Raw genomic sequence first — 60,948 nt, 5'->3', positions numbered from 1 at the left:
TCTGATTCCATGGGAACGGAGTTAGTGTACTGCCAAAGCTCCTGTTACTCCAAGTGCAAGTGTGTATGTGAGTGTGTGATATAACCATCAGCAACTTTACAGTCTTTCCTCGGAGTGTGTTGTGTGTGCGCTTACTCTTTTTCTGTCTCCGTCTGCCTCTATCTCTCAGGGGTAATTACCTGTGAGAACATTGTACTTTAATGGCGGAGAGACGAGAAATACAGGAAGACAGGGAAGCAAAAAAACGCAGAGTAAAAAGAGATATCCGTATCTTTCTCTCAGCGGTGTCGTGATTACTGCAGCTGGCATGCACAAAAACATGCTCTGTCTCTAGTCCGTGTTGGCCATGCCCAGATGAAGTTATCATGAATTTCCAGGAAGTGTGTCAACGTCAGGACTTCATATTCAGGAAAAACGTCAGCCTGAGGTGCATTGTCTTCTCTGTGTTCCAAACACTAGCTCCAACATTCTAAGCCTTGACCTGGACTGCACCTCAGTCTTTTTTTTTTTATTTCACTCTGGTGTAGCAATTGCTCCCATTGTAGATTTCAATCCACAAAATTGTAATTGATGACAGAGAGGACAAGATAATGCATTTATGTAACTGTGCCAGCTAGAGCAACGGGTTGAGTGTCAGAGAATTCATTTGCAGCCATCTTGATAATTAATTGTTGGATGTGTTCACAGGAAATTGTGTGGTAGTACAATTTGTTGTACAAAATGCTATAAATGCACTGGTTCTGCTCCTCACAGTGCCAGGACTTTTCTTTGTGCCATTTTTGTGCTACAATTTTACAACTTTTTGGTTATTCCATTTATCATTATTCCAAAAAGCCTGACACTAGTTGGTTTTCTTTCATACATGACTAGTTATTGTTAAATTACCACTACTACATGTGTGGTACTACATATTGGAACTCCCCTCCTTAAACTTATTCTGATTCAGCTTTTCATACCTTTCTTACCCTCTCCCTGATTTACTCCCTTTCCTCTGCAGAATATGACAGACACTTAGCAGCTGCAGTGTCAGCAAAGAAAACCATGGCGACAGCATACCTGGAACCAAACCTGAATCATGCCCTCGTCGGAGCCGCCAAATCGCGTCTTAGTGCAGGGGGGTCAGACCGAACCATAGCCGGATCTGTGGACAGGGTTCTCAAAGTCTTCCATCACTTCGAGACCAACACTGAGAACAGCTGCTGGTCGTCAAACATCAGATATGGAGATGCAACTGATGTCAGGGTAAGAAGAGACACACTTATTTTATTAGCAAAATATTAGAGACATCTACTTAATCTCGCAATGCTTAGTTTAATGCTTTGGTGGACTATTTGCTATTTCAGTGATTATTCTGAGCAGCAGGATTGTGTATCTGGGATCAAACTAAGTAAATTGCTGTGGTTATGTTCATGGTAATAAATTAAGTTGATTCATGTGTTATAAGTAGGTGTACAGCACATACATTAATAGGCTCAGTTCAGTGTTAGTTTCTAGCTTTTAAAATTGTGTATCGCACATTTTCACTATTGTGGCTGTGACTGTTTTTTATCTGTAAAGTAGTGATTTTAAGTGTTAGATAATTGCAGTGGACTGTTTGCACCTGCTCTATGGTGCAGTATTCACCCAGCAGATGTTTTAAAGAGGGGATTTTTTTGTTTGTCCTTAGCTCAGGGTCCCGTCTGTCTGCTCTAATAAAAGACACTGAGGACAATGACAATATTTTGCTTTCAAACACCTGTAACCGCAGGACACCATGTGTGTTTGTACAGTGTGTGTATTTACAGTCATGTTTACTTTTAAATTTGCTTCCACATTACATAAACTACCTTGAACATCTCCTCCTCTCCTCTCTTCCCTTCCTTCACCCTCTCCTTCGGTATCTGGGTCAGACCCCCTAGAAAAATACATGGTTCTCTTAGCATTTACAGGTGTGTGTATGATGTATGTCAACTTCATCTCAAAATGAACATGAAATGAAATCACACACATTCACACATGGATAGTCTGATGCCCTTGTTGACCTGAAAGAAATGTCCAACATACATCAGCACAGTTAGTAAACTGAATGTTTGTGACTGTCTTTGTCCACTGTGCATTTCTGTTTTGTGCTGGGTCAATCGAGGTAGTACCGAGTTTTGTCCTATTTACTGAGATTCATCAGGTGCTAAATGCGATATCTGCCAAATGTTTTGCTTTTCAATTATGAAACTTTCCCTCTTTGTGTGCAGGGAATCATCCAGAAAATTCTGGACATTCATAAAGTGCGCTGGACCTCTTGTTTTGGCCTGCGGCTCAGCAACTGCCAGTCCAGAGACCAGGTGCACTGGCTCCACCCAGATTTAGGCGTTTCTCACGTTAGAGAGAAATATGAACAGGCACGACCAAATGAGGAGTGGAGGTAAGCGAGGAGTGTTTGTGTTTGTTGATGCATCTATGTTTCAATTTAATGAACAACTTCCTGAGCCACAGTTACAGTATGTCCTTTTTTGTAATATGTGTTTCTGTCGTGTTGGTCATTTGTCACACTGCATGGTCTGCCCAACTTGCTTGCCCTTTGGGGATTAATAAAGTGTTTTATCTGCAGATTTAATATCCAGTGTGGTAGATGAGCTTTACCTGAGACTTAAGGGAATAACAGTTATTTGATTTCCTTCCGTGAGATCCTGAGGCAGGTGTTCTGTCTTTCTGAGAAAAAGCTGAGGATACATTTTACACACAGCTTCCTGCCTTCATGATTTATTTGGCCTTGTAAATTCAGTCAATTTCACTCTTTCCTCAAACAGCAGCCTGCCCCATTGTACACCATAGGAGCTGAAGTGATTCATTTCCACAGTGTTGTATACAATAGTGTGAGCGTCTGTAGTGTCGTGATGGGAGGGCTGGCATTTGTGCTGCAGTTCGGCTGTGTTGATCTGGCAGTTTGGATGTTAATGCAAAGATATATATTAACTTTATTGTGGCAGCCGTGGTGCTTGTGCTGTTATGAGGTGGAGACCTTTTGCACTTAGAGAAAGAACCAGATGCCTCCTTTGTAAAACCAAGTCAACATCTCTCTCTGTCTCTAATCTTGTAGCCAGTCTCCTTATTTGCATTCTTGCATGTTGATTATTTTCTGTCTTGCCCTCCTTATGTCTGTCTCTTTCATTTCCTTTGCTGGCAGGTCTACTGCTGAGCAAGTGTTTTCATTATCAATTCAATTAGATTATGTTTTAATACAATGAAAAAAAAGTAAATCTGGTTGCTCAGGCTGTCTACCAAACATACCTAAAGCACATTTGCCAAATGCAAAATTAAAATTGATTCCAAGGCTTTAACCACATAAAGATATTACCATCATTTCTTTAGACAATAGAGAAGCATCAAGTCATAGTTTTTTTTCCCCTGCTCTGCATAATATTCAGTCTTACCTTTTTCTTTTCCACTGAAGGTATGAATTAAGGATCCGGTATCTTCCAAAGGGCTTTGTGCAGCAGTTTGCAGAAGACAAACCTACACTCAATTACTTCTACCAGCAGGTACCTACACAGACACATAAATGCTGAGAGGCACCCAGACACACAAACAGATTTCATTTTCTGCCAGCAGCCAATACTGAGACATATGGCATTGTAGCAAGACTGTGAGTGAGTGCGTGTGTGTGTTAGCCTGTGGGTAATCTTGGTTTGTAGGCATGTCTGTGTGTGAGATGGATGGCTCGCCTTTTGTCTCTTGGAGAAATTAATGTTTTAATAAACATATGCTGTGTGTTTGTGTCCTGCAGGTAAAGAATGATTACATGACAGATATTGAGGACCGGGTAGAACAAGATGTAGCTCTCAAACTCGGCTGTCTAGAAATAAGGTAAGAATTGTCAAAAGTTTCGATACACTGCATATTGTCAATTTTTACTACTCTTTCCTGTTTCCGAAGTCTTTGATCCTAAAATTGATTTAATTTGGTTTTTGCTGGACTCGCATGCACAGTACATGATGTATGCATCAACAGAGATACGTCTCATTCACTTTGAATGGAGCAATGTCAAGTGACACTGAACTGCACTGTGGGTCTGATGATTTTGCCTTGCTCGTGTTGCGTGCGGTAGAAGTTGAGAAATGTTCAACTTTCCAAGCGTCAGCCAATCCAATCAAATTTTGCAAACATTCCAGCACAGCTACTAGCCAATAAAATCATGTTCAACATTTAGCTCAAACACTCTTAGACAAGACTTTCCCCCCTGTTACTGGGAGGTTCTTGTCACATATTGCCCCCAACAATGGTAGACATTTTGGACCTCACATCCCAATCTCTTAAGCAACATCAGCAACTCTCGACATGTAGTTAGGCATGACACATAATCTCCAACAGCTACCACCAGCACTGAGTGACAGACCCACCCACTGTCAAGCAATGTGTACATGTAAATCCAGTGTTAAAAGGACTGTTTGCATTTCACTTCACTTTTTTGTTTAGTTTTAAAAAGTGTTTTCTCACCAGTTGCTCAGATAAATTTGATAAATCTATTAATTAATACAAGCTACAAGCTATGATTTCACGCCATTGTGTTTTTTTTCCTCTGAATTTTACAATTGGAATATAATTAGAAACTTGACAAATAAATATTTAATATCTATTTTAATGTTGGAGTGTGTGTGCGGTGAAAGGAGCTGACCGTGTTCTCTCTCTCTCCGTCTCTCTGTCCCACTGGTTTCAATTTCAGGAGGTTCTTTAAAGAGATGAGAGGAAATGCCTTAGATAAGAAATCCAACTATGAACTACTGGAGTGAGTATTTTCCTCATCAGCTTCAGAAACACAGACCACATCTTTTCATTTTTTGTGTGTGTATACCAGGGACCATGAACATAAAACAGTATTTCAGCATTAGGTAATCTAGTCTGGTCATATTTGTAAATGTGCTTTGAAAAGCTACAGTCTCACCACAGTCTTCTGTTGCCTGTATGTTCCTAATGCAGCTCTTTGCAGCATTCCTTCACGTGTCCACTAAAGCTCCATACTCATTCATTTTTGACTGGCTGCTCTGTCTTGTTTATGTCATGGGTTTGTCCACTAAAAACTTTCCTCAAAGTGGATGTCTTTGAAGAACATGAAAAAACTGTGCCCCCAACAAGGCTGGACTCTAATGTGTCCTGATTCTAATGAGCTGCCCTCTCCCAGCAAAATCTTTCTCACTGTCCCTCGGACTAACAAGCTTCAATTAAATGAGAAAAAAATGCACACTGTTTCTCTATTGAGCCCTCTTTGTCCTGCTTTTTCATCCATCTGTCCCAGTCTGTCTCTGTCTTCTTGATGCTCTCATCCTCTTCTTTTGTCCTGTTTTTCAGCAGGGTTATTCTTGTCTCTTGTTTTGTGTCTCTGCCTCGCAGCATCTCCTGTTGACTGGAAAAAGATGTTGTTTCATGCACATTATCAACCAACAAGGGAAGGAGAGAGGGAATGGGCAGTTGGACTTTTGGTTCACCAAGTTAACTGGTTATGTGTTGCGTGTTCATGGATAAAGATTTTCAGTACATTTTGGATCGAGGTTTGGACCTTAAAAGTCATCAAGGAATTGTTTATTCATCAATTCATTCACCTACATTTTGTATTCGTCCCCAAAATGAAAGACTATAAGTAAGAACTTTATTTTACCGTCCATATCATATCTGGGAAAGAGTCTTACTATTTGGTGCATCTTATGGGTAAAATATGTTTGCCTCTATACTGTGTGTAGTTACATTACATTAATATACTTAACGTGTATAAACTAAATCTCATTTTCCCTCTAATTGGCGATGAGATGTCTTGTAAATAATTTAAAGTAGTGAAAGTTAAAACGTAAGCATTTCTTTTCCATAATGTTGTTTAAATATTGTATATGGCATATGGTTGTGATGACTTTTCCTGCGTGCTGCTGTTGGTGACCAGCCTGCTGCAGTTGGCAGTAAAACATGTGTTTTTATGAAGTAATGCAAAGCTCTTAATCAGTGGACTTTTGGCTCTGCTCCTTCTCTGTGGTGGTAATTATAGTTTGACTTGACTGATATTTGACCTATGTTGGAGGAACGGGGGGGAGAGAAAGGATGATGTAAACCTCACTCTCCCTCTTCTCTACTACTCATCTTTTCTCCAGAGGAGTTTGAGTCATTAGCTGGCTTCCCGTATTCATCGTTCTTTCATCTTTGTATCTGTAGTCTCTCTCCCTCTCTCTTCTATCCCCTCCATCTCTCTCTCTGTTTCTGTTTTTCCTCAGCCCTCTGTCTTAGGAAAAAATGAGTAGCATTGTGAAGTCAACACTTAGTCATCGTTCTCTGTTTCAGTTTTCTGACTGCCTCTGGCGTTCACTCACTGTGTCTGTGTGTAGCTCTTCTGTCAGCAGAGGAAGAAAATAAGCTGCTGAGATCAGATAAATACAGCAGTGCCTGTCAATTAATATTCCTGTGTAATTGCAGTATACTAAACATTCTCCTTTATCTTTGCTCTGCCTCCGTTTACAGGAAAGACGTTGGTTTGAGGCGCTTTTTTCCAAAAGACCTGTTGGACTCAGTCAAGGTAAGAACGATGAGTTTTATATTCCTTCCTCTTAAATCCTTTGTGGAAGAAATAGTTCAGTGAGAGAGTTTCGCTGAGTAAGTAGTCCTCTCCGTGCAACTCAGCAGCTGCTGTCATAGTGCTTCATCTACTCCACTGCAGTCGCTTGGTTACCCGAGTGAATCCAAAAGCTGTGGTTTTGTCGGCTTTTCGCCGTTATCATAGACTGCACATGGCTGCTTTAAGTAACAGCTTCTCTGAGCCAGTTTTTGAATGTGTTTCTCAGTCTTTCGTCACACTCAGTCTGACCTGATGTGAAGTGGCACAGGAATACTTCCTGGATGAATGGAGATGAGTAAGACAATGAATTGGAAAATAATGTCATTTATTGAGCTAAAACATGTTACTCCATCCTAAACATTTACTGTAAGTTAGTATAAATCCAGTTTCCCTATCCCTATCCTGATATTTTATAAATATCTGTGGACCAACATGTTGTTATAACGGCACAGATTCCACACAGCTTGGATAGATATTGTATGAACATAGTTGTGTGTTTCGTTTGCCTTGTCGTATTTTGAAGTACAAGTGAATTGTGTCAAATTCAAATCTTCAACATCCCACATTGGAGTTATAATCACATATATGAGCAGTCAGGTTAAATAAGGGCAGTCCGTTTTGTGTCAGATTCTGGTTGAGTGTCTGTGTTTGACTCCTGGGTGTACTTGCATAATGAACCGTGTCCGTCAGTGATAAATTTACGGCACGTGTTTAAGGGGCGGGTCTTCGCGCGCGTGTGTGTGTGAAAGAAAGGCCCAATGAGCCGAAAAGGTCTTGCTGTCAGCAGGCGGGCAGACAGATGCTCTGCACAGGGACAGAAACTGTGTGCGACCTTCAGGTCATGTTTAAACCCACTTTCTCTTTTCGACAATGAGGAGGGAGGGGGAGGCGACAATGTGCATCTTCTATAGGGCCCCACCACACCCCACTCTGCCTCACCTCACCTCACCCCCACTCCTGTCTGTTAAGCCCTGCTGACTCCCCCCCTTCAGCTGCTCATGTTATTTCTCATGACGGTTTTGTAAACCATGAAACACACAGTGACTCAAAACACACATAGTGTATGTGCAGTGGAACATTTTACTTCAATAGAGGCTGTTCCTAATATTTGAATTCATTTTATGAAATTATTTAGAAATAATTTTGGTATACAACATATTTTATTAAATGTTTAAATCTAAACATACACAAAGTAATGGGTATTAGTACCTTACATTGAGTATCCTCAAATGTAGAGTTGCAAATATTAATCGATGAATCAATTATAAGTAAATAATTGTCCACTATGTGTTTCTTAATAATAGAAGCTCTGATGTTTCAGCTTCTTAATTGTGAACATTTTCTGGTTTATTTGCTCCATATAACATATAAATCATCATCATTGAGTGTGGTTTGTGGACAATTTGAGAACATCATTATTTAATGGACCAAGCATCTAATCTATGAGTCCAGAAAACAATCCACATATTTAATTGATTGTGACAATAATCATTAGTTATGAAATGTAAAATAGGTTTAAAAAACAACAACAACAAAAAAGCATATAGTATACAGTGATTGGATTCATGTGTGCAGCTATTATTACAATCTGTATTTTAACATAGAAATGCACAAACTATTGAAAATAATTGAGAGATTATTATTTGTTATTATATAAATAATATGTCAAGCAATCTGACACATCTGCTGCTCATTCTGTGGCACACATGCATGGATTTGTTTCAGACTTAATGTGTAAAAGTGTGTGTGATACAGAAAGAGCCCAGCTGTCATTTACGTTTCTGTCGTCCACTGGGTTGAAAGAGAATGGTAGACATTTAATGGGATTATTCTTCCTCAATGGACTCCACTGCTCACATAGAGAGACACACACGTGCACACACACATCAGAGCAGATGGCTGTGGTAGTAAACAGTGACTGATGAGAGTGGTTATAAAGAGCAGAGTCTGTTCATTCATATTGACACGGCTGGACACCAGGTTGAGCAAAACTGACCTTTAGTTTGTTCGGAGCTGTTTGGAGTTTGATTAGCTGCTTGAGCTGCAGCATCTGTCTCATCAGAGCACTGTGACACGCTCAGCTACTTTCACACTTGATGAAAGCAGACAGTGACACAAAGATGTTTTTCACAGCAGGCATTTTGACATGTGGATGTGGGGAAAAGCACAGGTGTTCCTGATGACGTTAACGACGGCAAGAGTGCCATTCATTGATTTCATTATTTACACCTGTGTTGCTTTGCTTGATCAATATGTCCAAATGTCACAAAAACAGACATGGTTCAAAGAAAATCGAATTGGTTTAATATGCAGTACATGTATTACTTGACAAGAAAGAAAGAAAACAATAAATATATGTCTACATTCAGTGTCTCTGCATGTCACTGATGTAGCAATAAAACCCTGAAATATTTTCTGGATGTAGAAGGGATTTAAAGGGACTTATTTATTTTTAATCTTGAGGTTTTTGATTCAATTTGCTTTGGAATGGAAAGAGACCAGGATTAGTATTCCTGTTGTCTCTAAATTGAATGTTGGTTTAAATGCTTTAAAACAAGATCACCAAGGTTTTTGACCAAATTAAATCTATTTACATTTGGTTATGTAGATTTAAAATGCACTATGTATCAAGATGATCTGCTAAAATACTGAACTCTTTGTAGATTCTAATATTCTTGCTAAGCACCAGGATAAAAAGCATTAACTTAGATCAATGGTCATGTAACCGAAACTAAACCAGCAGTGTCACATGATCATCCTCCAAGGATAACAGTAACTCCTGATCAGTAAATATTTTCTGCAGATGTAATGACATGACCCATCTACACCTTTATAACGGCAATATATCAAAGTTAAGGTTCACATTTATTTCCAGTCAGATGTAATTGTGCCGTTTGAGTGAATATGTCAGACACAATAAAGGCTTTCAGTGCTGTAAGAATGATCTAAAGCAGTTATACCAGCATGACACTGTAAGAAGTGGCACAAATCCCAGCAGAAAAGGAAACATACACGCAGCTGTCATTCTTCAGCTCATTAACATACATTACCAATAATATATAAATGTACCCAAGTTTACCAATAATAATAATAAAAAAAAGATCTTGTCTAAGTCCCTTGTCCAAGCGGACAGCCTGATGTGATGAGAGAGGTGATGGCTACGAGCTAAACTTCCTCTCAGGAAGGGTGGACACTTGAGACTGACGATATCGCTCTTCGTGTGTGTGTGTGTGTGTGTGTGTCTGTGTGTTGTTTTGAGGAATTCTAGGAATTAAAGTGGAGATCCTATCAAAATCAAGAGCATGTAGAACACACAAGTACACACACAAACATCATAATATTGAATCAGAATCAGAATCAGAATACTTTATTAATCCCCGGGGGGAAATTGCAGGTGTGTGTGAGAGAAATAGTTTTTTTTAGTCATTCTGGAGTAATGGTTTGACGGCTGACAATGTAATTATGGAATACATATTAAGACTATCAAGGATTTGTATTTACAGATGAAGACAGGGGAAAAAAAAGAGTCACCAGTCCTTATCTGAATGATTCATTCCCCAAATGTACACACACTGGTTTATAGATACTGAACATCATCAAGTAATATACAGTTTAGTAATATTCAGATTTCAGATAGTGTAATGACCTGAATGTGATGCACCAGTTTACTGTAAAACCTGCATTTTTTTTTTGTTTTTATTGCAAGACGAGTTTGTACTGCACTAAATCCTTTCTAATCTTTTCTCTTAATCTATATGTGAAGAGCTATTTATAGCCTCGGTTTGTTTATACAGTCTTTTCACATTAAATGCCAAGTGTGTTTGTTGGTTTTGGATCATACTGTCACCTTTGTGTCGCTAATGTACATAGCTAAGATGATAATGGAGGGATGAGGTCAGGGTCAAATGTTATCTGGTCAAGGTTTATCTAAGTCATTCTGTTTTATAGATATACATCAGATATTGAGGATTATAATCTACGTATATGGCATGCTGTGCTTTCCTGTACATGTATGTGTCTAAAATGAAGTATAGAGAGGATGGGTATGATGTTCCTAGATGGATTTTGTTTCCCATCTGTCTCCTCTGTGATGACATAACAAACCCACATTAATCAGATGGAAAAGGACCATGGGATTGTTATTTCAGCATGGATGAATACTGCTGTCGCTTTGAAAACAAGCACTTAACATGTTGTGTCGTGTACTCTCAGTTACTGTATGAATGGACAGACTCGCTAATGTTTAACAGAGTGTTTAATAACAGAACCATTGTGTCTCTGTTAAGATATTGATCCGGACTGAGAGTGCTGAGGTCAATTCGATTTATGGTAGTGGAGTGGACTAATTGTCAATCAATGTCTTCCTCTCTTATAGTCTGTGTCACTCTTCTCCCATAGACAAACACACATACTCTTTTAACACACTTTCCTCTCCCGTTTGTAAAATGTGCTGCTTGAAGTGATTTTTTCATCCCGATGTGTCTCATGTTTTCGCGGTCCTCACTCTCTTCAGGCGAAAAGTCTCCGTAAGTTGATCCAGCAGACCTTCAAGCAGGTAGCCAATCTCAATGACGAGCAGTGTATCCTGAAGTTCTTGGAGATACTTGTTCCAGTCTACCGTTACGACAAGGAGTGCTTCAAATGTGCCCTTGGGGTACGTTTACTCTTGTGTTCACTGTGTTCTTGTGTAGTCTGACAATGAGCTCTGGTGGTTAGTTGTGTTAGGTTGACCCCTTTTGGTAGCATCAGGTTTTGCATGTATCAAGGATGATTGCTGTCCCACAGAGAAGAAAGTAAATGAATGATAATTGTTATATTTGTGTTCTTCTCTTTACGACTCATTTCCCTTAACTGGTTCAACCCTTTTCTTCTCCTAACAGTCCAGCTGGGTGATTCAGGTGGAGTTAGCCATCGGGCCAGAGGATGGGATCAGCTACCTCACAGACAAGGGATCCACAGTGAGTTTGTTTGAGCAAAACATTGCAAATCAGAAAGTTTATCACACATCAATGCTTTCTGCTGATAATGTTTTAAATCCTTATATCATTTAAGCCAAGTATTTTCTAGCTCAGGCTTGAGATAACGATCACCACTCAGTTATTTCATTATGAGTTGATATGATTATGTTTTTCAGAGTTATCTTCATTGAATTTCTGCTCTTTCTTTGTTTCTTTTTTGTCTCCAGCCTACCCATCTAGCTAACTTTAATCAAGTTCAGTCCATCCAGTACTCGTCAATGGAGGAAAAGGACAGGAAAGGCATGCTACAGCTTAATGTAGCCGGAGCTGTGGAGGTACCAACCTGTCTGTATTATAGGAACTCAAAATAGTAAACATTGTTGTGTGCTGTGGTTGAAAACACATAAACGGCTGTCAATCTAAGGAAATGTGCAAGCTGAATTTATGATATTAAAGATCAATTGAAAAATGTTGAGTCTAACCTGATGACAACTCTGGCCTCTAGTGGACAAAGAAACCCTGTAATCTGTGCTCACCATATAGCATATGTCTGATACTCATGTAATTATTTTTAATAAGCTTTTGTAGTATTGGGTTAACTTATACACTCACTGAGCATGAGTGTAATGAACAGCTGTAAACTCCTGTGATGTTTTGTTTCTGTTTCATGTGCAGCCTCTCACAGTTACAACCATGTCACTGACCATGGCGGAAAACATGGCGGACCTGATAGATGGATACTGTCGCCTCGTCTCCATGGAAACTCATTCCTTCATCGTCAGAGTTCAGAAAGGTATGAAACTATAGCTAATGTAGAGAAGTTGTATATAGAAATGAAATATATGAGCTTTGCTATTATTTGCCGTTTTCTCAGTACTAGGAAGTCCAAAGTTTGAATGTTATATACACGGTGTATTTGTATGTATAGTTATACAGTACATGCACAATTAAATCCTTTTAGCCCTGTATATTTTCTTTGTATTAATCATGCTGAGCCTGATGATGTGCCTTTTTGTCCTCTAGAGGGAGAGAGAGCGCTGCCGTCCATCCCAAAGTAAGTCCCATTCTTATTATTGGTTTAGCAGAAAAATACTACAATAACACTGTGAAGAGGTTTGTTGAACATGTTGATTGTATGTTTATTGTGTGAGGTGGCTTTCCTTTTGGTTACCAACATATTGTTGTACTGTTATCTAGATTTTAAGACATCAAATGTAAACATGAGTTCTTCTAAAGAAACCAACACCTTCAGAGTTTTTAGAATTTGACAAGAGTGAGAGATCAATTAAGGCCAGCTTGGTTATATTGATAATAAATAATCGCTTAACTCTTCTACCAGCATCTATATGTACACAGTCTTATGTGCAGTTCAGTCACAGCTTCAGTTGTTATGATTCAAAAACCTTTTACTAGTTTTTAGTCAGCGCAGTTTACATCTCTCTTTGTCTTCTTTAGTTTTTTCCTACTTCATTGGGTCTGTCCCTGGTCAAATATGGAGATAAGTTCAGGAGCCAAATATTTTCCACTTAGGGTTTTTAAACAATCTCCTCCTCTTTCTCCCTTTGCTCTCTGCCTCTCCTTCTCTCTCGCTCTGCCTGTTGTGGTCTGTGATGTAAAGATAGAAGTAGAGCACCAATGAGAGAGTGGGAGAGAGAGCGAGAGAAAGGAAGGGAGAGCACGGCAAAGGCAGAGACATAACTGAAGTAGTATAGGATTAGATTACATAAAGTAACAGCAGTATTTACTTTTTCATTGTATAGCCCACTTGTTTTACATTTTCCAGAGAAATCTGTTGGTGAAAACAGTTGATATGTTTTCATTTATCACTGGTATGTTTGTTTTGTGTTTCCTGAGGGTTAACCTCTGTGGCTGATGTGTGATTCTTGTCTAAATTTACCATGTTCTGTGTTTTTCCCCTCTCTCCTCTAGACTGTCTAACAATGAGAAAAAGTTGGAAGCAGTCAGGAGTGGAGTAAGAGCGATCTCCGTCTCAGGTAATGAACAAAACATATTTGGGATGAAATGAACATCGTCTGTCTTTAGATGCAACTGCTCTCTCTCTCTCTCTCTCTCTCTCTCTCTCTCTCTCTCTCTCTCTCTCTCTCTCTCTCTCTCTCTCTCTCTCTCTCTCTCTCTCTCTCTCTCTCTATCTCTCCCTGTCCTCCAACATCTGTTTTTTTCTCTCAGCCATTTTTTCATCTCATCTCTCATTGTTCTCTCCTCTGCTGGGACTGCCTCTCCCTTTCTCTCATCTCATCCCCTCGGTCCCTGCTTTCTTTTGTTTACTTTCTCCTCTTCCCTCTCTCTCTTTTTTTTTAACCACCACCACCCTCTCTACGCTCACTCTCATCCATTCACTGTGTTTTCTTCTTTCACACTGTTGTCCTGTTTTCCTCACCCTCTTATTGGCCGAAGAACTCGTGACATCGACATCTCCTAAGCCAACCAAGGCACGACGTTTCCTCCTCCCCTTTGTCTTCTGTTCAGATTCGAAACCCCATGGTATCCTCCGCTCTTTTTGGAAAGTTAGTAGAGGAGTGTATCCACAAAATTGTGATTGGACAAATAAAATGCAGGAAAACAACATTGGAAGCAACCTAAAAGTTTACAGAAGCCATTTTGACATGTTTTAGTCGAAAAAACACACATTTACACCTGTGATTTCGGATTTCGTAATTTTAAGGATGCTCTCTTCTACTTACCTGTATTTGTACATGGTGCTTGGGTGCTATAACTTACACTAAAGGAAACCGCATTTAACCGAGCTGATGTGCATTAAAATGCTTGGGAAACAAATGACAAAGACGGAAAAATGGTATCTTCTGTAAACCTGGATTTACTGTGTGTGTTTTTTAATGCACGTTTTTGCAATTTAACTCTTAACATTTTGAATCAGTATTTAGTTAAGGTCTTGATACATTTCCCTCCCTGTGAGCTTTAACATACTGATGTGAGGGGAAAACCTCTCTGCTTCTGTTCAGCCGAAGCCTGTCTTGCAGAAGCCACAGATTGTTATTTTTAATATTTTTTTTTTATTTCAGTCACTTCAAAGAGGCAGATCTTTATGCATAGCAGAGTAGTGAAGCAGTGAGGAATCAAGATTTGTGTTTAACCTCTTGAGTTTTTCCTCCTGTTCACCTTTCAGCTTTTTTTTGTTGTTAAGGCGGATGACAAGGAAACTTTTGTCTTTTGGAAAAAAATTTTTAATTTATTCTACCAGATGTCAATTCATCTCCTTACTGTGTGTCTTGCTCTCCGGCTGACATGTTAAGTGGTCAGAACGTGTCCTTGTGTCTATCTGTGGCTTTGGCAGCAGTTTGACACCAGTAGATCTCAGTACTGCTGGATCTGGACAGCAGCTGGTTTGTTTCAGAAACCTTGACAAGCAATTCAAGATTTTCAGACTATGGCCTCTAAATGTGACATGTGACACACAATAGAAATGTAAATGTTATCTTAAACAAAGGAGAATCAGTAGAGCTGTTCCTGGTCATAAAACCATTTTAAAACAATACATTAAATAAACTGTTTTCTAGTTATGTGATCTGATCATTTTGAATAGTTTTTTTCCATCCACCTGTCCCTCCTGTTTCTGAGGTTCATCTACGTCCTGGTCACATTAATTAATTATATCCCTAGAATTTATTATTATATATTACTGAGAAATAATATATAATTTTATATGTTTAACGTTTTATTCAAAATCTTAAGTTAAACACTGCAGAGCTAATTGGATACTACATAAAAACAGATGCATCATGATGTATGGCTTTCTTCATTTTACTGTCATGTTCTTCTGCATTATTAGAGATTCTGACTCAGACTTTGTTTTTCCTGAGATATTTTTGAATCTAAACTAACTGCTTGCTGACAATTTGGTTTTACAAATCCTGAAGCTTTTCATCCTCTAACTTCTCTCTTCTCTGCCCTGCTCTCTCTCTCCCTCTTTTCCTTTCTTGCTCCTCCTCTGCTCTCCCGTTTCCTGCATGCTCTCCTGGACTCTGCAGAGGATCTTAGTGGTGATGGTAAAGTTACACTGTTGTTCTGTCACTCTGTCTATGTTGTTCCCTCTTTCTTGTGCTGCTTCATCAACTAACTGCACCCTCCTGGGAGAGGGGAGCATGTGTGTGTGAGTGTGTGTGGGTTGATGTGTTTGTATGCATTCCTATTCCTTTAACAATAGCTCTGTATGTATGTGTGGTTTATTATGTAATGATCTGTTGTTTGAATGATATAAAAATGATTATTTAAATCTGTTGTTCCTCATGTTTCAGTTACTGGAAACATGTTGAATGAATCACCGGCTGCTTTAATGGGCTTGATCTTTTAGTAGCTACAGTGGCTTACTACTGGAGTATTTTGTTTTTAAAATGTTTGTGCGTTTGTACCCGTCTCTATTTGAGATCATTTTTAAAGTGGATTACCACTAAATTTGAAATATGTCTTTGTTTCACCACAGAGTGAACACAAAAAAGCAGAACTTGTAAATTAAGCAATATATCTCTTTAAGGGAATTCCTCCAAACCCATTCTCTCTGTGCGCACACACACACACACACACACACACACACACACACAGAATCATGCACACGTGTACTTGCATACGTTCATACACACACAGTGAAGTAGGGAGAGGTTTGCTGGATCTGAGTGTGGGTGCATTCCTGGCTATAATGGGCTAACTAGATCATACACACACACACACACACACACACACACACACACACACACACACACACACACACACACACACACACACACACACACACACACACACACACACACACACGGAAAGAGACCAAGAGTTAGACCAGTCAAACTTAAAAACCATCTACTCTGTAGAACAAAAACCACATGAGCCTGTAAATGCACCAACAACAATGGACTTAACAGTTTAAACTGTGAGAAATGGTAAATATCTTTGTAAAATATTTCTTAATATATGGACGCACAATAGAGCTGCAGATTTAAAGGGGCAATAAAAATGTCAGAAAATAACTCACATGGAAAGAGTGATAAAGCTGACTGGGGAAACACACTATGGAAAGATTGAAAAGCTTTTTCTGTTTTTAGAATATTTTATTAAATTAACAAAAGCAGATGAAAACCACGTTTTGTTCAATGCTACGCTGTGCTCATGATCCGTCTTTCTAGTAAAGCATATTTGAGTAGCAGCTTTCTTTATAAATCATGCACTGAATTAGAACACGTCATGCCTCCTTGAATTCCTTTCATATAAGCTATTATATTATACACGCTGCACACAGTAAATAGCTGCAATAATGATTTAAAAAAGTATTTGGAGGATTTTTTTGGTAAATAGAGTTACTTAAGAACACTGACACCTCTTGTGTCTGTCATCTTGTGCAACTGGAACCAGTAGCCAGTTTGCTTAGCTTAGCATTATCAGCAGTCAGCTTAGCATACGGACTGGCAGCAGAGGCAGTCAGTCTGTCTGGTCGTGAAAATTGAGATATAACGTCTTGAGCTTGAGAGAAAACCTTTAGGGATACTAATTAGCAGACGGCTGGAGCCAGTGTGGTCGTTCAGTGTTCAAGCTAAGCTACGCTAACTGCCTCTTGAATGTAGTTTCATCTTTACCACACCAATGGGAGAGTGGTATCCAATCCCACATCCTACTCTTCATTTCCCAGTGCGTGTTATTAAAGGTCAAACAACTGATAAAAGACCAGCCTCATTTAAGATGAATGGTTGTATTACCCTAACCCTTGGTTTGGTTTTAGGAGACATGGAAACCAGTTGAAGTGGGAGAAGAACCAGATTCTTGCTGAGTCTCAGCAAGAAAGCATCAAAGTACTACTTTGTCAAACACCGAGTAAAATACAGATTTTCAGATTCATTATGACTGGCAATTTTCCAGTGTTTCATCCCCCCCTCAGTAGAGCTTTCTCTTAGCTTATTCTGCATGGCAGGTTGTGTGGAATCATCTCCAGAAAATCATCAGCCACTTAGAGAAGGATTTCTAATCAATTTGGGGACGTGTTCCCACAAATCTCTACTCGAGTGGCAAGGCTGTTTAGGACAGCAGATGTTTGACTCTGGTTTCCAACAGCTGAGTCTGCACACTGATTTTATTTTAAACACCGCCATCTGGTTGGGATAGACTGGGTCCATCTCTCCCTGTCGTTTTCCTGCTGGCAGTTTTCTTGGCCTATCTGTTTGACTCTGTGTGCACTTGATCCTAAACGCAGCCATCTGCTTACTTGATGGCTACACACTCTATTTCTTTCTCGTCTCCCTTTTCCTTTTTTCCTTTGGTCTCGTCTTCTTGTCCTATATTTTACTCCCCACTTGTCTCCCTTGAACTCTCTGCTGTCTTAGTTTCCATCCCCACTGCAGCTTCTCCCTGCACCCCAGCGGCTCTCGCACAGACAGATATGCACAACACATGCTCAGCTGACATTCTCTGCCAAGTGTGTGTGTGTGTGTGTGTGAGAGAGAGAGCGAAAGAGAGAGAGAGGGAGAGAGGAGCTATGTGGGTGTTGCTTTGCAGGAGTTGTCAAAACACAGTTTGTTTTAAGAGTTAGCGTCTTTGTGTTAAAGTTTTTGCGGAGTTTTATTTTGTGCTGCACATTTTGGACCGTTCAGGGGGCTTTTGTGTCATAGTGGACGTACGGTAAACCGAACCACATGTGCACCACTGTTTCGTTGTTGTGTGTTTGTGATATTTTTTGACCTGTATGTGTTTCCTTTTGGTTTTCATGTAGCTTTATTTGAAACCATGTGTGGTTGTGTCATGTTACAGAGACCGATGACTATGCAGAGATAGTCGATGAAGAGGACACGTACACCATGCCCTCCAGTAAGTAACTTTTATTAACTAAAGTATTTCTTCTTGGAAAACTGGGTTGTTTTATTCTTCTGTTTCACTTATTTAATGACCTATAAACTAACTGATGTGCTGTTATTGTTCTGTCAAATGTATGTGCTCTCAAGCAAAGGTTAATTTTGCATCTGCTGTGTAATAAATGAGTGTGGTGTGAATCTTTCACAAGAAACACACGTACAAAGAAGCTGCTTTAAAGCACATTTTTGGCTTGGTAGCGCGGCTGATCCAACTCTGGTTGGATCACTTGCTGTCTTTCATAAACAGTTGAGGTCACAGAGGCTACAACTCATACTCAAACATATGGTTCATGGAGAAACATTACATCTGTCAAATTCATTGACATGTTAGTCAAAGACCTGAGTGTGCTGTTGAGTTTGGCGTAGTGTCCCTGTGAGTAACGGAGGTTTCAGCCTCTGTTTAAATACATTTTAAGTAGATGTTTTGGCCTGAACCGTTCACTTATTTGAACCAGTGGACAATTCCGTCCATAGTCCTTTTCTATCTCAACCTGTCTTGCTTTATTTGTCAAGAAAATAGCTTTTTTTGTTCCTTAAGCAGCAGACTTCCTCTCAGCAGATGTCTGATTTACAGTATTTCCCTGCTCTGTGACTGAGTTTGTTCTGTCTGCTCTGTGTAAAAAACAAGCTGTGTAACTGTAGTAGCTTTACAGAAAACCTTTTTTTTTTTACTTCTGTCATCGTGTGTCAGTGTCACCTATGTTTATGTTAGTAACTAACTCTTAACTAAACATTTGATAAAGCATTAAATAGGTCTGTTGTCTTCTTCTGTGTATATATGTGTGTGTGTTCTCTGAGCTATTTTCAATCTTAAAGCTGCTGTCTGGCTCTGCGCCCTCTCTTCATCTCTCTTTCTTCCTCTTTCTCCCATCGCCAACACAGTGAGCTATGGAGTAGTTGAAGGTAAAATTGCTTGTCTGTGTCTCGTTCTGTCCGACAACAAGCTTTGATATTTTTAAGTTATGAATGTTTTTTTGAATGTTTTTCCTTGCCGGTTACGTCGAAATTATAGGAGCAAATTTGCTTTAAGTTATTTTGTTAATTTAATCTGAGCAGTACTTGTATGAGTAACTGTATTATTATCTTTTTTTCTGTGACTATGAGTGCCTGGCAAAGAAAAAATACAAAGACTCAAGAAATCTAATATCCAGTTTGTTGTTGACTTGTGGTCGTTGGTGTTTTGGTAGACTGCAGTCCGCCTGGCTCTGGTGTTGGAAATAAAATGGAGAGCCAGTCTATAAACAATGCAAAATGTGGATTATTTGCATTGTGTATTGGCTTAGTTCTCATTTTGACCATCATGTCTGCATTTTTGATTGAGTGTTATGGCCATGGCTTCCTTTTCCTTAAGTTCATTGTGAGTTTTTGTAATTTGAAGCAGTATTTATTGCCCAGTGAGTAAATTTGCCGTATGGATTGATTACAATAAATCTCCACAAAAAGGAATGTGCTTGAGCAATGTTGCATTTGTTATTTTACTTGTGTGTTTGGGTCAAAAGGGAGTGATTTTATGTCGCTCAACAGACAAGTAAACATTTACAATACAAGTTCATAATGGTCAGTGTGTTGCATAAACTTCTTGAAACTTAGTTTTAAGTTCGGTTGGTCGACAGCTGACGTAAACAGTCCGCTGTAGAAATATTTATTGGGCTACTCAACAAGACGGGAATATTTACAACACATGAAGTGTGTGGATGTCAGTGGTGAAAACTGCTAATTGAAACTCTATTTGACGTACTCTAAACTGTGTATGAAAGGTTTTCTGCCAAGAACAGACCAAAGTGAACACACTCCAGTGCATCTGTTTACTTACAACTGGGCCTTAAAAGTCTGCGACCACTCTCAGATTCCACTGTTAGTCTGTTGCACATTTCTCTGAAAAGGGTCCAAGCCCAGCCAGGCTGCTCTCTCTGTTTCACAAATGGGCTCTCATTGTTTACATGTACAGAGCACTACGTGTTATTATTACTTCAATTAATTATCGCGGTAATAACGTGGAAGAAGTGGTTGTTTTCTTGTGGCCCTTAATCCTAATGGGTCTCTGATGTGCATGCGAACATGTCATCGAACATCTATGTAGTGGCTTCTCTGTATGTTGATGTGTTGTGTGTGTGTGTAGACTTAGAATTTAGATGTTTTGGGATTAGGAATTTACTCTCATATTTTACCCCATTGACTGTGGGTGGGATTTACCAAAAAAGATTTTGACATAATGATAATTAAATTTATGTTATTTATTGTTCTTTGAATGCGTCTATGTGGTTTGAGAGAGATGTATGAATGTCACTCTTTTCACTTCCTGACTCTCTCTTTTTCTCCTCCCCCACTTTTAGCTCGGGACTATGAGATCCAGAGGGACAGGATAGAGTTAGGCCGCTGCATTGGAGAGGGTCAGTTTGGAGATGTGCACCAAGGAGTCTATAACAGCCCGGTATGTAGACATGAAACAATGCTCAAACATTACATTGGAAGGAGGGAGGGACACTTGTCAAATTACCAACTGAGTATGATGGTTCTGTGAATGCATGCGCTACATTCAGGATGGGAAAGCCCCCATTGCTGTTGACTCAAATTAATTCATCACTGATAAATTCCTGTTACCAAATTTGAAGCTTTTTATTTATTGATTATTGATCTGCTCAATGAATCTATCTATCAATCTGCAAATCTGGATTTTTCCTCTATGACTCTGCCAGTGGTTTATAAAATAGTTTTCTGTAGTTTAGTTTTTTTTTTTTTCTGGAGATGTTCCCTATTTGACATGAGGCTTCAAGGACAGAGGATGGCTCTGTGTGTACTCTTTGTAAAGTCAACTGACGCAAACTAATTAGTGAATTTCGACTATATAAATGAAATTTATAGTTTATTGCACAAAAACTGCATTTTATTTTTTGTAAATTACAATAATAATAATAATAATAATAATAATAATAATAATGCATTATATTTGAAGGTGCCTTTCAAGACACTCAAGGTTGAAGCACTGCACATATTGCATGTTTATTGGAATGTATTTTGTATATGTAGCAATTTTATAAGTAGATTATTTTTGCCAATCTGCTAACTTAAGCATTGTGTGTTGTTCAGGACAAACCAGCCCTACCTGTCGCCATTAAGACCTGTAAGAACTGTACCTCTGACAGTGTCAGAGAAAAGTTCCTTCAAGAAGCATGTAAGACCATTGTGTTTTCCAGTGTGTGTTTATTAGTATGTATCGTCTTGAGTCATCTGAAAACTGTGACTCATTTCATGTCTTCTGGCGTTCACTGTGTGTGTTTTTGTTTTCCCTGCAGTGACGATGCGTCAGTTTGACCATCCTCACATTGTTAAGCTTATCGGAGTGATTACAGAGAACCCGGTGTGGATCATCATGGAGCTCTGTACTCTCGGAGAGGTACGATTCAGGCTCCTTGTGCCCTTTGTGTGTAATGCGGATAATGCGTTTCGCGTCTGTTCTGCTACAAAGGAAGCTGCAACAAAGACCAGAAATATTCTTGACTTGCTGTCAAGAATATTTCCATTTCAATACAGTGCTTCAAACAACTGATACAGTATCACACCATGACTTATCCCAATATTTAAGTGTATTGATATTTTCTTACACCCAAAGTTAATGTGCTCTCATTGTAAATGTGGGAACACGTTGACATAATACGTGCACTATCCACTCCCCATGAACCATGTATCTAAATAATAAGTGTTGTCCATCTGTCTCTTTCTCTGTCTACAGTTGCGTTCATTCCTTCAGGTGAGGAAGTACAATCTGGACCTGGCCACTCTCATTCTGTTTGCCTATCAGCTCAGTACAGCGCTGGCCTATCTGGAAAGCAAACGCTTTGTTCACAGGTAGAGTAGACGGATCCTGAGGGAGGAATAACTTTGGGTTTAGATTTTTGTTTTCATTCTATTTACTACCAAAGATGGTTAACACCAATCCACGAAGTCAAATATGTTTTCTGTATGATAATGTTTTACTTTGACATCGTTTTCATACACAGTGATCAACAGTGTGCATCTCTTGTACTTTCATATTTATTTAGCATCAAATTAATGACACGTAACTTAGTTTCAGGTCTAACCACAGTCCTTTTTTTCTCACAGGGACATCGCCGCCCGTAATGTGTTGGTCTCATCAGTGGACTGTGTGATGCTCGGAGACTTTGGTCTGTCACGATACATGGAGGACAGCTCTTACTACAAAGGTAGTGAAGCACCATTGAAAACCCATGACCTCATACAGTGCTCAGCTTTGCCATTAATCAGAACATCCATTTATTAGTATCTTAATGTATTCAGGACAGTTTTTAATATGCCTTCCATGCTAACACATTATTTTGCTTGTGCTGTACCATCACCTGCTGGTGACTCAAGGCTACTACAGTTTTCTGAAAGCAATGGCCTACCTTAAATTTGATTTAAGCACCTTCTTATCTCTAAAAATGTAATTGGTGGACATAATATTGACAGATTATGTCACAGATGTATTGTAGCTATAATATCTCTACTTAATGGATGCTGAATCTGAAAGAAATTGGTGGTCATCTGTGTCTGTCTTTGTTTCAGCTTCTAAAGGTAAACTTCCTATCAAGTGGATGGCACCTGAATCTATCAACTTCAGGAGGTTCACTTCAGCCAGCGATGTCTGGATGTTTGGTAAGATCATGTATTTGTTAGCTATGGATTTTACTGGAAAATGTAACCTAAGTTGGTGATGAAATGTGTTGTAGGATTCTTCAAAGCTGACTCTCTTGATGCCATTTGTTTCTGTGTCTCTGCAGGTGTTTGCATGTGGGAGATCTTGATGTACGGCATCAAGCCCTTCCAGGGAGTCAAGAACAACGACGTGATTGGCAGGATAGAGAACGGTGAGCGACTGGCCATGCCTCCTCAGTGCCCGCCCACATTCTACAGTTTAATGACCAAATGCTGGTCATATGACCCGAGCAAGAGGCCACGATTCACCGAGCTCAAAACACAGCTCAGGTAAGCAAGCAGTAATAAATATATATTTCTTGTATGTACTGTTTCTATTGTGAATTCACTCCCCTCCACGTCACATCTTGTGCATTGTTAACACATTTTCTTGCTAAATTTATTTATTTTCTTGTTGTAATTAATTGCAAAAGTGCAGTAGTTAATAGCTATTATTCTCATAGCTCATATTTTTCATTAAAATCAAATTTTATTTTTTTAATATCGAGAAGGAATCAAACGAGTGCAAATAAAAATAACTTTATGAACTTGTGAATGTGGTTGGTTATACTATTTATGCATTTAATGCAGTTTTGCAAAAGACAGGAAATTATGAAAATTGGAGAATGATGAGTCCTCCCTTTTAATTGGGAATAAAAGTATATTGCGGATGCTTGTGTGATTTATTTTTTTTAGCACCATACTGGAGGAAGAGAAACTTCAACAAGAGGAGAGACTTCGAATGGAGATGAGGAGACAAGTCACTGTGTCCTGGGACTCTGGAGGGTCTGACGAAGCACCACCTAAAGTATGACTTCACTAACTAACTCGTTGTTTTCAGATCCTTGTCCTTTATTTTTATTTCAGTTGGTGATTTTTGGAATGAGTAGAAAACTCAAAGAATATACTGTTATCTTTGTGTTTGTAGCCCAGTAGACCAGGTTACCCCAGTCCTCGCTCCAGTGAAGGCTTCTTCTCCAGCCCCCAGCACAACCACTTTCAGGTAAAACAAAAACAAAAAAAACAAAAAACACTTGACGATGAATTAAGGTCGAGTCAAAACGTACATACTCTTTCACAGTTCTCTTGTCATTTCCACTTTTCGTATTTATTTGACGCAAATAATATATATCCTGTTAGAGGCGGAGCACTCTATCAGCAAACTCTTTTAACTCGAGTTAAAAGATCCAGAAAATATTAAAACAATATATTTTGTGTGGTTGTTTGACTTTGAGCTGTCAATTTAATCTTAGTATTCTGGAAATTCCAGATAGAAACACTGTCATCGCAGTAATCACAGCAAAGTCAGAGTCAAGTCGAGTCTGGAAGACGGAGAGCGTGTGCTGCACACGTCTAAGACACAGAGAGACATTCAGTGCAGCTACTCGTCTCCTCATAAAATGAGCAGACGGCAGGCATTTCCTGTAGTGCAACACACACACACACACACACACAGACATAAATGCTCGTCTTCAGCTTTTATGGTAATAAGCTTCTCTTCCTCTTGCTTCTGTTTCCTTATATGCATAATATTAACTGCTGTGTAGCTTAAATTTGATCAAATTAAGAGTTTTATATCAGAAATGTACAAACGTGTAACTTTAACATCTGTAGTTCTTTATTTTTTTTTGCATTCACTTAAAATAATGTTTACACTACATAGGAATAATTCTGTTTTATACTGTAATTTTTTACCAACTACTGATTTATGTACAGTATTTCACGCATTTCAATTTGTTTCTCTACAAACATCTCCCATCATTGGAAAAACACCATAAGCAAATGATATAAAAGTGATATAAAACAAAGAGGGGGACTATTTTTTTGTGTGTTATTCATACGTACATTAAAGCTGTTTGTCTTAGTCATGTGAAGCAAATTATTCTGGTAGTTTGTCAAGAAAATACACTGTACACATTGCAATTTGCAATTTTACTCAGTACACAATAAATCATAAACCTTATATAAAACAAGGAGAGATGTATTACAACAGGTTTTGCAAAAACCTGCAGTCCCTGCACTTCTTTTCACAGTTCCTTCAATGTTTGTTTCTTTATTTTTCTCGTTTTTCTCTCTTTGTTTTCTTTCTTGTGTCCTCATTCTTTCATCATCTGTCCACCTCCAGCCATCAGCCCATGGTGGAGTAGGAGGCAGCTACCCTCCTGCAGAGTCCTGGAATCAACTCAGACCTGAACACACTGCTATGTGGAGCCCTAACATGGAGGTACACATTCACTGACACACGCACACGCACATGCACACGCATGCATGACTTTGCAAATGGTTAGAGCTGACATTTTCAATTTGTATGTGATATAACAGCCACTGGAATCATACTGTGTTCATTATAGAAACACTTGTGCTGCAATAGGCTTTACTTTGAAGGCCACGTGTGTAAGAATGAATGACATCTAAATATTAGATTACAGATTGTAAATTATGTAATTTCTATGTCTGTTCTGGCTGCAAAACCAAACTGTTTTTATTTTAAACTTTTTCCACAAATTAACCACCCTGAATGTCACACACTGAAACTATGAAATCAAACATTTTGGAACCAGTTTTCTTCAGCTAGTTCTTAAATTTCACAACCAGAATGTAATTAACTTTTTATTTTTATTGGACATAGCAGATTAGTTCATATTAGTGAGCTGCTGGCACAAGTTATTTTTTCAGGCAGACCGCACTGACATCTGTGCAGGAGGATAGAGTAACAGCAGTCAGGAAAAAAAAGTCACTTGAACCCTGAAATTGTTTTATTAGCTCATGTTTTTAAGCTCACTGCTTAATCAGTCATTGACCTGGAAATAAAGATTGATGTGCTTCCTCATATTGCTGACATAAGCAGCTGTTTAACCAGATTCTGCTTTTTAGCAAAAACCTAAGCAGCCATGTTTTCTTCAGGAAAGTGGGTGTGTTGGCCATGCTCTGATGGAGGAGAGGCTGATGATGCAGCAGCAGCAGATGGAGGATGACCAGCGGTGGCTGGAGCAGGAGGAAAGCTTCATGGTAACACTCACACACATGACACACATGACAACATTAATTATTCATACACAAACACTTCTCTGCTGCCATATTAGACCCTTTAAAGGTAAAGTGTGCGGCTTAAGAAATCATACATTTGTGTGATGGTGGATGATGTGTCAGTCACCCATACACAGGCAGTAGCACAAGTTGGATATGAAGTTTGGCTCTAATAGCTGAACAATAAACCTAAAGTTATGCACAAAACAATAAACCTAAAGCTATGCACAGAACAATAAACGCAGCAATGGCCTTCAGAAAAGCATAATAAAGTTTGGGAATATCATATAAATTAATAACATAATGACAAAAAGCCCTGGGTGTTGTGTCGTAAATTGAACTATCATGAAAAACAACACGTCTGATGTAAAACATTGGTTTCGTTTGCACTTTTTCCACACAGTGAAGCATTTCTGTGTGCATCCTTGTTGCCAGATGATCTGAAAAATATATTTCTCAGATTTTTGAACCGGTTCTGTCCTATTTGATTTATCCCATCAGACACTGAAATATCCCCCAAAAAAAGGGGAGCCAAATCCCTGCCTCAGCAAAACCAAGTCTGTTTTTCTTCTTTCTTCATATCAGGTTGTTTGTTTCTCTTGATGTGATGGATTGTTTGATGAATTTTTTGAGGCCCGGAACAGGAGAGCTGAGTGTGATAAAGACTGTGATGCTCTCTGTCTGTATCTATCATCATCTAGTATTTAGTTTCTAGTATTTAGTTTCATCTTCATTCTTCACTGATATGTCCGATGTCAGTTTATATGGCTTTACAGAGCAGGACAGGAACAAAAAGTCTGCCATTTCTCATTCAATTTGAATGCAAAATGGCTGCAATTGCTCAGTGACCAAATCACCAACAACTTCAGGACTAATATATTCCTGCTAAACTGGACTCATGAGAGGAAATATTCCTCTGAGGAGTATGGAATATCACATTACTTCATGACCTCTTCTTTTAAAGAGAAAGCCTCATTATCTGCCACATCTAACAGGGACTAATACGACCCGCGTGTTTCTTTCCATTTCCCTGGATGTACCAAACATTTTAAGACCACAAGTCCACTTCATCCAAACAAAAAGGTCAGTGTGGTGAATTCAAAGTCTTTAATCTGATAATAGCATGGATCCAGTAGCTGAAATTAGAGCTATCGACAGAAATAAATATCCCTGACGCTCTCTTATGACACTGATGTAACCATAAAGACAAATGTGCAGTGTCAAAAGAAGTCAAAAGAGCAAAAAAATCAACATGGGCCACTGTCTCTAATCGATGAGTTTGTGTCATAACTCTATGACAACCCTAACCCCCAAAAATGTCATCTCTGATCTCTGCCCATCTCACTTGTCACGTGTGCTGGACCAAACAAGATTTAAAAATATGGCAACCAGCTGTGAAGTCCAGTTCTTGTCACTTTTCAAAGATGCTGGTTGCTTGTTGCTCGCTGTGTCCCAGCTCTCCCAGTGGTTTGAAGCAGTGAGTTCAAATATGTACTTCCACCTACGTAGTTATTAAGTGTGGATTGAACACAAGTGAATATACACTTCAGTGTGGTCACAACAACACATCACTGACTAACTCTGGAGGTGATTTAGCCAAATGTATTACACATGTATTTTAATTTAACCGATTATCTAATTCCAGATCAGCTCAGGTTAATGTCAGGTCTATTTGTCTCACAGCAGTTTCTCCCTAAAAATATATCAAGAAGGGAAGATATGAGTTGGCCTGTATGCCTCTAGACATATGATGGATGAAATTCAATGGAGTTTGAATCATTTGGAATATTATTTGGTGGAATATAAAGTAAACTTTGTGATAAATGAAAGAAGTCCCAGCAGGAGGATAAACGAGAAAAGAGCAAAGAGAAGAGACATAAAAAGTATGGCCTGAAAAGAAAGAGGAATTACAAGAGTCGAGGACAGAAGGAGGGAGAAAGGAAGTGGGATTGGCAGGAGTGATGGAGAGGGAGGTACAAGTGAAGAGTCACCATCAGAGAGAGGGAGATGCATTGAGATGGAAAGAGTGGGAGGGAGAGACGGAGGAGTGAGTGAGGCAGTTCATTGGATCTTTCCTTTCCAGTATTTTGTCTCTGTGGCTTAGTGGAGCTTTTCCTCCTCTGGAAAAACTTTCCCTCTTTCTCCCTCTGTCTTTTCCCCTCCATTTGTTTCTCCTTCTCTGTTCATTTCACTCTGTCTTTGCACACAGTCTTCCACACTCTCACGTCCATGGCTATGCTCATTTCTCTTGCTTTCTGATTTTTCACTCTCTTTCCCTCCATCTCTGTCTCTCTCACACACTTTCCATCTTTATTTGCACCCTTCTTTCGATGGCCTCCACTCTCTGCGTTCCTCCTCCCATTTTCTTCAGGCACTATTCTCCCAGGATGCATCTCTTCAAGGCGTGCTTCACAAAAACGGTACTGAAACCGAGCTAAAGAGTGACGAGGAAAGAGCAGGAGAAGTCGTGTATGACCGGTTTATAATGTTGTTGTTTTGTGGAGGAGTTAAAGTGTGGACCGACTGCAGATGTGATGTCATCTGTGTGATCTTGATGATTTTGTTAAATGATGACGTTTATGTGCAAAGTGGTTGAAAGATATGACTGACTTGTGGAGTATAAAATCAGAAAAATGCTGAGACATTTGTTTCGGGAAAGAAACTAGACGTTCATTTGTTCTATTTCTTATATATATATAATTATTATACTTGTGTGTAGTTTCTCAAGTAGATCTACCTGGAGATTATGTGCTTGTAGTAATATAAATGGCACTTCTTTCACATAAAATGTGTATGTCTATCTCTTCTTGTAGAAGACAGAGTCCAGAAACAGCAGAGGAAGCATCGACAGAGAAGACGGCACTCTACAAGCACCGGTCAGTGTTTTGTTGTATTTTAAACACTGAGCCCTTTTTTAAATACATGTTGACATGTTAGTCTTACTATGTACTAAATAGATTGTCTCAAAGTTGGACCAATACACCCAGATATTGCAGTTTGGAGTGTAGTTACTACTGCTCTGCACGTGGGCCACAGTTGGACGCTGGTTCTGAAAAATAAGACGTCAACAACAAAAGCATGGCAAAATTCACAGTGGGACATTTTTTGGATCGACAAAGAGACTTTGAGCAGTGGAGGTGGACACACTTAATTTAATAAATTATTCCTCACTAGTGTTTGTTTACTGGGACATGGACAGTCGTCCAATTGAACAACTGCATGTAAGCATACTGACTGAAAGTAGATTCATATTTGGCTTTTCTGTCACAGAGGGAATGCTTAGGTAAAGCAGAGGTGAAGTGCAAGTAAAAAAAAGAGGTTAAAAACAAGGAATAAAAAAGACCAAGATGGCAGCAGTGTGCCAGGAAGGGCACTGCCCACACACTGACCACATGACCACAGTGGGCTCATGGGAAATCCTAAGCCAGACGCTCTGCACAGTCTCATCTCACTGCAAACCAAGATGTTACTGTATTATACTAAAGCTAAAGAAAGTACACAGTTTGAACCATTATTAGCTTTCCACACTTACATCTGCTCAACATTAATCCTTCTATTTTAAGAATAGATTTCTTATCTCTTTTGGAAAGTTTGACAAAAACATGACAGAGGTTAGTAACGTGCTGTTCTGTCTCTGCACAGAGTGGAAGCCAACACATCTACCAGCCTGTAGGGAAACCAGGTGAGAGAACTTTGATGTGTTTTGACTGACGTCTCTGTAGCACAAATTGTGGAATAAATACTATACTAAATACTTGTTTCTGTTCCTCAGTTAAAGCTGTAGTAGAAATAGATAAAGTTAGACTTTGCTAAATAATGTAAAGATATTTTTTGAATACAACACAACTTTATTTTTAACACCATCAAATGTATGATTGAGAAACAATAATTATAATATTTTATCATTTAAAAAAAACAAAACAAAAAAAACATTTTATTAAAAAATGATAAAAAACAATGACACAGCAAAGGGTGTTGAGTCACAGGTTCAGGTTAGACGAGTTTTATTAATGTAGTACACTATAGTAGTCTTGTTAAACTTAATGCATGCATGGTTTTGTTTTTAAATCCTATAATATAATCCCATATCGAGTAATAAACTCATTACATGTTATATATTACATTTTACTTTCAAGTAACCAATACAGAATGTGTAGCAGTAGAAAGTATTGTAGTATTATAATATTATATTACAAGTTACAAGTTTTATAGTGTTGTTAAATGAAGTAAATGTACTCGGCACAGCACAGAATACTGGATTAAGTACCTGTTATCATCTTGTTAAGCATGCTAACCTACTTCATACTAATGATAGCATACTTATGTTCCAGAACATGTAGCTCCTCCTAAGAAGCCACCCCGTCCTGGAGCTCCTGGTCACCTTGGCAACCTGGCCAGTCTGTGCCCTGTGGACAGCTACAATGAGGGAGTCAAGGTACATATGCAAACATACGTACAGTACGCACTGTGTTTTCATCATGGAAGTTATGAGTTAAATGAATCTCCTTACTGGGTTTGAACTCCCCTACTGCACTGTGTCATCCTTTATTTAATGATTTGGTGTCACGCTGATGGGTTGCATGCTGACTCATGTTATACCTTGCCTGTGGTTTTGCTTTGGTCTAATATGCTGTTCCCCCTTCTCTCCCATTCAACTCTTCTCCCCCTCTGTGTTAACATCCATCCATCCTGCTTAAATAAACATCTTCTCATTCCATATCCTGCTTTTTATGTCTTTGTTTTTACTCTGCATCCACGTGACCACCAATCCATCTGTCCTGAACTTTCCCTTCCTTTGATCACTCCCAATCCACCTCACCTTCTTCCTTCTTCCTCATCAACCCCCACCTACCTGCTCCCACCCTCTCCCCATAGCCCTGGAGGGTAAGATGATCTGTGTTGTGTCTCATATCATGATAGAGTTAGTTTCTTCATAGTTTCGGTCACTTTGCAGAGAAGCCAAATTTATTTTTCTCCACCACAAACGGCAAAAATGTTTTATTGGCGTATAAAAGAGAAGCGTGAAAATTGAATTGAATCACTAGTTACATTTGAGTAAAAGCAACAATCATTTCATAAAACAAATGGTTTGTGGTGAAGAAAATAAAACGGATTAGTGGAGGCAGAGTTTTCATCACAGTGTGTTGTTCACCATCCGTAGAAGGAAGTAGTTATTGGTCATTTAATTTGCATTACCTACCTGTCCGTCTCAGTAGAAAAGTCAAAGTTTGTAATATATGTAGGTAGAAATGCACGTTTTCTCTGTGTATATGTGTGTGTGTGTGAGATAGAGAGAGGGGGAGAGGGAGACATGAGACAAAAGCTCCCTCTCCCTGCCCTTTTCTGTAGTCAGTGACTGCCTCCTAGTGTTGTGTCTATGTAATTGCACTCTCCATATTAAAATTCCACTTGACCTTAAAATGAGTTAAAAATATATTAAAGATGAAATAATGTTGACTTGACATAATGTTTACAAACTAAATAAACCGTTGAATCCCTCTCCCCTGGTGCAGCTACAGCCTCAGGAGATCAGTCCACCCCCCACCGCCAACTTGGATCGCTCCAACGATAAAGTGTATGAGAATGTGACGGGACTGGTGAAAGCTGTGATCGAGATGTCCAACAGGATTCAGCCGGCAGCACCAGAGGAGTACGTCCCCATGGTCAAGGTAGGAGTCGTGCTCAATCTCTGAGATGAAAACAACCACAGAAGAGTTATGTACCGTCACATGAGCTTTAGCCACATGAGTTTTACTTCTCTCCTTTGAAGTATTTAAAGATATATAGCACATTCCCTTAACCCAACGTGTTTAAGTGCTTTAAACCACCTTGTCTGTGTGTCTGTGGTAGGAGGTTGGTCTGGCTCTGAGGACTCTGCTAGCTACAGTTGACGAGACGATTCCTGTGCTGCCAGCCAGCACACACAGAGAGGTAAATGATACACACACAAGACACAGAAGTCTTCAGTTAGTTTCCAAACATTGTTTTAAAGGCAGACATGTGTCAGACATAGTTTGTCCTAATAACTTAAGACTTTAGAAACACTTTAATCATCCACTGTCTTCTGTTTCTATTATCACAGATTGAAATGGCCCAGAAATTATTGAATTCAGATCTGGCAGAGCTGATCGCAAAGATGAAACTGGCCCAACAGTACGTCATGACGAGGTGGGTACACGCACACACACACACACACAATTGCCCTTCAAAGCATTATCCCTAAACTTTCCCAGTACCAGTTGATGCCTAACCCAAACCTTAACCGAACCACAATTCAAATCTTAGCCCTAAACTGAATAAGTTCCTTAGAAATTAAGTTCTGCCTCAGTGGGACCAGGTTTTGGTCTCTATGAGGACTACTGGTCCTGACGAGGTCAGTGTTTATGTCATAAAAGGTTCTAAAGAGGTAACAAATACAAGTACAAACACACACTATACGCTGGTTTATGTGCCAAAGATACTCATTGTTGTCTTGTCACACAACTATTCTCATTTTTTTGTGTGTACAGTTTGCAAAAGGACTACAAGAAACAGATGCTCATGGCAGCTCACGCCCTTGCCGTCGACGCCAAGAACCTGCTGGATGTCATCGACCAATCACGGCTCAAGATGATCACGCAGACCCGCCCACATTAGCCCAGGACCCAGTAACGCCCAGGTGGCTGCAGGGTCAAGAGGTCATGTTGCTGTGGAGTGGAAGAGAACATTTACATGGATATTGATGATGGATTAAAATGGACAGCTGACGTGACTGACAGAAACAATCAGATCTCTCTTCTTCCAAGTTTTTATCTCTGGCCACAGTCATGACTTGGTCCATTATGGTGTTGTTTTTGTACTTTTGTTGCATTACTTTTGATTTTGTATCCAAGAAAAAAACAATCTTCTCTCCCTTCACGTATCCTGAAAAAATCCTCCATTACAATGTTTTTAATAATCAATGAAGAGAATGAGGTTTCAGAGGCTCTCTGTGCAGGACTGTACAGACATCTGTGGTGAACTGACGCAGCATCACACACAAAACACAAGACTCTGCGCAATAAGCAGGATTCAACAACTGGAACTGAAGAGCCAGACAGAAGAGGATAATGAAGATGATTTCATAATGTTGTTGTTTAAACATGCTTTTATATCAGTATTAATTATTATTATTATTGTTGCTAGTTTCAGCCTTGACTCTTTCTTAAGCAGCTTCTCAGTCTTCCTCTCGACACTTGTATGAGCACACATTGATTTACAGCACAGCTGCTCAGAAATGTCTTGATTTCAACTTCTTTCCCGTCCCCATCTTCTTCCCCGTGTCTCTCTATCTCAGGCATCAAGACATAAAAATGAAATATGAAAGGTGTCTTCTTATGAATCAAAACTGCCACGGGCCACTTTTTAAGTTAACAAACATAGTAAATGTACAAAGAATCTATATTTTTAACACATTTCTAAGTGAATAATGGGGGTGGATGAAAGGGGGAGAGTGAGGGGATGGAGGAGTGGGGGAGGTGGACGGAGGGTCATTTTTTTTCTGCTATCATGGAGGTGCTCACTGTACTGTACTGTCACCCAGTGCCAAATGAATAGATTAGAGAAAAAGGAGCATTTCACTCGAAATGCAGATTATTGTCCGTTTTTTGGAAAAAAAAAACTCCAATTCCAATTGTAGAATTCAAGAAGCCATTATTTTGAGTTATCGATATATTGTTGTATCAATCATATTCATTCAATATGTGTAACTGACGCCTCTTTCAATGTGAAAAAACATCGATTTTTAATTTGTTTATATTTAGATCTGTTGATCTTTATTAGGGTGTAACCGGCTGCACTGAAAGTGAATTGGTCCACAATTTAAATATTTGTTAATTATTGACTGTGGGCTGAATTGGGACATGGGCCTTGTTCACAGGGTTTATGATTCACAATGTGTGTCCAAAATGATTTGTTGTTTCTCTCTTCCCTCAGGCTTCCCGTCTTCCTCCTCTTCTGGAGTTATTTATACCTTTTTTATTCCCTCTCTTCTGTTGTCACTTCTTCCTCTCCTCCCTCCCTTGTTTCGCTCCCTCCATTCCTCTGTTCCCTCTCCTCCATGGTGAGCAGTATTCTCAGGAAGGAGCCACATGTACAGTTGCTAAACTAAGCAAATAAAACACTGTTATCATGCATGACGACTGTCTGCTTTTAATACCTTTGTAAAAATGAAAAAAATAAACATGCAATTCTTAAGTCGTATTACGTTTCACGTTGTAGGCAAAAAAATAAACACACATTTATGAGCTCTATATAGTCACAAGATGGGCTGTGTCTATTTCAACTTGGTAGTTCACAAGCTAAGAGCACAATTTCATTTGATCATAGTTTTAAATTAATAGAAAAAAATGAAAATCATGTTTCCGCCCGGTTTCGAACCGGGGACCTTTCGCGTGTGAGGCGAACGTGATAACCACTACACTACGGAAACCTGCGATATTATCGTTATGTCAGAGTGGAATATAACTTAACACAGGAGCCACCTTTTGGTATTGATACGTTTAATTTCGCTTAACTTCTATTAACTTCTTGAATTCTTCTCTATGGTAATTCTTATCAGTATGGATGAAATATATTTTTGGCCACTCGCAGGATTCTGGGGGCGCTGTTTGAAACACGGAAGGACACCTGAATGTTGGAGTGAGTCTTGGCTGTGTGTTTTTCCTGTTGACGGCATTTTCTACGTTTCATTGTCGAATTATTTTCATACGTAAGTAGCCCCAACATGTTACTTCTGTGGTGAGTAAGAGTACATTAGAATTTGGAGTTAGATATTAGAAATTATTACATTTATCTACTCTATTTTACAACGTTAGTTCGTAACGTCGTAACGTCATTTTTTATTAATGACCGAATGTAAAACTGTCATTTTAATTAATATGTATATTTCACAGTCGGTGTATTGTATGTTCGGTGTCCGTTATGATATGAAACATGGAGTATTTTATACCTTTATAGTACGCTTCGGTACTGTATGTCTGTCTTTCTGTCATTACACATGCTATCTATCACACACCGTTCGGGGAGTCGAACACTGGTCTCTTTCGTCATTACACTTTTTGCATTCATTTTCAATGATAGTTCTTATCTCTACGGTGTAATGTATTTCTGGGTGCTAATCTAGAGAGCTTTCAGTGTAGAGAGCGTGTGCTCCGTGTTTATGGAATTTTTCAAGACTCCGTTGTCAAACTTTTCCAACGTAAGTAGGCCAACCAATATACTAACATAGCGTGTACGGTGTTTGTAAGACAATATGTTAATTTGTTAATTTGCCAAATGTCTAGGTTTATCATTAGGCACGGCGGTTTCGTTCGTGGCATGGTAGACACTAATGAATCACATTGCCAAGTAGGAAAAATATATCCTCCCCGTCGGGGAATCGAACCCCGGTCTTCCGCGTGACAGGCGGAGATACTGTCCACTATACTAACGAGGATTGATGAGCTTTGCGGGAAGCAATTTGCCAATAAAAGTCTCCCCCTCTATGTTAAGGGCCATTTCTCGGCCAGCGAGAATTGTTTTGTTTAACGGCTCTAAACCAAATCCCATTCATTCTCTATGGTAGTGCTGACCCACTACGGACGTAATGCGCAGCTCGGCCACTGAGGATTGTGGCGCTGTAACGCTGTAACTCCGCCTCTCGCTCGCTGAAAAGTTACACACAGCACACATTACTGAAATATTACTTCACCTGCAATGGCTTATACAGTGATTTTATGATTTTATCGAGCTGTAATACAACGATAGTCTAGGTTTAGCTTTTTGACACTGTTTTAAGTAGTAAGTAAGTTATAGTGTTCTTTGTGTTTTACAGCTCTGCCATGCCCATCACCTCCTGTCAGGCAGCCGGCAGCCTCCATCCCAGGCTATGACCAGGAGAAGTCAGCAGGGACACGACAGCTCTCATATTCATGCCTGTTTCCCTGATGTGCCAAAGAAATATATCTACTGCCCTGCCAAAATATTTTCCCTGTACAAGGCACAGGGTGAGGTCAGGGAGAGGATCTGGGGGGAGTTCCAAGTGTCTGACTTTTATAAGGCTACAGAGAAGAGGAAGTAGATATTTATTAAATGTGTTCTTTTAAAAAAAAAATCAGAATTTAACATTTGGCATGGTGAACAGTGAGGTCACTATTTGCTAAGCCGATTTTAGATGACCGGCATGGTCTGCTAAGAGGGGAAAAAAGTGTGATCCTCCCCGTCGGGGAATCGAACCCCGGTCTTCCGCGTGACAGGCGGAGATACTGTCCACTATACTAACGAGGAATGAAGCCATACTTAATTCAGCCACTAGATTTCGCTACTGTTCAAAAACGAAATGATGAAAAAAGAGTAGTGTCTCGTTACTATTCAAAAAGTCCAAAGATTCGTCAGTTTCAACATCAACATGCAGCATCACTCAGTATCTTTCTGTGCAGCCAGGGCAGAGGGTCAGACAGATACATTAGAAAAGAGAAGTGGGAAGGGCTTTATGACACTACCTGAAAACATGTTGTCAAGTAAGCCTAAAGAAACCTATTAGAATTAATTACTCTTTGGGGACAGAGAGGGTATATTATAATTCATCCTTTGTTGTTGTTTTGTTAATAGAATAGTTTGTCTAGCATTAACCTACAATTATTATTATGATGATTAATATCATTAGCCTATTATTATCATCTTATTATCATTAGGGTATTTAACAACTGAAAAAAAAATGTATATGCTACATCTATACACCAAACCTATGCCAATATCTTATGAACATGCTATTTCATAAGTGAAAGTATGGCTTTTGTTGTGGGTTTGCTAACTACGGAGAAATAGCCTACCTCTCGTCTGCTAGCTGGGAAAAAGATCCACTAATGACAACGTAACCGGCTGATAAGCGCGAGTTGCGGCTGTTTATGGCTCTGCAAGAGTTTCCTATCTCGGACTTGTGGAGTTGTGGTTGCCTTCGAAACTGTAAGTTTACAACTTTTGACAGCTAAGATGGCTAGGACTAGTAGCTAAAGTTGCAAGATGTTGGTGTGTGGCGCCGTTTAAATGAAATTGTAGTATGACTCAACTGATCCGGGTTAGCGATGCTAGTGACTCGCGACTCATGGGTTAATTTAAAGACACGGGTTAAAGAGTCGGTTGAATCATGACAACCAGCTCTAATCTCCATCAGGTTCTTTTTTTTTTTCAACCACAGATCACACCTCATTTTACATTGGTACAGGAACTTCAAGTGTACACGTGTCTATTCTCATTGCTTATATAAAAACAATGCTTTTAACAATCATTGGTGAAAACAAAAGTCAAGACAAGCCAGTGGTCATGTTTGTGATTTTACTGCGTTTTGTTACAAAAACAGCTGTTTTAGTCAAAGAGACCGAAGCCCATGTCGTCGTCGGACTCCTCAGACTCTTCCTTCTTCTCTTCTTTCTTTTCCTCCTCCTTGGCTGTAGGACAAAATAGATGTTTAGTGAAAAAAACGTTAAGATTTCAGATTACAGTCAAGCCCTGGAAAAATTGAGAATCTATCCATCCATGATGAGATGGAGATGAATTGTTCCTCAAAGCCCCAAAACTCTGAGTATATGCACCAAACTCCCTAATTGACTGGACTAATGAAAATTTACACAGTCAAAGTTACCAAAAGTCAAGACCATGTGCATTAATTTTTATACACTAACAAAACGTTGTCACTCGCAAATGGGCAGAAAATGGTACGAAATGATAAAAAAAAAAAAAAAGTAGTGTCTCGTTACCTGGTGCGTCTCCACTAGCAGGGGCTCCACCAGCTGGGGCTCCACCAGCGGGAGCTCCACCTCCTCCGGCTCCTACGTTGCAGATCAGGCTGCCGATATCAACGCTGGACAGAGCCTAAGACATGTAAAATAAACACAGGTCAGTGCCATTTAGGTAAAAAGGAGAAAGCACTTCCAGCTGCGGCCATAAGGTCAGGAAAAATCTGCCAAGTATAAAAACATGGATGACTAACTTCAAGATAATGGTTTTAGTCCCACAATGGGGCAATTTAAAAGAGGTACTTCTTCCAGAGAGCATAACCTGACTTTCCTAACAGAATCTGTAGACATCTACAAGTACCGTCTTTTGAACTTCATAACCCATTACACTTCATACTTTGTCAGATACCATCGCTCATTGGACAGACGACTAAACAAAGACCAAGCCATAATAGATGACGTACGGACACACACCGCCTAAGTCTGTCTCCTTAGTATGCAGCGGCTTTTCCAACTTTTAACAGTTCATATGTTCCTCAATGTAACACGGCAAGTTTAAACCTTGTATTCCCTCTACAATCGTTTGTGCATCTCTTACCTTGGCAAACAGATTTGGCCAGAAGGGTTCCACGGTGACTCCAGCAGCCTTGATCAGAGCATTCAGCTTGTCCTCCTGCAGACACAAAACAAACATATACCAGACGTTAATCACATGTTCAATTAGTGGCTTATTAACAAAAACAATGCAACTACTAACTTTGCTTCTTCTGTCCTTTCCAACTGATGTATTTATATGAACAGAAAACATGCCTATCAGGGACTTCAATTATTAAACTGATCTGTTCAGACACTTCGAACACTCAACACTGTTGCTCCCAGTTTGAAATGATAAGCTGCTTTGGCAGTTGATAAACTCAATATTTACATTGAGGATATAACACAATGTTCAGTACGTAGGACCAACGTTAGCATCTAGATGTATGACCTAAGCAGCATCCACGTGAGACTGTTAATCAAAAAGAACAGACCTACAAATGATGACCACAGTAGTGTGGTATTGTTAAGTTACTGTCAGTGATAAAAAAGCATGGTGCACTCTAAAGCATCACCACTGACAGCATATGATAGCAAGTGTCACATCAATGCCTAAGTGACAATAGAGCCGTATTTATTAGTAAAACTCGCGACGAGAATCAGCTATAACACGCTGCTGATTTACAAACGTTTATAAACTAACGTGGAATGTATCTCGTCCGGTTAAGAAAACGTGGCCTGACATTAGCAACAAGCATGCCGCCATTTTAGCTAGCAGACTGGTGTTTACAGACAAGTGATGACTATAAATCGATTTAATAAACGAATGTATTTTTCCAGCTTGTCAGCATATTTAAACCCGATCCTAAATGATGATATAAAACGCTTTCATCACCAGACCATCATGTAACAGTGTGCTGTGAAGCGGGGGGAGTTGAGCTGTCGGGGATTTGCCGGTACACTTACGGTGACGGTGACTTCATCGTCGTGGAGGATCAGAGCAGAGTAAATGCAGGCGAGCTCGGATACGGAGGCCATTTTAGATGTTAGATTTTATGTCTGTGGCGTCGGATGCCTAAATTTAACGGTGCTAGTCGCCGGATTGTGGGCCTTAGCTTCAGATGAAGAACCGAGCACCTTAGGCACGTTGACTTCCTACAGCGGAAAGGGAAGAGGAAAGGGCGGGACATTTGGATATATACTCAACGTCTGGGCTGCGTGAGTCTGACGTCAGCACGCACACGACATGACGCCAGACGTGGTCGCTTCTCAGTCTGGTCCTAACTTTTCCAGACACATACATACTGTTTTACGTTAAATGTAAAACAACTAAACACATTTATTGAATTAAAACATATCTCAAAAGGTAGTTCATTTGTTGGATTATGCTGAGCATAAATCTATACATTATTTACTGGAGTCAATCCCAGCTGATAGAGGGTGAAAGGAAAGACACACCCTGGACAGGTCACAGGAGACAATCTCTAACACTCACTTTCACATTCAAACCTACAGTCAAGTGCCCTATTTACCTAATCCCCACATTTGCATGTTTTCGGACTGTGTGAAAGACTCAAAGCGTCTTTGAGTCATGAGAACCTTACTCACACAGGGAGAAAATGGAACCTCCACACACAGAAAGGCCGTGACAAGTTTACATGCAAAGTCTGTGTGCAGATGCGATTTCCACATCAGCCGAGCCTAGAGGTGAAACAATTACTCGATTATTAATCGATTACTAAATTAATTGTAAACTTTGATAATCAATTAATTGGTTTGAAGCTTTTTTTTCCGTTGTTTAAACAAGATTTTGGATTGTTTTAGCTTCTCAGATGCGAATATCTTCTGGTTCCTTTGCTTCATAAAACAAAGGAATCATTAAAACAGAATCGTTTTGGTTTGTAGATAAAAACCAGACATTTGAAAACATCACGATTTCCAGGTTTGACAAACACTGATCAACATTTTTATGACATCTTCTGATATTTTATGGACCAAACGATTACTCGCTTAATCAAGAAAATAATCAACAGATTAATCGATTATGAAAATACAATACAAGAGTTTGAGAGTTTCTGCAGCAGCACTTGAGTAATGAAAGCAGACAGAATAACAATTTGAGCCTTTTATTGTCAAAAACGATCAACAGAATGATTGGTAATGAAAATAATCTTAAACTGCAGCCCTAATCTACAACACAGACACAAACACACAACTTCATGTGACTTATTATTAATAATTGAAATTAACATAAAGAACAAGTACTGCAGAGGTTGGAAATCAACACCAAACAATGTTCAGTCAATTTCATTTCATTTCAATTATGAACAAAAACATTACAATAACTTTACATATCAAGGCAAATCTCTGGTACATCTCTCCTGACTGCACTCATATATGCTTATGTTTAAACTATGGCAGAAAAACCTAAATATGACTGTTGTAGTAATACTTTTCACAAGGTTTGTCCATTTGTCATTTCCCCTGCAATGTCAGATGGACCGTTTATGATGAACACACAAAGCTCCAAAGAATCATTCTTACATTTGGCACAAACAGATTTTCTTGGCTCTGATGTGAGAAAAATACTTACACAGGTTAGAACTGCAGAACTAGAAAGGATGTAAAAGGACAGGGTAGCCTTCGTTAGTACAGCTCCATCCTGTGCCACAGTGTCGTAGTAAAAATGTACCAGTACCATTTAATGTGTGGACTGGACAAGAGACACTTCAACTCAACAGATTCTGGAATGTTTGGCCAGGTTTGACATGTTTCCTTGGCAACAAATCAGAACGTTCTAATCTGCTTCTAAATGAGATCAGAATCCCCCTCAGTCGATACAGTTTATCTTTATCACCATAGCAACATATATCTATCTACCTAGTATCTGAATTTCCACACTGTTTAGACTGCAGCCATCTGATGCCAAGTACATTGATGATTTTTCTAAGTGTCTTTCCAGTGCCTCGGTCAATTCTATTTTTATTTTTTTAAATTAACATAGTTGTATGGTATATTCTCACATTTACAGAGGGGTGAAACAAAGTCTTCTGGACTCTAGGTTAAAATTATGTTAGCTTTATCTTTGTGATTCATTGTGAATTGTTAACATCATTTTTCTGTGAGGAATATTAAGTAATAGCACAACATGTTCATATATTTGCAAAGCATTTAAATTCTGCATCGGAAATATTTAAGTGACCTGACTGGAATGTTTCAGTTCTGCCAAACTTTGCTTAATGCATCATTCGTGTTATATCAGAGTTACTCTATTGATTGGTTATGAGTTGTGAGTTTACTTCACCATTAATTATGACTGGGTGACTCATTTATCTGAAAGCCTAATTTTTATCAAAATACTTGAAAAGGCAAACAAATTGAGAAGGCTCACCTTAGCCGCTGTTAATTACAGGTAATTATACCCACATTGTGATGGACATAGCACTATATTTGTATTTATTTGTTTCACTCTCTGCAGTCACGCCGATGCAGAGGTTACATTAAAACTAGCTTTTCAGTCATTTGTTTCAGTCTGGTGTAAAATGAGCTGAAGGATTGTAAAGTTTTGATAAATGATGTTTCACAGATGGACCACGCAGCTTGAGTTTTAAGATTTGCTTCCTCAAATCAAGTTTGAAACAAACTCAAACTCCTGAGTTTACCTGGGTCAAAGCCTCACAATAAACCCAAGCCAGCAAAAATAATTTAGAAAGAGAACTTCTGACTGATTAGAACAATTAAAATTCTGAGGACACAATATATACAGTGGGTCTACAGAGGCAGTGACTTGGGTTGTGAACTGATGTGATAAGTCTTCATTAGTTTCATCAGTTTATGGTAAATGGTCTGTGCTTTTGTAGTCTTATTGTCCACTCATAGTGCTGTACACTACAATGTTTGCTATGCACACCTAGTCACTCGCATATTCATACGAGCCGCACCCTTTCTCTATGTTGGTATGTCAGTTTGAAAATGTATCGACTGAGCTTATTGATCCTCCTGTACTGTCACAAACTGCAAAACAAGAACAGAATACAAAGAAAAAAGAAACTCTCTCTGGACTACAAGGTCCAGATAAGCAGACGCTGACCTTTCCTGAGAATGCTTTGCACAAGGGGACGACATTGGAAAAAGTCAGAGACAACAAGTGTGGTGATCCACCTGGGCCATTGAATAACTCAGTCGCTACCAGGAGAGATCAGGTGGAAATCGATCATCTGTCTTTCCTCTCTAGTCCTTGTGAGATTTTCCTTTGGGCTTCTCATCATAAGAAACCCCATATTCATTCACTCTTGTCTTGTCAACGGGATAGAGCCTGGAAAAGGGAAAGGAAGTTGTCACGTACAATATATTTTTTCTGAAAAGGTAGTGGAAAAGCACCATTCGATGTCATGGAGAGTGCACACATTAAGACTTCAGCGTAGGATTAGAATTAGGGTTAGTTTCGCAATTATGGTTGAGGAAATGCATGACGTCAATGGAAGGTATGTGTGTGTGTGCGTGTGTCCACATACCATCTCTGGTAGAGGTAAACGAGAAACACGACGTCATCTCGGAAACATGCCAGTCTGTGAGAGGTTGGCATGGTGATGATGAAGGCGAACACATCGTCGATAAAGGTATTGAACGCCTGGAAATGATCAATTAGCATCAGTTAATGTTAAATCCTAAATATAAACAAGTATCTCCAATATAATTTAATATCTCACCTTGTACATAAAGGCTTTCCAGGGAAGGTGGGCCACAGATTTCAGCTGAAGAAACCAACAGAAAAATAAGGTATTTATGTTAGTTGGTAGGTTACCAGTGATTGAGAGGCACATAATATGAACACATTCTCTCCCTTTGGAATTATTAAATATATTATTTACTGTATCGATGACACATTTTTTAAAGCAGCATAAAATATAATATCTGCTAAAAACTGACCTTATAGTTGACAAATAGTTGAGGAAGCATGAAGAGGAAGCCGAAAGCATAAACACCTGTGAAGGTGACACAAGAGGTTAATTAGGCTTTTCATTTTAATCAAACAATGGAGAAAAATGTAAAATAGTAAGAGAGTTGTTTTAACTTACCATTCACTAAACTGTTGATCAACCATGAGTACCAACTATGATGAGGAGAGAGAGTGATGGGACATAATCAGTATAATATTAGTGATTACAAATTTTATTGATGAACATACCCACACCTACCTCTTATATCGTAGGAATATTAGAGCGTAAACAGCACCTCCGATACAAAGTGGGTAGAGGAGGAATGACAGATACCTCATGGCCTACAGAGACACACAAGCCACATATAAGCATAAGTTTGTAAGTCATATAAGTCTTGGTCGTAAAAATGTGGTCATCTGTCAACGTTTGAGCACACTATGTCATACCAGAGTATCATACTCTTCTGTTCTTCTCTCGGATTCATCTAATTTCCCAAACTATTCCACAGAAAAGAAAACAAATGGGTTACACAGGGAAATATATCATTTATCTGTACATATTCACTGTCAGTTTGCGTGTATGTGGTATGTATACAATGACACAAACGCATAAACACACACACCCACCAGGAATGTTGGTTTGCCACCTTTCCAGAAAACCTGAATCTTAAAGGCCTTCTTCACTTTCCATACCTGTACAAATAGAAAATAGAGATGTAAGACAAAATGACAAACCCACAGTATAGACAAAACATGAGGCTTAATAGACACCGCAGCCATTTTGACATGTTTTAGCAGGACAAAGAAAGGTTTTACTGATCTTTCCACTTCATGCAAGTCAGGACAGCGTGAATGAACCAACATGAACACTGAGCCATTGTTAATTTGATTATACATACGTGACTTCCAACTGTCAAACCTGTCAAAATGGTAATTATCAAATTACCCATTTGATAATCCTCACATTTTAAGCACATAATAGCAAATATAATCCAGTTCAGGAAAAAGCAATATCTTATCTATCTTATCTTAAAAATAACTTTTTTTGTCACACTTAAAGTGCCCTTTGTCTAAATGTCAGTGGTCATTTTGTTTATGTCCTTTTAAGTATATGGGTACTTGCTTCAATGATAGAGCCGATCCCAGCAGGTATGAGGACAAGCAGGCTGGTCTGCTCGTCAAACAGATAGAGGAAAATCACTATGGTGCTGAAGCATCGCCACAGCACTGAGAGAAAGAACACAAACACAAACTGTTACATATGACTCAAGTTAACAAAACAATACAGAACACACTAGGAAAGCCTGGTCTCATGTATATTCACAGACTGACAGTAACACACTGTAAGCTATATGCCAGAATTCATTCTGAAGATCTAAACATTCAAAATGTTCAGCATGTATTTCCCGTCTACTATTATATTATTTCAGTGACGCACTTGACCAAAGTTACCTACCTGCTTTGCTTGACATTCCTACCATACTTTTCTTATGCTTCCAGAAGCTGATGTCATTCTTAAAGGCTAGGAAGTCAAAGAGAAGCTGGAAAAACGTTGAGACAACTCCTCCATTTCGCACATATTTTAATGTTTATACGAAAACACATGTAATATTTTGCCGTTTGGTTTCACTGAATGTGTAATCAGGAATGTATTCACATGCTGTCAGTTTGAGAAATCAAAATTAGACGATAAACATATTAAACATACATATACATACATCATATTTTGTTTTGTTGTTTCAGACTTACATGGAAGGCAGCTACAAAGAAAACACAAGAAACAAGGTTTTCTAATCATCAATAGTCTTCTAACATGATTAGCAAACACAATGTACCATCAGAACACTGTAAATGTGCCTCTATACACCTATGTACATATTCCATTAAAAACCAGACGTTTGCAGCTAGAATAGTCGTTTACCACATTAACAATGTATAGAGTGTATTTATGATTCATTTAATGTTATATTCATTGAAAAAAAGGTGTTTTTCCTTTTACCCCAAACTTTTGATCAGTCGTGTATGTTGAAAGTCCAATTTTAGTTGATGCTAATGCTGCGACGCAAATTTATCGTGCGATTTATCTGACGCTCAAGTTGAAATGTTTACAACTTTTGAGAAAAACTGATCTGGCGAGATAACGAACTGACGAGCTAATAAACTGACGAGCTAACGAACTGACAAGCTATCAAACTGACAAGCTAACAAACTGATGAGCTAACAAGCTAACGAGCTGACAGCCCGATCATCGTTGAGATTCTCCACATCACGTACTTGCCAGCGTCCATGCTCCAGACTCCACTCTTGGAAACTCTGCAGAGAAGAAACTGTCGTCTTGTTTGATTTTCACTGTTAAACTTTAGAGCCTGAAGTCCTCACATCGTCTCTTGGTGTCTTCTCTGCAGATGCTTCCACAACAGAGAGTGCAATAATGCTTGGGTTGATGGTAAAAAGAAATGCCTGTTACCTCTGTTTAGGAAAAAGCAGTAGGCTTCCACTGAAGTTACATACTGCAGTTTTAAATCCAAGGTGACTGACCTGACCTTACATCGTGCATCTAACCCTAACCATGTTCAGATCTAGCAAACTAAAATGAGATTAGCCAAACAACAAATTTAACTGATTTATTTTATTTACACCACTACTACAACTACACCAACATGTACTAAGACTAATAATAATGAACCCCAGTTACAGTATGGCCTTTAAAATGACCCTTCCAGCAGAAGCTAATGTATAAGGTCAGTGGTATAATCGCAAAAAGTATAATAATAATATTCTATTCTTCTCAAACTGAAAACCTAAGCCTGGGCTGTTAAAATGATCTCGTTTACCAAATTTATTGAAATATTCTGTGTTCTGAGAGGAAAAAAAACGTTTTAAATTAGGAAAATATGATTTCTCATTTGGTTTTATTCACATTTTGATGATGAGGGTTCTGTGCAAACACAATATAAGGCTTTCCAGTGGTGGCCATGGTCGTGTAGTCACAGTCTATTTTTAATTCATGATTATTCATTGACAATTAATACTAAAATGTAGTATTAATTGTCAACGAATATTGAATAAACATATTTAATATGTTTTCAAAGTCAATGTTATCTGTTTGTCTGTGCTATTTGTGCCATAAGAAGAAAGAAGAAGAAAATCTGCAGTCGAGTTTTAGAGGCCACATTTCTCTAAATCAGGGCTCTCAAACTCAAATGACCTGGGGGCCAATGCATCTACTGTGGTCAAGAGGGGGCCAGCCTAAGTAGGAGAAAAAGTGGGGGGGGGAAAACCAACTGTTGACAATATTGCATCATGGTATCACACGTATACTTAATAATATTATTTATGATGCAAAATGAATGTATTAATATCAAAAACAGATATTTATTTTAAATGACATAAATAATAGTGTGGACAACTGTAATTAAAATTTGTACCAGGAGCCGTTTCGGCCACTGCCATTCGTGGCTCGTCTGTGAATCTGTGAGCTACAGTTTGAACAAGAGTCTGTGAGTATTTGGTGACGATCGTCGTCCTCATGACCCAGAACCTCTTCAGTCTCTTGCTCGTTACAACTGGGATCCTTAAAGTCGAGTATAAACGGAGATGATTGTGTTTCACACTGTCAGCTGAGGTCAATACACTTTCTGAGGAATTTTAGCCAAAGGCTGTTGCTGGTAAAGAAGCAGTAAAAAAAGGCTGTGAGTGTGTGTACACTTGTATTTGTTGTCTCTTTAGGACATTTTCTGGCAAAAACCTGGTCCTAATGAGGCAGAACTAGGGATTAACAGGTTATGGTCTAAGTTAGGGATAATGATTTAATGCTGTCCAAATGAATGGAAGTTAGAGAGAGAGCAGGAGAGAGGGAGAGTGGTGACGACTGAGCTCCAGGCTACATCTTAGGGAGGATGTGATGACTATGTCACATGACACTAAGGTTACGGCTCACATGGTCAGTCCTCCTCCTCCTCCTCCTCCTCCTCCTCCCATCACAGGCCATACACAAACTTCCACTTCCTGGTTTGGTGAAAATCCGATAGCACAGTCATCAAAGAAAAGTAAAGTAAAGTTCCATGTTCTTTCTTTTGTTGTTTTGATTGTTCACACACACACATACACACACGCACACACAGATAGAGAGAGAGAGAGAGAGACAACACTGAGAGATCACATAAAGTTAAGTTTGAGGCAAAAAGGTTGGCAAACATAACAAAAATACTTCATAGTTCATCTTTTTTTTTTAAAAGAAACATTTTAGACGTTTACACCCTTTCTTAAATCTACTATAAAACCACTCAGGAAGTCCTTTTTGGGTTATTTCAGCACTGATATTGCTGAGATACTGCGGATAATCTAACATATAACACTTTAGCTCACTGGCAGATTTCACGGGTTGACCTCATGTCATGATGCTGTGAAACATCACCGCTCCTCCCTTCTTCACTAATGAAAACCCTGTGACGGGGCCTGACCTACATTCAGCTGTGTAACACTCACAGTAACAGTTAGTGGATGTGAAGTAATGCAACACATGGTCATCATCATCATCATCATCATCATCATCATGAAGCTGCAATCGCTTGTGCAAAAACTTTTAAATCAATGCGTCCAGAACGCAGCGCGCCCTGTGCGCACAGACACAAACAGAGAGAGTTTCTGCAGTTTGAGAGAGGAACATGAGGAGAGAGGAGAGAGGAGAGAGGAGAGAGGAGAGAGGAGAGAGGAGAGAGGAGAGAGGAGAGAGGAGAGAGTCTCTCTGCTCATTTCTTACCACTTCAGAAATAAGTAGCATTCCTTTCCTGGACGTAGCGAACTCTTTGCTCGGGAGAACAGAGAGCAGTGTGGCGGTGTGGCTCGGCTGAGACCTGGGAGCCTCGATGTCCCCCATTCTTCAACCGGACGAGCTCCTCAAATCGCTCCAGAGACTCCAAACTGCACGTCACGGATTTAAGGCAACAAAAAAAATAAAAATAAAATAAAACAATAGAGGAAAAGTAGATACAGGCTTCCTCTGTTCCACAGCGTGTGTGTGTGTGTGTGTGTGTGTGTGGAGGCGTGAGGCGTCTTCTTTCTCGTGGGTGGAAACGGAAACAATGACAGCGCGGAAACGCAGCACAAGAAAGCGCAACATCTGCTGCTGCTTTGTCCAGATGTGAAATGCGATCACGGCCCAACTTACACCATCAAGTTTTATCTGTTAAGCGCCAAAAATAACAACATGACTGAGGCACTTTTTTAACAGTAAAGCAGATAAAGTACAATATAATAATAACATTTCACACAATCAACAAACACTCCTTTAAGCATCTGAGGGAACAAAAGGTGTGAATTAAATCATATTAATGTATTACTGTCATTTCTACGTCATACAGATCTTGATGTGGCTCCTGCAGCCATGGTGTTGCAGCATGTGGTTTTTTTTTATGTATCCCTGCTTTATAGACCATGTAAATAAAGTACATCAAATAAAATGCTGCAAAGTTAAGTCTGTAACGTAAACAACAAAAACAATCGTGAATGGACTTTCACTGCCCAGCGCTCACACTAGCGTAACAACAGAGGTGGAAAAAGTACTAAAATATTGTACTCAAGTAAAAGTACCAATACTTTGATGAAATATTACTCAAGCAGAAGTAAAAGTAGTTCATTTGAAATGTACTTTAAGTAAACGTTACTTAGTTACTTTGCGTGGGCTGTGAGGGCAGTAGAAATATGACAAGGGCTCAGAAATCCAAAACTATTTTGGAGCGCACGCGTCACTTTTGGCCACGCCCTCTATGTTCACTTCAATGGGATCATTTCTGCTGCAGCCGCTCTAAATCCGTCAAACTGGCCAAACTAATGTGATAAAGATGAGGACGTCCTGTGTGGAGATGACAAACTTCTCAACATACACAAGACTGAAGGCGCTATTCAGGCCGCAACCGCTCCAATAGTTATACTCAAGGAATTCCATGAATTCAAGCGTCACAATGTCTCCATGAACCATATTCTCATTGATGTGAATATTCTCTCTCAATTTTCTCCTTCCCTACCCAGGGAGATGTGGCTGAAAGAGGGGCGACTTGCTGCAGATGACCCCTCCACTGGAAAACAGCAAAAAGAAGACAGAAGTCCTGGCTCCTGCAGCCATGGAGCCACAGGTCCCTGCACTACCACAAGGCAAAGGAAATGTGTTATTTTTCTATATTTATGTTTTTATTTATTCTCATTAAAAAGGAATCTATAAAACATTATTCTTATTATTCAGAGACCTTTTAAACCTGCAGAAAGAAAGACAAGTGTTTATATGTGGCTAATGCTAAAATAAACTCGAGTCACATTCTCTTCACACAGTCATTGAAACATTGCTTTCACATTAAATTCATTAAATAACATCATTTAATAAAATTAATCTGAAAAACATTATGTTTTACAAATGCTGCCACAACTTTAAAAAAAAAAAGTGTTGCGGGAAAGTGATATGCATCTAAAATAACTTTACTGAAACACAAATACAAAAGCAGAACATCGGTGATGGAAGTGAAAGTCTCAGCTCGTTACCAAACACAAGACGACAGATTCACAATGAAGATGTTTGGCTTCAGCAGCAGCAGCAGGTTCAAGTACAACAGCTGCTGCTGCTGCTGCTGCTGCTGCTGCTGCTGCTCTGCTGCTGCTGCTGCTGCTGCTGGCTACTTTAGACGTAGATTAGAGGCAGACGACTGTAATACAATCCTTTGTGTGTGTGTGTGTCTGTCTTTGTGTGTCTGTCTTTGTGGGTTTGTGTGTACATGTATCTTGACATGTATCTTTGTGAAGACCAAAAAAACACAGGAAGTGAGGACATTTTGGCTGCTCTTCACTTTCTGTCACAACATGGCTGTTTATGAGTTACAGATTTTACTATATACATATATATATATATGCACACACACATATATATATATATATATATATACACACACATATATACACATCTATACATACATATACAGAGATACATATATGCATCTTTGTATATCTTTATACATCTGTAAATCACAAAAATAGAATAAAATAAAATAAAAGAACATTAATGTGATAAATCCAACCTAATGCATGCTAATGCTAACTATTATTATTATAATAATATTATACAAATAAAAAAGAAATAAGTGTAAGGCCACAGGACATCGACTGGGGGGCCGCATGTGGACGCGGGTCGCGAGTTTGAGACCCCTGCTGTACAAGAATGTGTGTGTGTGTGTGTGTCACTGAGCAACATTAATAACATTTATGGTAATAATACTACTAATAATAACAATAATAATCATAGGAGTCATAAGAACAATGAATATAATGATGAGTCAATTTACAATCATAGCAACTGCTATGTGTGTATGCATATGCTGTAAATATATACACACGCAGAATATGTATAAACATATTTAATGTTTGTATGTGTATGTACGTAAATGCCTTTAATATTAATTTATTTTAATTACTATCATATTTTGGTAATATTTAGCAGTGTTTACTCACTGCCATTGCATGTATTATCGTTATTATTACTATTATTATTATATATTGTTATCATTTCACTCCTAATAACTAAATCACATGACAACATGTGCAGTAATTGTGGATATTTATGTCTTACATTGTAGGAGCCTGACTTCCTGTCGGGGGACAATAGGTCATTTTCCAGGGAGAAAATTATTTGAATTAAAGTCGAAATTAAGGTGAAGGTTTAGGTTAAAGCCTTATTTGAATGTTGGGGTTAGAGGATGTCGGGGGAAGCGGTTGGGGGAAGTCTCCAGCAGGAAGTGTGTGTGTGTGTGTGTGTGTGTGTGTGTGTGTGTGTGTGTGTGTGTGTGTGTGTGTGTGTGTGTGTGTGTGTGTGTGTGTTCTTGCACTTGCAGCATACTGAGGACCAGTGAGGGTTTTTAACCAACAAAGGTCCTTTTTACGAAGTGGGGACATTTTGGCCAGTCCTCGCTTTGTTTTCATTGAAATCACTTCCTTAGGTTTGTCACAATTTATAACACAAATTATATATTATTTATAATTTGTGTTATAAATAATATTTAAATTATTTATAACACAATAATTTAAATATTTTGTTATAAATCAACACAATATTTGTAATTGTGTTGATTTATAAAGTGGAAATGCTGGTCCTCAGTATGCGGCAAGTACAAGAATGTGTGTGTATGTGTATGTGTACATGTATTTTATATCTTTGTGAGGTTTTCAGTGTTAAGACCTGGCTTTAGGGTAAAAATGATTCATATTAGGTTTAGACACTCGGTAAGAGTTAGGGTTAAGGGCTAACAAGAAACGACTTTACAAAAGCATAAACTCTCCATCTTAAACAGCTTAAAGTGTGATCAGACAAAGACACAGATATACTTGTCCAGTGGGGGCAGTCTACATTATTGTGTATATGTGAATTATATTTTTTGTGTAATAAGACTTTTGTCCACCGGAGGGCAGTCTAAACAACCCAACATCAATAGATCAGATTTGACCTTACTTGTCCACTAGAGGGAAGTTTGAATAATTTCTCAGCCAATAATCAGATTAAACCTTACATGTAATTATATGTTCATCCACCAGAGGGCAGTCTAAATAATTTACCATCCATAAATCAAATTTGACCTTACATGTAATAACACTTTTGTCCACCGGAGGGCAGTCTGAAGTATCAAGCAGTGATAAACCTGATTTGACCTTACATGTAGGAACATGTTTGTCCACTGGAGGGTAGTCTAAATAATTCACCATCCATGAATCAAATTTGACCTTACATGTTAAAACACGTTTGTCCACCGGAGGGCAGTCAGAAGAATCCAGCAGCAATAAACCTGATTTGACCTTACTTCTAATGACACGTTTGTCCACTAGAGGGCAGTCTAAATAATTTACCATCCATAAATCAAATTTGACTTTACATGTAATAACACTTTTGTCCACCGGAGGGCAGTCTGAAGAATCCAGCAGCGATAAACCTGATTTGACCTTACTTCTAATGACACGTTTGTCCACTAGAGGGCAGGTTGAATAATTTCTCAGCCAATAATCAGATTAAACCTTAAGCCCAATTTATACTTCTGCGTAAAGTGCTCTGCGTAGGCTACGTAGAGACTCTGCGTCGACGCAGAGACTGTCGAAGAGCCTCTGCGTAGTCTCCGTCTGCACGAAATATTTTTTAAGTGTCCGTCACTCCGTCAAGGGACTACGGAGACGGCAAGAGCTGCGATTGGTCCTCAGGACAGGCTGAGCTAAGCTGCTCTGTGCCGGCTCTCAGTGCGCTCCGGGCGTCCTGACAGAGGCGGAGCTGATCACCGCCGATAACGCCGCTGCCGAACTATAAATACGTCATATCTTAACACACACAGCACATGTTTAGACTCTAAATGGCCAATTTCTCGCCTCAAATTATCTTAAAACTGCGTTCCGTGACACAGAAAAGTGAGAAACGGCCACTTTTTCAACAACAACAGTCTTTCTCTCTCTTTCTTTCTCGGACGCCATTGCTCACTGTAGCCAGAAGCACAACAACCTTGCGCAGCGACCCCTACTGATCGGGCGGGAAATTGCAGCGAGTGTCCGTCACCACGACGCAGAAGTATAAATGCTCGAGGCGTCTCCGTGGTGACGCAGACGGATAACGCATACGCAGTCGGAGAAGTATAATGTGGCCTTTACATGTAATTACATGTTCACCCACCAGAGGGCAGTCTAAATAATTAACCATCCATAAATCAAATTTGACCTTACTTGTAGTAACATGTTTGTCCACTGGAGGGCAGTCTAAATAATTTAGCATCATAAATCAAATTTCACCTTACATGTAGTAACACCTTTGTCCACCGGAGGGCAAGTCTGAAGAATCAAGCAGCAATAAACCTGATTTGACCTTACTTCTAATGACACGTTTGTCCACTAGAGGGCAGTTTGAATAATTTCTCAGCCAATAATCAGATTTAAACTTACATGTAATGACACGTTTATCCACCAGAGGGCAGTCTGAAGAATTTAACAGCCATAAATCACATTTAACCTTTCATGTAATGACACGTTTGTCCACCAGAGGGCAGTCTGAATAATTCAGCAGCCATAAATAAAATGTGACCCTCCTTGTAAAAACACATTGGTTCACCAGGAAGCTGTTACACCATGTGAACCAATCCATTACCCATAATGCTTTGTGAAAAGTTAAAAGTGAAGAAAACAGTGTATTTTGTCTAAAATAAATCACATTTTGACTGTGAAACATTTTACAAAAGATGGTAAAACAGTGTCAAAAAGTTTGTGATACATATTTGTGTAATAATTCAAGTTTTATCATTTAATTCTTTACCAGCACCATAAGTGATAAGTCTTTAGTGGACGTTAAATACTCTGTCATTCTCCAGTCAATGTAGTTTAACACAGTACAGTGTAAATACTGTAGCAGCACTAGATGAAATTCACCATGTCATGGTTTGCCCACAGGAGGGCGGTGTTCAACATTAATTATAAATATATTTTTCATGCAATTCAATACTTTCCACTAGTGGGCTGTTTAAATACTTTCAGATCACAAGTCATGTTTCACCTTATATATAATGTCAAACTTTGCCACTAGAGGGTAGTTGAAATAATGAAACAGCTATAAATCAGATTTGACATAACATGTAATGATGTGTTTGTCCACCAGAGGGCAGTTGAGGAATCCAACAGCTATAAATCAGATTTGATCTTATTTGTAATGTCAAACTTGTCCACTAGAGGGCAGTTGAAATAATTAAATATCCATACTTCAAATTTGAGCTTACATGTAATGACATGTTTGTCCACTAGAGGGCAGTTTGAAGAACCCAGCAGCCATAAATCAGATTTGACCTTGTCCACTAGAGGGCAGTTTGAATAATTTCTCAGCCAATAATCAGATTTAAACTTACATGTAATGACACGTTTATCCACCAGAGGGCAGTCTGAAGAATTTAACAGCCATAAATCACATTTAACCTTTCTTGTAATGACACGTTTGTCCACCAGAGGGGAGTCTGAATAATTCAGCAGCCATAAATCAAATGTGACCCTCCTTGTAAAAACACATTGGTTCACCAGGAAGCTGTTCCACCATGTGAACCAATCCATTACCCATAATGCTTTGTGAAAACTTAAAAGTGAAGAAAACAGTGTCTTTTGTCTAAAATCAATCACATTTTGACTGTGAAACATTTGACAAAAGATGGTAAAACAGTGTCAAAAAGTTTGTGATACATATTTTTGTAATAATTCAAGTTTTATCATTTAATTCTTTACCAGCACCATAAGTGATAAGACTTTAGTGGATGTTAAATACTCTGTCATTCTTCAGTGAATGTAGTTCAATGCAGCACAGTTTAAATACTGTATCAGCACTGGCTGAAAACTCACCATGATTTGTCATGGTTTGCCCACAGGAGGGCAGTGTCAAAGATTAACCTTATATGTGTTTATTGTAATTCACATAGTTCCAGACTTCATTGTCAATGAGTAAGAACTTAATCTCAAATTCTCTGTAAATTACAGTTTATGTGTAATGTTAGTTTTGTCCACCAGTGGGAACGGCAACCATAAATAACGGCAGCGATCAGTGAATGCAGTGTCAGTGTGGTCAGTGAACACAGTGTCAGTGAATGCAGCATTAGTGTGGTCAGTGAACGCAGCATCAGTGCGGTCAGCGAACGCGGCATCAGTGCGGTCATCTGACAAGTATTTTTTACAGTTGAGTTTTAATGTTTTGAGCATTTATTACAGTGTAGGTTGTGCATAGGTTGTATTTTTTTTTATCAGTTATGGATGTTTTTTCTGCTCTTTTTATAAAGTTATGTTGACTTTACAAAAACTCAAGATAAGTGAATATCATCAACATTAAAGAAAAGCCTTAAGTCAACATAAACAATCATGTTTGTTTAGCAGATGTTCACTGAATTTATACATGAAATAAAAGATTTAAATGCATTTAAAAGTCATGTTGGTGCTCGCCCCCTCCCCTCCTGTTAAATGGCTGCATGAGTGGGTGTGTCTGTCAGTGGGTGTGTGTGTCTGTGGGTGTGTCTTTCCGTGGGTGGGTGTGTCAGCTTGTCTTTGCCCCTGCAGGTTGGCCAGAGAAACCCCTTTCCCTGGTTTCCCTCTAACTCACCTGCTGCATGTTACTGTGATTGCCTCCACTCAGTTCACTCAGTCTGGAGCAGTTCACCAGTTTGGAGGTTTGTTTGATCTTGACTTTGAGTCCTGACTGTCACATGTTAGCATTTGTGTTAGCCCATTAGCTTTTTGTTTGTTAGCATCTTAGCCCAGTAGTTTTTGTATGTTAGCATTAGCATTTTGTTTGTTTGTATTTTAGAATTGTATGTCAGTCCATTAGCTTTTTGTATATTAGCCCATTAACTTTTTGTGTTGTATATTAGCATTTATGTCAGCCTATGGTTAGTTAGCATGTTAGCATTTGTATGTTAGCTCACTAGCTTTTAGTTTGTTAGCATTTTCAGTTAGCCTGTTGAGACTGGCTTGTTTAAATATAATTAACAATTTGGCGACAATGTTCTTAATTTAGAGATGAATTTGATGAAAAACCTTTGATGTTTGCAGTCCTCACACCTGCTGCAGCAGTAGCTAACGCTAGCGGGAGGCAACACATGGTGAGTGAAGTGTTTGCTCTGCACTTTCTCTTCTCTTATTAAAGTGCTAATCTCCAGTTATGTGACATTTTAGAATTTGACTCTACAGAGATTGTTGTTTTGCACTTTTTTCATGTTGTAAAAACATGTAAATTCAGCTCGTCATGAAGCTCTGCAGAAGCCTGATAACGAGCTGTTGATCTGAATCAGGTGTTGGAGCAGGACAACATGTAAAACATGGAGGACAGAGTTCCCTGAGGACCGGGGTCAGGAAACACTGCTCTAAACAGGCTCAGGTTAGCATTAGCTCACTGATGTTTGGTATTTAAAACATTTTTACAGTGTGCTGTGGTATCACATCACATTTGCTTTTTTTTCAGCTTATTTCCTGCTCTCATTCTTATCGTCCGTTTACCAGAACAGGCTTATTGCTCTTTGCTGCAAAACCCGGAACGGATTCCATGGATGGACGGGACTGGATTGGATTTGGGTTTCTGCTGTAAGTACAACAGAAAGCTCAGTTTCTAGGTTATTTGTAAGTGTACAAAAATCTCTATATATAGATATAATACTCTCTGTCTCTATATGTATATGTGTTACATACGTTTGTGTGTCTGTATACGTGAATATAGTCACAAAGCACTGAATACGGTTCAAACACAGGTTGTTTTTTGATATATAAACAGACTCAGGGTTCACGTTTGTTTCATTTTTGAAATGAAATGTTTGGTGTGGTTTAAAAACAATGAAAGGATTTCAAAGGTGTGTGTAGAGGGGCCCCTCAAGTCAAACAGGTTTGGGTCCATTGATTTGTGTTCTTTGGTTTTATTTTTGGTGTTTGTACAAACGAGGTTTACGAAGGTTTTTACTCTGAACTTCTTTCATAAAACATGTGGTATGGTGTCCTGTGAGTGCCAAATGTGCGGTGTTGAAAACAAGGTTTTGCCAGAGTTGAAAGGTTTTTTTTAACTGTGGTGTTTGACTTAGCACTGTGCTGTATATAAAGGTTTGTGTCTTTTTGGTTTGGTGTGAGGTTTTTCCTGTTGTGCATCAAAAGGTTCAAACTACAAAGTGGTTTCATCAAATCTAAAAGGTCTCAGGTTTTGGTCTTCAAGACAAAAGGTGTCAATGGTGTGTTTTTACTTTCTGGGTTTTTCTCTGGGTAAACCAACTTAAAATGGCTGAAAGCTGAATGAAATGGTTTTGATAACATTCAAACAGGTTTGATATGTGTGGTGTACTTTGGTTATTTTTGGTGTTTGTACAAACCAGGTTTAGAAAAAACAACTTTAAGCCATTTTGCTCAATGGGATTTATCATCTCAAAGGTATTTTGGTTTAAGGTTGCTTACTTTTGGTGTTTGATTACATGGCGTACTGAGGGGCTTTGGTTTGAGTGTCAAATGTGTGGTATTTAAAGTTTTAAACACAAGAGGGCACTGGTATGGGACAAAGTGGGGATAAATACCACTGCGCTGTATAATGTTTGTATTTTGGTGTGAGGTTTTTTCCTGCTGTACATAAAAAGGTGAACTACTTTGGAATCAAGGACCCAACATGGCTTCAATCTCCAAGTTCCAAAGATGGTGAGTAAACCAGACTCCTCCTCTGATATGAGACACTGATGTTTGCTGCTGCTTTAGTTTTTGTTGTTTTCATATCTGTGACCCGCCACGGACCAAAAGGCAACAATTCGGCCGAGCGCAAAACGAGAAAAACAGGAAAACGTTTTTTTTTTCCAAAATTAGGGATTTTCGTTTTTTTCAAAATCACACAAGTTGAAGTTTTGAAGAAGCCACTACATGCTTCAAATCACAGTATTGTGGGTCTTAAAACCATAAACTTTGTGTTTGATTTAAGGTTGTTTTATCGCTGTGAATCGCTCCTAGTTTGGGTGTGACGATCTCACATTCCAGAGCTTTTGTTGCTTTTTCAGCCAATCAGCTGACGATCACAGAGAATACACATGGCTAATTATACGGAGAGAGAGAGAGACAGGGAGAGGGAGAGAGAGTGTGTCGAATGTCCAGCGTATGTGTGCAGTGTGTGTGTGTGCAGTGCGAAATTAAAGCGTGAATATCATCAAAGCAGTCATCATCAAAGCTTTGTTTGACAAAGGAAGACAAAGAGAAAAGGACAATAAGTCTGTGGCTGAGCAGCTTCTTCACGGACAAGGACAGCGAACGTACAGAGACTGCTGTGTGTGGACTGTTAGCATTTTAAGCTAGCGATCTTTATGCTAACGTGTTAGCAGACTTCATCGTCACAAAAACAACAAACAGATGATTATTCCGCGGCTGAAAGAGAGCAGGACACACACGGTAGTTGTCTGAGATGATGACATGACGCCAGCACCGCTCTATCTCCTATCGAATTGGACTTTTGGAGGCGAACAGACGTAAAACTGCAACGAAAAGGAAGCAAGCGGACCTCTTATGATCAGAGGAACTCATGTTCTTATGGGGTGAGTTTTCCTTAACGTTGTTAATCGATGTTATGTTAGTGTTCATTCAAAGTCACATACAGACGCACATAGGGAAGCTGTCTTTTAATAATCCACTGTGCGTTTCATAACGCCGTTTGGCTACATTGTTATTAGCCATGCTTGCTTAGCTCGCTAGCTTAGCTCGCTAGCTCGGTACTGTATTATTACAATGAGAATGATGCGCACATCGAAACTTTTGTTCGGTCAGATGAGCGTATTATAAGCCGTTAGAGGAGCATGTCACGGCCCTCTTTGAGATTTTGTACACCCGCAGGTTCAGTTTGATAATTCAAATGCTTTGAGACGAAACTCCCGTGTTCGAAACCTAACATTGCATTGAATGATGTGTGAATGCCACACCTTTGCATGCATGAATCACACATGATTAACACAATGTGTGATGAACGTGTTAATTACACGTGCAATTCATGCACATAAAGGTGTGGCATTCACACATAATTCAAGCAATACTACTGATCAATCTATACTGATTCAGTGATTAAATGCCTTTTAACATGAACCATGATCTGAAATAAGTATTTTTTTTTTTTTTTTCAGAATCCTGGGCATAAGGATTGGCATGTGAAGTTGCTGCCAACCCATATGTCCAAGGCCTCAGTGTGGCGTCAATACATGAGGTCGGCTAAGGCTCTTGGTATGTGTATAAATTGATTTCTATACAATAGCCAAATGCTTATATAGACTGCAATATGTAATGTGTAAAATGTGATTTTTTTGGAAAAATAAAATCATTATTTTCATTGTGGTTCTTGCTGTCAACAGGTAGTGGAACACAGCTCTGCTGAAAGTCGCCTCAATATTCCGCAGCTTGTTGGAATGGCAGAGTGATAGTAAAGACCATCGACTGGCAGACACATCTGAGTCCCTACTTTCAAAAGCTCCCACAGATCAAGAGTTATCAGAACTTTAGGTATTTATATTCAAAATTCTGCATTTTATGAATAAAAAAATCACGAATGAACATAATAGTGTTCCATGTGAACAGTGAGCTATGTTTTAAATATCCTGTTGTGTGCTTCTATTCTGTCACAGCTTTGATGCCAACAGACCAGGTGTGGTGCTTGCTCAAACTCACAGTGATGCAGAGCCTATCGAGTTTCAGCTACTGCGCAACCCAGGAGTTCTGGCCCCTGTTGACAGTCTCCCCGTCCTGGCCCCACCTGGACTGACCATGGACAGGCAGACGTATCTTTTTGAAAAAATCCGGCCTTTCTGTTCTGATGAGGCAAAATTCTTCACATGCCCAGCACCAAAGGTTACAGCACAGAAGAGGGTGCGTTTGTGATGTCATCATTTAGTCCGCATATCAACTGTGATGGACAGAGTGGGTACAGCCACATTGTGGGGGAGGAACTGGTATTGAAGATGATAATATAGTCCATGGTCTGGAAAATATTCCTTCACACACTTAGATATATTTTATTTCTTTATTTTAGTTCTATGCACCATATATCTGGAACAAACTCCCAGAAAACTGTAGGTCTGCTGAAACTCTCACCTCTTTTAAATCAAGAGTGAAGACTTTTCTGTTTGCCGCTGCATTTCAGTCATTTCCAATACTGCACTGTAACCTTTATTCCTTATATATACTCTTGATTTTATTTGTTATCTTTTTATTTTATTTGTATCTATTTTATTTTTTAATCTTAATCTTTAAATTTTACCTGCTTGTTTTTATTTTGATGTTATATCTGATTTTATAAATGTCTCTTTTCTATGCTTTTTAATGCTTTATGTAAAGCACTTTGAATTACCTTGTTGTTGAAATGTGCTATACAAATAAACTTGCCTTGCCTTGCCTTACATTGACATGAACTACATTCATTCCTTTTTTTTTTCCAAACTGCTACACTGTTACTGTCCTGTGGGCTAACAGACATCAGATGTCACTGACAGCTAGACTGGGTGGGGGGTTGTGACCATGTTAATGTCATGCAAATGAGCAGCTATTGGCCTGGCTCCTCAAGAGGGTCGAAATCTTTCAGGCTGAATTTCTCCCTAAAGCAGTTTGAGGAGTGTCTACATTCAAATGACCACATCTTCTTCAAAAATTATCAGATGGACATGGGTTTGACATTGTTGGAAAGCTTAGATATCACACTTTCGGAATCTGTAAATAACTCCAAATGTCCCGAAGTAGACATGTGAACCCTTTTGCCATGGCTGGACACATTTCTGTTCCAGAATCGAGACCCGACATGGACCTTGTGATGGAACGGTCACGCCTGGTGTATGTCCAGGACAACATTGACGAACTCTGAACACCAGCTGTCAGAAGAGGATGAGTATTGTAAGTTGTTGTGTTTGCTGCGTTTGTCTCTGTTAATTTGTTTGTTGTTCCTAATCTGTTCCAGAATGGAGACCCAACATGGTCGACCTCGAGCCGGGGCTTGGTGGACGTTCTGGACAACTTCGACGAACTCTGAACACAGACTGTTGGAAGAGGATGAGTATGGTGATATTTTTGTTTGAGTTATTGTTGACCTCTACTTTCGTCTACAGTCGCCTCTTCCCTGATCTGG

General features: G+C 39.1%; 3 protein-coding genes across 5 annotated transcripts; 1 reads left to right on the top strand and 2 right to left on the bottom strand.

The window, feature by feature from the left end:
• Positions 1-1,026: 1,026 nt before the first annotated feature.
• Positions 1,027-33,541, top strand: ptk2aa (protein tyrosine kinase 2aa). 3 transcript variants are annotated; one of them, XM_083899798.1, is made up of 34 exons: positions 1,027-1,242; positions 2,229-2,398; positions 3,428-3,515; positions 3,761-3,840; positions 4,697-4,759; positions 6,472-6,526; positions 11,079-11,219; positions 11,446-11,523; positions 11,751-11,858; positions 12,199-12,316; positions 12,547-12,577; positions 13,453-13,517; positions 13,939-14,025; positions 15,531-15,548; positions 18,289-18,345; positions 19,272-19,292; positions 20,723-20,820; positions 21,477-21,561; positions 21,683-21,783; positions 22,120-22,235; positions 22,491-22,591; positions 22,953-23,042; positions 23,168-23,372; positions 23,778-23,889; positions 24,010-24,084; positions 25,207-25,305; positions 25,986-26,090; positions 28,922-28,984; positions 29,751-29,790; positions 30,440-30,543; positions 31,622-31,777; positions 31,959-32,039; positions 32,191-32,276; positions 32,618-33,541. In XM_083899798.1, the coding sequence occupies exons 1-34, from the start codon at positions 1,042-1,044 to the stop codon at positions 32,742-32,744; spliced, it is 3,225 nt and encodes a 1,074-aa protein (XP_083755924.1). In that variant the 5' UTR covers positions 1,027-1,041; the 3' UTR covers positions 32,745-33,541. The 3 variants fall into 3 exon arrangements, with proteins under 3 accessions (XP_083755924.1, XP_083755925.1, XP_083755926.1); XM_083899799.1 differs by lacking the exon at positions 19,272-19,292; XM_083899800.1 differs by lacking the exons at positions 13,939-14,025; positions 15,531-15,548; positions 19,272-19,292.
• A 3,867-nt stretch (positions 33,542-37,408) lies between these two features.
• On the bottom strand, positions 37,409-39,531 carry rplp1 (ribosomal protein lateral stalk subunit P1). Its single transcript, XM_083899996.1, has 4 exons — positions 39,341-39,531; positions 38,439-38,513; positions 37,862-37,976; positions 37,409-37,552 (listed from the first exon to the last, which is right to left on the bottom strand). The coding sequence occupies exons 1-4, from the start codon at positions 39,410-39,412 to the stop codon at positions 37,470-37,472; spliced, it is 345 nt and encodes a 114-aa protein (XP_083756122.1). The 5' UTR covers positions 39,413-39,531; the 3' UTR covers positions 37,409-37,469.
• Positions 39,532-41,775: 2,244 nt separating this feature from the next.
• LOC310935544 (lipid scramblase CLPTM1L-like) lies at positions 41,776-48,192 on the bottom strand (the record flags this gene model as incomplete). Its single annotated transcript, XM_083899473.1, has 13 exons — positions 41,776-42,689; positions 42,889-43,004; positions 43,084-43,128; positions 43,304-43,359; positions 43,453-43,487; positions 43,573-43,655; positions 43,761-43,811; positions 43,941-44,006; positions 44,437-44,540; positions 44,770-44,854; positions 45,063-45,103; positions 46,830-46,887; positions 48,076-48,192. 13 exons carry the CDS (start codon positions 48,190-48,192, stop codon positions 42,605-42,607), a joined length of 942 nt encoding a protein of 313 aa, XP_083755599.1. The 3' UTR covers positions 41,776-42,604.
• Positions 48,193-60,948: the final 12,756 nt, after the last annotated feature.

This window comes from Microchirus variegatus (assembly GCF_963457635.1).
Source record: "Microchirus variegatus genome assembly, chromosome: 13".
NCBI classification, from domain to species: domain Eukaryota; kingdom Metazoa; phylum Chordata; class Actinopteri; order Pleuronectiformes; family Soleidae; genus Microchirus; species Microchirus variegatus.
Note: the sequence above shows the minus strand (reverse complement) of the source record. Positions and strands in the feature narration are given on the sequence as shown.

Bases quoted from the DNA above. Each gene is read 5' to 3' on its own strand.
- rplp1 (XM_083899996.1), bottom strand. From the start codon at position 39,412: ATGGCCTCCGTATCCGAGCTCGCCTGCATTTACTCTGCTCTGATCCTC. The intron at 37,977-38,438 runs GTAAGAGATGCA...TACATGTCTTAG, and splicing joins GGCCAAATCTGTTTGCCAAG to GCTCTGTCCAGCGTTGATAT. The intron at 37,553-37,861 runs GTAACGAGACAC...TTTGTCCTACAG, and splicing joins TGCTAGTGGAGACGCACCAG to CCAAGGAGGAGGAAAAGAAA.
- ptk2aa (XM_083899798.1), top strand. From the start codon at position 1,042: ATGGCGACAGCATACCTGGAACCAAACCTGAATCATGCCCTCGTCGGA. The intron at 18,346-19,271 runs GTAAGTAACTTT...TCGCCAACACAG, and splicing joins CACGTACACCATGCCCTCCA to TGAGCTATGGAGTAGTTGAA. The intron at 21,562-21,682 runs GTAAGACCATTG...TTTTCCCTGCAG, and splicing joins AAAGTTCCTTCAAGAAGCAT to TGACGATGCGTCAGTTTGAC.